Raw genomic sequence first — 72,089 nt, forward strand, 5'->3', positions numbered from 1 at the left:
GGGTTCGTTTTGACTATAGATTTTTTGGATAATTTTCATGTAAGATTTTTTCGTTTTGTAGGTTCTATGTTGCAGAAATACTTCTTGCTATGGAATACCTTCATATGCTCGGGATTATATATCGTGACCTAAAGCCCGAAAACGTTCTTGTGAGGGAGGATGGTCACATAATGCTCTCTGACTTTGACCTTTCTCTTCGTTGTTCCGTTAGTCCAACGCTCGTTAAATCAGCATCGTTAGACAGTGAACCTCTTCGAAAGAATTCAGCATATTGCGTTCAGCCCGCGTGCATCGAGCCAACATCTTGCATCCAACCGTCATGCGTGGTCCCCACATCCTGTTTCTCGCCCCGACTCTTTATGAGTAAATCCAAAAGAGAGTCAAAGTCAAAGTCAAAGCCTAAACCGGAGATCAGACACCAAGTCACACCGTTACCAGAGCTCATGGCTGAACCAACCGGGGCCCGTTCGATGTCCTTTGTCGGGACCCACGAGTATTTAGCTCCCGAAATCATTAAAAACGAAGGGCATGGTAGTGCGGTTGATTGGTGGACACTTGGGATATTTTTGTACGAGTTATTGTTTGGGAAAACACCTTTTAAAGGGTCTGGGAACCGGGCCACGTTGATGAATGTGGTGGGCCAGCCTTTGCGGTTTCCGGATACACCGGTGGTTAGCTTTTCGGCTCGTGATTTGATCAGAGGTTTGCTTGTGAAAGAGCCACAACACAGATTGGCATACAAAAGGGGTGCAACTGAGATCAAACAACATCCTTTTTTTGAAGGTGTTAATTGGGCTTTGATCCGGTGCGCAAGCCCACCTGAGGTCCCGAGGCCCGTTGAGATTGAGCGGATTCCGGTACCAGCGATGAACCCTGGCGAGAAAAAAACTCCGGATATTGCGGTTGCACCTGAGAAGAAGGGTGGGGATAATTATCTTGAATTTGATTTCTTTTAATGTTATTTTTTTTTCTCCTTTAAAATTCTTAACTTCATTTCTGTATTTTCACTGTTGATGAAAGCCCGGCAAGGGGTCGGTTATTGTTATCGTATAGTTTTTGTTTGATGCTTATTTGCAAGCTCTGTTGTATTGAAAAGAATATGTTTTGTGCCTACAATCCTACATTGTATCGTATGTAATATGATATGTTACGATATAGTATCCGAACAAACTTGTTCGGATCCTGTATCATAACAGAATTCGTCTCTAGGTTTACAGGATTCACGCTTTGCTTATTGAGTGTCAACATACTGAAGTTAAGTTTACTTTATGTGTTGCAAACTTGCACTCTTTAAAGATGTGTTTGTGCTCGAATGCTCATAATACTAGTATTTGTTTAGTGAAAAAACTGCATGAACAAATTTTTTTAAATGCAGATAACCTGTACACACCTGTAATATTATCATGTAAAACATAAACAATAATGAAGTTAAATCTCAGTTTTGTTAGTTTGTAAAGAAAATTGCATTTATTTTTGTTAATAAAGTCTTGAACCATGAGTTAGATTTAACTAGTTGTGGAGCCCTCGCTTCGCGTCGGGGGCTCCGTTTTGAATGCGAGTTAAAAAAAAGTCTTGATCTATTTTGTAAAAAAAAATTGTTTTCGACATCTAACATTGAAGGGTTGTTCCTTTTGTGAAAGTTGCTTCTTTTAGCGTTCGGGTTTTATTAAAAAAAAAAAAAAGCTAGTAAAGTGGGGGTTCGATTTGTATTTTAATAAAAATTAGGGGGTTAAGTTTGTAAAATGTGAAAAAATATACGTATAAAGTGGGAGTTTGATTTGTATTTTAGTAAAAGTTAAGGGGTTAAGTTTGTGAAAATTGAATATTAGTAAAAAAAAAAAAGTTAGTAAAGTGGGGGTTCGATTTGTATTTTAATAAAAGTTGGGGGTTAAGTTTTGTATTATAATAAGAGTGTAAAGTGGGGGTCGATTTGTATTTTAGTAGAAGTTGGGGGTTAAGCTTGCGAAAAGTGAGGAAAAAAATTGTACTATTCATTTCACTTTGCCAGATATAGGTATTAATAATAATAATAATAATAATAATAATAATAATAATAATAATAATAATAATAATAATATTGAGATTGGGGTTGTTTGTAGAATTTGAGGTGTAGATTGGAAATGATGTGTAGCATTTGGGCTAAATTTATGCACTTGATTTTTATGAAAAGGTGCATCAATTATTGTCTTTGTTTATCCAACTTGTTGGCCTTGAGATCTAACCACCAACTATTTTAATCATTACCATATTTTTCTTCTTTTGTTAACTAACTTATTTTATGTGTTAAATAAAAAAGAATAAAATTTGAAGTCTGTGTTTTGATTTGAGAGATATTTCAGACAAGGGCGGTGGGATTTTGTTAAAGATATCCCTAAAGTCTGTCTTTAGAATTCATTAAGTTATTGGAAATGACACTTATTAGTCATTTCTATAAAGTCGGTTATTAATATGTAACATTTTAAATCGTGCTAACCACAACCCATTTGCAAAATCTTTTTCATACTAATACATTATATGATAAGGAGTATATAATTGTTTTTATTATATAATTTGTTTTAGTGTACATTTGAAATGATAGATTGAATTTATCATAAATCTTCAATATATTCACATGCACTGTATGGTTAGGATTTGTTTTATGAGGATGCTCTAATGCTTAAATGTTTTCTTATACTTAGATTATTATTAGATACACATACTAATTATGAAGAGACTTACTGTTCACGAAATTTACATCATAATATCACACCTTTTTCCCCTTTCGTTCAATCAAATTCTCTCTTTTTCCGCTGAATCCAAATCAACTACAAGAAGTTCACCACCGATTACCCTCCCAAGCCTAAATTGATTCAAGCGACGTTGCTCCAGCGATACTCAGTCGTCGTCGCTGTTGCCTCTAGCTCCTACCGTACATCCCATGTACACAGTTGCTGCTATGTCATCGGAGTGTGTAACTAGCGGTGGAGCAATTACTCTTCCTACAAAATATAATCTGTACGTGTCACCTAGTTTTGGAATCTTCTGCTAAGAGCAAGTGTTGCTGTTATTAATTAGGGTTTTAATGGTTATTTGTTGATTGTGGAATTAAGTGTTAGGTTTTGGTTAATTTGATGTTGGTTATGTTAGAAACAATTGATTATGTGAAGGATGTGATTGGAAAATGTGGAAAGAAAGCGGCTAATGTGACTATTAAGGAGCAGAAATGTGCTGGTGAAAATTGGCAACATTATGAGAATATTAAGTTTGTTTATCGTATTTTTTTTGGTATAGTTTGATTGCTTATGTATGTACTTGCTCACTATATAGTTGGAACTACATAATAACATACGTTAAGGATTAGTTTACAGAAAATGTGAAATGAGTTATGATTAAGGTTTGGATTTGCTCAATAGGATAAAAAGGTAGCATATGTGCTTATAAATTATGTATGGTTTTAGATGATAAGTATCTGCTATACCTGGCACCTCTTTGATCATGATTTCACGTCTTCAACTTCTTTTTAAGCGTTCTTTTAGTTTTTACTTACCATTGTTTATTAGGAGCAATGGTAGGTGTGCGATTTCTATTGTAGGGACCTTCTTTCAACATACAGAATTTGTAATTTTACAAAATTGAGCTTCTGTGTGTGAGTTTTAAGAATTAAGAATGAAGGCGTAAAAGAAACTTGAATTTGATGCACCGTATGTTTATTTTTTGAAAATTTTATTTTACTTAGTCGCTATACAATAAGGTACACAACTGCGATGAGGATGCTGAAAGTAACTCCAAGGGTTCATGTTCATGTGAAAATTCAGATCATGGATCAAGTAGTAGTTATCTCCATCGTATCAGTGCTACCACTAAAGAATTGCTTCATATTTTCCTTAACTTAATTAATAAGCCTCGAAGGAGAACCTCTTTCCAGCCTTAGTCAAATAGCCACCGAAGGGAAGAGGGCGCTCACAATCGGATGCTAGTCTCTAAGTCCCTGCTTTGTCTGTTCCTTACCTTAGGTCATTTTGGTTTCACCTAACTTGGCTATCTGAAGCTGAGGGAATCCAGATGGGATGCTTTGGTGATATTGCCAAGCAGAAGTGTAAGGTGTAAGTGGATAATAGAAGAGATGAAGTTCGTCCCTTAGCCTGGTCTTTGCTAATAAGATGGAAAAGAAAGGGCTTTTTCATCGGGGTGTGAAGGTTAGTGAGAGCGGAGATGATGATCACAACAAAGTTGTATTTTTGCACTTATGAAAATCAACCTTGAAAAGTTGTTTATAGATTGTTATCAACTTATTAATGTATTTCCATAGGGATTTGTAAATGCAAGGCTCTTTTTAATTCGATAATGAAGGTAGTAACAACAATCGAAAAAGCACAACTCGACCATGTATAGTACGTTTAAAATTTTTATGGGAATCGTTATCTTATGTTTAGATCTATATTTTTATTTGAATGTAGGCGAAGAATGGATCATCATTTGAAGACATCGAATTAGTAGCCGAACAACAGTAAGAAACTTAAGATTTCCTTGCTTTTACAATTTGTCATTAACGTTTTTGAATCTTTGTTTATGATTAGGGATGAAATTTTGTGGCTTGAGGCTATTAAACTTTATTGAACCCCCCTTTATCAATGTTTTAGTACCTGATCTGTATTAATTGATTTATTTGTTTGAATGTATGATGTATCAACTAGGTAATCAGTTTCATGACAGGATTACCGTTCATACGGTTGCTGGAGCTAATATGACCACATTCACTATAGTCAGTGTTAAGCACGTTTTGCTCGGTGGGGGTTGCATTTGTACAACGGAATGTGATGGAAACGAAAGGAATGCACTTCAGTTATATAAAATAATAATGGAGGGCTTTTTAGTAACAATGCATATCATAAGCTCTACTTTTTTAAGAGCTTATTTATTAAGCTACTTCTAAGGAGTTTCTTTTTTAAGCTCTACAATTTAATAAGTTCTATTTTTTTTTAGTTACCAAACAAAGCTTAAAAGTCATAAGTTCCTTAAAATCACAAGCTCTACTTTTTTAAACTCTCATAAGCTCTTTTTTTTATGTTATCCAAACATACCCAAAAAAATTTGTCAACAACATTGAATTATTAATTTTGAAGGGTTTGAAACAAGTGTCTTTGGATTTTATTTATGTTTTGTGAAGTATTAAAGGAGAATACGTTACACATCCACATTAATAACAACAAATGTTACATTTCATAAATCCCCTACCAGTATGATCTATTACGTTAGTTAACAGATAAATTTACAAAATCTTATAACATAACTTTAATTTGTTGTCGTATCACTTTTGTCTACTTTGAATCATAAAATGGAGCCCTCATTAGCAATAGGTGTTTTTACAGGAGTCTTTGGTCAAGTAGGGTTGTGTTTCTGGTGTCATCGTATTCGCAATTGCTTAAGGCGACTTATTGATTGTTTACGACAGCCGCATCATCCATCTCAACGACCTTTTTCGATTACAAATGTTTTGAATGACATTAGAGAACGATCCCATCACTCTTGATCGATTTCACGATCATCGTTTCAAGTTCTTGACATTTGAAAACTCAATAATTGACGAGTTGATTGGTACTCATTTTATGCCTAGCATATACCATGTATTAATAAATATAAAAAGTGGTCTTATTATAATGAAAAAAAATAAAGTGACGTATGTATTGGTGAAAGGTGATGACTTGATGAAACTATTGCAAAATAGTTTTTTTTTTTTTTTTTTTTTAGAGTAGTTTCTTTTGATATTGGATTATATTAGATTAGATTATATTTGTCATGTGTTATTAGTCCAACTCAAATGGACAACTTTCACATGTATTTTGTGAATTATTATTTCTCGTGAATAAAATACATAAACATTATGTATTTATTTCGAACGGCTGAAATTTATTAAAAAGTAAAAAGCTATGAAAAAAAAGTTACAAGGAATACAAGAACTACAAAATTTTACATTACAAGGAAAGTAAAGGAGATTACAACCAAAGATTCCAGTTAGAGTTTTTCTTATGATATCTAGCGAAAATGGAATTAAAACTTGAGACCACAATGTTATCGATCAATATTATAAGTATCACTAAATTTAAAGACACAATATAAGAATACTTTTTAATTAAAACAAATTTAACGTTTATCATAATTAGATCATTCTCATTAATGACATAACTTTATTTTATAACTGATTGTCATCTCAGCGTTATGTTAACATTTTCTTCTATCACTAAACAATAACTAATAAATACTATCTATGACACTACGGCTCTATTTTTGAGTTAACAGCAAACGCCGATTTATTGGCGTCTTGACTGCCGTTTAGAATCTAAATTGAATTTCATATAGGATGTAAAACTCATGAAAATTTGATTCTATCATTTTCATGGTGTCTCAATTTTATTTTAAATTTTATTTTACTATTTTTTTAAAAGAATTTCTTACTTATTGGCTGGAGGTCCACTCGGAAGCAATCTCTTTATCCGTCGAATAGAGAGGGGGATGACTTTCTTTACTTTTGAGAGTGTTGCACTATGGGTGAAAAAATGAATTGTTTTTATTCTCGAATAGGAGAAGGATTGTCTACATATCACCTCCCTCATACACCACTATGTGGTATTGAGTTTTGTTGTTGTTGTTGTATGACACTCTTCTTCAACCACTAAATTAATTTATTTAATCATAGTATATGTATTGAAGCATAATATAAAACAAAGTTAAATAAAGTGAAGGACATGGTTCTTTATTCGATCTCCTTTTCAAAGACATTTTGAATGGTTGTAATAACCCGATTTTTTCCGTTAACTTTTCGTTGAGAACTTAACAACCGTTGCTTAAAACTTACAATTTTGTATGTATTTTTTTTAAATATACTATTATTAATATTGGTTATATTTTATTTTTTTAAAACACCACGGTTAGTGAAAACGAGAAAAATATATTTTAAGACAACAAAACGTATGATTATTAATTTTAATAGTTATTATGTTATATAATAATTGAGTTTTGAAAATCAACTGTATTAATTACGATATTCTTAAACTAAACGCGAGAAAATTAGTTTAAACATTCATGTTTTCAGTATCTAATTTAAAAATATAATAAATAAGTATTTTATGAAACACATCAACTAAGTATAACGTCAAGATTCTAAAAGGTTTTGAACAATATATAAATGTATTTTTTTAAATACAAAATAAATCAATTAAGTAAATCATATTAAAGTAAAATACATTGGGTTTTAGATAACGGATAAGAATTTAATAGAACCCGTGACCATACAGTTAAAAATTGTGACATCTATAATTATAATTGCAAATAGATATAATACCCGTGTTTATCAAATTATTACACCCGTGATATCTTATAACTACCCGTGACTACTACAGTTTAAACCGTGACTTCCCTTTTCTACTTATATTTCTGATCTAGATTCATTTCACCAAACAAACACACATACGTATCTATCTTATTCTCTTATCAAGAACACCCATTACTATTCATCATCATCATCAATCTTTCATCCTCAAGAACACCTTCAATAATCACTTGATCATAAAATCGTTTACATATTCGGACTCCTCTCGAAGAGCTCTACACAAATATACCAATAATTTCTTGATTAGGATAAGTTTCAAAAACTCTAATTTTTGGGTTTTCATGTTTTTGTTACATTTTAGGGTAGATATAGTGTCTAGTGCTCAAGTCCTTGTATGTATGCATGACAGTATTCGTTAATTTGATCGTTTGATGACTTTTTGATGAATCACGAATTTGTTTTGTGTGAGGTCAGAAACTTAAACTTGTTGAATGTATAATATTATGAGATAATCAAAATCCTCTTGAAAAACTAATAAGTTTGGGCTTTGGAATTTCGAATTTTCGTTACCGTATGCTCATGTTATGCTTAATTGAAGTTTTAACTCGTTTTTATGAATGATCACGTTTTTGAATAATATGCTACTGATATGAACATGATATTTTCAGTTTATGAAATAATTATAAATGAAATTCTTGTAAAAAATTAATAAGTTTGCTCTTTTGAATCGCATATTTTCGCTATGTATAACTCAAGTTATGATCAATTGAATTATCGTTGTGTTTTATGCATTAATCTGAAAACTGGTATCGATTGGTGATGAATTGGTTTATGTATGTTACATGGTTAAAAAGACAAGTGAAAAACACTCAAGATAGACTCGGATATCATGTTAATTGGATTTTTAAAACTCCCGTTATGCTTAATTGATTATTAGACCCGACTTTTGTTGATCAACGTTTTAAACAGATGAAAAACGCCATTTAAATTGATTTCTGGATTATGAGCTGAGGATTTTTGAAAATTATATGATTAGTACTTCACTTTTCATGTAGAGTATGCATGCTAATTGTTCCTAGATGTTCGGTTATATGCGTTCGAATATGACCTCCTGAAACGAATTGAATCTGTCCAAAAAAATTTGCAGCGAATGACATAACTTGATTTGTAGATGGACTTAGGACTTGTGCTTCTGGTATGTGGTTATTTACATGTTTTTGCACATATTTCATTTGTATGTTAGCTTCTGAAACCGTTGTTTGCTATGCGTTATATGTGTTACAAAACAACATGTCTAAATTCTATCCAAATCAGGAAGTCCGTAGTATTTTATAAAACTGTACGAATTGGCTATATGAATTGCTTAGATTTATTTACCAGTGATTATTTGAGATGTTTGTGGCCATCTCCAATTGGCCGTTCGTCGTTTTCATTTTTCTAGAATAAATGGCAGAATTTACAAAACTGGAGCGCGCTGAAAATTTTCTGAAAAACTGTCGGGCGCATTTGAGACTGCTGCGATTTTTCTATTATGACTTAAAGTCTGATCTCTGGATATGTTTTAGGACTTTGAGTTACGGAGATTTTGGCGTGTATTTTAAGTCAAACGGACCTGTACTTATTTTTATAAAAATTCTGGAAATTGACTACATTATTTAAGCTAAATATTATGTGCAATTGACTTTGTTTGACCAAATAGGTTTAATGGGTCAAAATGGGTAACGATCAGTGTAGAAAATTCCCAAACGTCGATCTAAGTAAGTTTAAAGGTTGTGGTGTTTAAAAAAATAAGTTGTGGCATGTTTTGGTCAAAATGGGTGTTTATGATCCATTTGGGTCATACGAGCCTACTTTGACCCATATGCGAAATTTTGAGAACCAAAGGTATGTAACACATCCCGTATATTGATTTAAGTATGTTTGCAAGTTTTGGTAATTTAAAAATGAGTTTGGGTCAAATTTGGTTTAAAGAAAGTTTTATGACTCATTCGGATCAAACGTGCATAAATTGACCCATATGCATAATTTTGAAAAACGAAAATTACCAACACATCTAAAATGTCATTTTTGAGCTGTGATAAAAATTTGGTTAAGTCAGGTCAGCCGGATTCAAAATTGGATCGTCAACCGAAAATTTTAGTATTTTAACAAAATTGTCAAAATGACTCTCGGACCTACTTTGAGGACTCGCAAGTTGAAATCAGTTAAGTTTAGATAAAAACTATTATTTGGTATTGAAAGTATTTGCGACAAACTTTAAAACGATATATTATTTGTATAATTTTGTTGAGTCTAAACAGGTATAAAACAAGCGAGAAAATGGGCAATCGTTGCTGATTTTGAACACTTAACAAAATTTTTATCAGCATTTTATGTTTCGGGAGACTGTTTTCGCGAGGTCATAACTTTAAAACCGTAACTCCGTTTTTGTCAAATAAACTGTCTATAGAAAGGTGGGATGACATAATTTCCAATGGTCACGACCTAAGGTATTATATCAAATTTGGTAGGACCCGGAATCAGCTGCAAAATACTAAAAAATACATATATGTAAATAATATAAATTTTTCTAAGTAAAAATGAATAACTTAAGTTTGACCTATGTTTGACTACTTGACCAACTTGTGTAATTTTATGCGGTTGTTGACTTGTGTTAACCATGTTGACTGTGTTTGACTTGCGTTTGACTTACATTTGGCTTACTTTGACTTGCGTTGACTTTTGTTGACTTTTGCTAAATTTATGAGTCGGACTTGAGCAATAGGACTATACGAACCCTATGACCTGACCTAGCTTGTTAGACATTTATTAACCAATATATATTCTTTAGGATGAGGTCTACGGTTACTTGCATTCCGAGTATTGGTTACATCTACGTGAATTGTTTATTGGGCTACAAAGGTGAGTTTCATTTGCTCCCTTTTTAATTGCTTTTGCAATATATATTTTTGGGCTGAGAATACATGCGCTGTTTTATAAATGTTTTACGAAATAGGCACAAGTACTGAAACTAATTCTATGTGGGTTTAAACCAGAAATATACCCTTAGCTTGGTAACATTAAACTACTTGTCTATGTACGGTAGGCGCGAATCCTAAAGATAGATCTATTGGGTCTGACAAACCCAATCCTGACTATGGGATGCTTTAGTACTTCGAGGTTATTTTAAACACACCTGATCTGGTGTACTTCAGAGGGTAAAATATGAATGTTAAGGCTTGTTACCGGGTGCCTACAACTTATAGAATACTTTTATGCACTTGCGAGTGTACATATATTTATAAACGGAAATCTTGTGGTCTATTGAAACTATTGATAACTATTGTTATGATAAACCTATGAACTCACCAACCTTTTGGTTGACACTTTTAGCATGTTTATTCTCAGGTTTTTCAAAAGTGCTTCCGCTGTCTGCTTGCTATTTGCTCAAGGTGCTGCATGGAGTGTTTTATGCCATATTTTCAAAAAGACATTGCATTCAAATATTATTGTTATAATCTGTTATTAAATAAATTGATGATTTAGTCATTTTGTATAAGTTGTCATATATATATGGGATATGTCTATATTTTGGTAAACTTTCTATGTATAGAAAGTATGTTTAAAAAAAAAAAAAATGAATGCAATGTTTTATCAAAACGTATCATATAGAGGTCGAAACCTCGCTGTGGGACCGTAGATAATGTACCGCGTCAATAGCGATTTTGGCGGGTCGTTAGAGATGGTATCAGAGCGTTGGTTCTAGGGAATTAGGTGCATTAATGTGTCTGACCTGGACCGTTAGGATACATTAGTGATCTAGTCTAGAACCGTGTCGTTACACTTATATGTGATTATGTGCATATTCTGATATTAATATAATATTATTATTACTATCGGTGAGAAAGTATTTCTCCCTTTGATTACAAGCCTTCTCATGCTCAAACGAGTTCATTTTCAACACCCCGGTCATTGAAAAACCAGGAAGCGTCATTCAGGACTTTCGAAATTTTCGACATTCCTACATGAGTTATTACTTATATATTTTTATAGATATCATATGTGTTATATTATGTGCTTATATGCTTCGATTCAGAAACTCCTGACATCTCGAATTGTAAATCGGAATAAGTTTTATCCGACTCACGAAGATTCTCAATAGTTTCAAAGACATTCTTATGTCATTACCCTTTCAATATTATTAAATTAATTAAATATTATATTCTCGTACTATTTTTAGTGCACCCCTTTTTGAAATCATTTTGATTTATAAATTTTGGAAAACGACACTTGTTTTATATCCATAAATATTTTCGAGTAATGTTGGAATGGAAGCATGAGTTAGTGTAATATAATGACGCTTGATCAACGTGGTTATATTACGGTAAGTCATGTGGAAGTTTTAATGAAACGTGATGGAGGTAATGCTTGATCAACTTTACTTTCACCACGTACCATGTTACATAAATCCTTTATTTTTTTTGCTGACATCTGAATATACTGAGACTCTATATGTGACATCATTCGAGTCACCCGTAATTTCCTTCTCATCTCTGTCATATCACACTTGCACTCCGAGCAGTTTATTCAAAGGTATTCGTATCAAAAGACTATGATCTCGTTTTACCTACAAGATGCTCGATCTTTCTACGTCAAGACGAACATTTCTATCCTCACTTGTTTCTTAAACGCCGTTTAATCACACCAACTAAAATTTCGGGACGAAATTTTCTTTAAGGGGTAGGTAATGTAATAACCCGACTTTTTCCGTTAACTTTTCGTTGAGAACTTAACAACCGTTGCTTAAAACTTATAATTTTGTATGTATTTTTTTAAATATACTATTATTAATATTGGTTATATTTTATTTTTTTAAAACACCACGGTTAGTGAAAACGAGAAAAATATATTTTAAGACAACAAAACGTATGATTATTAATTTTAATAGTTATTATGTTATATAATAATTGAGTTTTGAAAATCAACTGTATTAATTAGGATATTCTTAAACTAAACGCGAGAAAATTAGTTTAAACATTCATGTTTTCAGTATCTAATTTAAAAATATAATAAATAAGTATTTTATGAAACACATCAACTAAGTATAACGTCAAGATTCTAAAAGGTTTTGAACAATATATAAATGTATTTTTTTAAATACAAAATAAATCAATTAAGTAAATCATATTAAAGTAAAATACATTGGGTTTTAGATAACAGATAAGAATTTAATAGAACCCGTGACCATACAGTTAAAAATTGTGACATCTATAATTATAATTGCAAATAGATATAATACCCGTGTTTATCAAATTATTACACCCGTGATATCTTATAACTACCCGTGACTACTACAGTTTAAACCGTGACTTCCCTTTTCTACTTATATTTCTGATCTAGATTCATTTCACCAAACAAACACACACACGTATCTATCTTATTCTCTTATCAAGAACACCCATTACTATTCATCATCATCATCATCAATCTTTCATCCTCAAGAACACCTTCAATAATCACTTGATCATAAAATCGTTTACATATTCGGACTCCTCTCGAAGAGCTCTACACAAATATACCAATAATTTCTTGATTAGGGTAAGTTTCAAAAACTCTAATTTTTGGATTTTCATGTTTTTGTTACATTTTAGGGTAGATATAGTGTCTAGTGCTCAAGTCCTTGTATGTATGCATGACAGTATTCGTTAATTTGATCGTTTGATGACTTTTTGATGAATCACGAATTTGTTTTGTGTGAGGTCAGAAACTTAAACTTGTTGAATGTATAATATTATGAGATAATCAAAATCCTCTTGAAAAACTAATAAGTTTGGGCTTTGGAATTTCGAATTTTTGTTACCGTATGCTCATGTTATGCTTAATTGAAGTTTTAACTCGTTTTTATGAATGATCACGTTTTTGAATAATATGCTGTAACATCCTGCCTTTTTCCATTTACTTTTCCGTTATACTAATATAAAGTCCGTTATATGTTTATAACATCTCCCGTTGATACGCGTTTTAAATTATCTCGTTTAGGTAATTCACGCACCCGAACGAAAGTTGAGGGACTAAACTTGACAAGGGATCAAACCTTTTACTAGGTCAAAGGGTCAAACCCCTTTCACCCATTCATTATCATCTCCATCTCTCTCTCTTTCTCTCTAGCAAGAACACACACACCATTACCAAATTCATTCAATCATCATCTAAATCCGATCTAGGAGGCTTACAACAAAATAAATTACATATTCGTAATCCTCTCTTCATCCTCTTCATTTTGGTACCAACTTCATCTCGTTTGGGTAACATTTCTAAAACTCTAGATTTCTCTAAATTCGTGTTTTTGACTTGAAATGGTGTTAGTTAGTGTCTATGGCTCATTGTGATGTCGTGCGTGTAATTTATATGCTCGATCTCGTTGTTTTAGTGTAACTAGCATGAACTTGAATTTTGGTGTGTTGTTCTTGAATTTTGGATGATCATATGTTGTTAGATGTTAAAAGTTCATGTTCTAATTGTGTTCCTAGTATCACTAGCTTCAATTTGATGTGTAGGTTGCCTTAGAAAACTTCATGAACTTGATTATTGATTTTGGTGAATTTGGGTTAGGGTTTGATGAACTTGAAATGGACTTTTGATGCATTGAATGCCATGGATTATTATTGGTAAGTGTTTAATTGGATTGTATGCTTGATTACCTTCGAAACGGCATATCATTCATGTAAATTGGTTGCCCGAATCATTGAATTGCATTTATGAACTTGTATGCGGTTAATGTTAAGCATTAGATGCGGTTTTGGTTGTTGTAATAGGTAGATTGATTGATGAAATGTGTTTAGTTGTTTTCCTCGTCAAATTACCTTCCCAACGGTATAAGATACTTGTCTTGATTGTTTGCGGATCATAAATGGTGATTGTTTGAAGTTAGGTTCGTGCATAAAACTTAAAAACTGCCAGAATTCTCTGCACAGGTAATGGCGCGACGCGCCATATACCCGCGCGGCGCGCCAAAGTGGTCTGTCCAACTTTGTCAATTTTCGAATAATGTTTGCTATGCTACGCACCTCCGATTCACATGTAACTTGTTCTAACATGCTCATACATGATTAAAAACCTCAGAAAAATAGTTCGGGACCCGACCCGAACGTGTTGACTTTTTCGTTGACTTTGACCGACCAAAGTTTGACTTTTTGTCAAACTTAACCAAATGATTATGCAACCTTCCTAACTTGTTTATATACTTGTATCTTGCATGAAACTTGACAATTTGATTTCACATGCTACATAATCGAGCCGTAACGAGCCATAGGACTAATTGAACATCTTTGACCTATCGTGTTTACCGTTATTGATACAACCTATTGTTTAGGTCAAGACTAGCATTGTTCTTTGCACACGTTTACTTGTTGAAGTACTTTACTACTCGTGCACTCAAGGTGAGATCATAGTCCCACTTTTACTCTTTTTGAACTTACATTTGGGATGAGAAAACATAAACATTTCTTTTACTAAGTGAACACAAGTACAGGAAAACAAACATTCTACATACGAGTTTAGAACAAAATCCTCAATTCGATTATCATTAGTTACACTTGCCGGGTGTAAGCGAGAACTTATGTGGTATGGATCCATATGGGTTTGACAAACCCTCATTCAAACGGTTCGCTACCGTTTACGAATGAAATATATTTTCGAGAAACAGTGTATGTTCTAGCACTAAGTGATGGGGTTCAATGGAAGGAATGTTAAGCATTGATAATTGGGTGCTCGTGAAACAAACTTTTGGAATGTACTACTATTATTTCATTGATGCAAATCTTGTGGTTCACTTGTACTTACTTACTTAAACCTATGATTTCACCAACGTTTTCGTTGACAGATTTCTATGTTTTTCTTAGGTCCTTGAACGATACATGATACATGCTTCCGCTCATTATTTTGATACTTGCATTGGATGTCGAGTATATATATGCATACATGGAGCGTCTTTTGGCTACTTTTAAATTGTGTCGCATAAGTTTCATTTGTACTTAAAACTTTGTATCGTAACTTGTGGTGGAACTATTCTTGTAAACTTTGAACAATTTTTACATTTGAAATGAATGCGACATATCTTTTGGTCAAACGTTGTTTTAAAGACTTATGACCACGTAACGGGACCTAAGTAGACGGCGCCGTCAATGACGATTTTTTCGGGTCGCTACAGATGGTATCAGAGCATTGGTTGTAGGGATTTAGAGTTCATTGGTGTCAACCTCGAGTCATAGGGTACATTGGTGAGTCTAGACTACAACCGGCATATAGACTTGAAGTAGAAATTACTTGACTACTTGTGCATTTATACTCGAACGCTTCTACTCATATCTACTCTTAGTTCATCTTAATCTCACGTTGTTTAAATTGATTGACACGCCACCTTGACTTTATAGAATAATGTCGAATGCACATATGAATCAGGGTAATATAATTGCCGGGATTATATTACGGTGACTCATATGAACGTTCCGACATTATGACATAAAGAATTTAAGGCGAGTCGAGGAAAAACTTCTATTTATCTTTATTCTATATCACGGTTAGTATTATTGAGAATACTAATCAATGATATTCTTGTGTCTTGAAGGAACAATGGCTCCTCGTCGGGTACGCCGCAATGAAACTCCCGAACAAGCTCTTGAACGGATGATAGCCACCGCCGTAGATGCGGCCATGGCCGGTCACTCATCGAACAACAATAATAATAACAACCACAGCAACAACAACAACAACAATGGAGCCGGAAACTCAAACGAGGGATGCTCCTATAAAGCTTTCATGGGGTGCAAACCTCACACTTTTGATGGAACCGGGGGACTAGTCGTGCTCACCCGATGGTTTGAGCAAACGGAAGCCGTCTTTAGCATAAGCGGTTGTCGGGACCAAGACAAGGTCAAATACTCCACTCACACCTTCGCCGGTGTCGCTCTTACATGGTGGAATACTTATGTACAATCGGTGGGTACCGATGAAGCTCACGCCCTCTCTTGGGCCGACTTGAGGGAAAAGATGATTGTCGAATATTTCCCTCGTGAAGAAACCCGAAGGCTCGAACAAGAGCTAAGAACTTTAAAGGCGATCGAAAATGATCTCAAGGCTTACAATCAACGATTTTCCGAACTAGCCTTGATGTGCCCAAATCTTGTGAACCCCGAAGCTTTAAGGGTTGAACTTTACATGGATGGTCTTCCAAAGAGTATCAAACACGGAGTAATGTCATCCAAACCCACTAATCATCAAGAAGCTTTGAACATGGCCCGCAAATTGATAGAAACGGTTGACGAAATCGTAGTTCCGGCACTTAAGGCCGAGGATAAATCGGGCGGCAACAAAAGAAAGTGGGAACCCTCCCAATCAAACAACAACAACTTTGCTAAGAAGCCTTACACCTCCGACGGCAAGAAGGGTTATGCCGGGAACCTACCTCTTTGCAACAAATGCAACAAACATCACTTTGGCGAATGTAGTAAGTTAATTTGCCACCGGTGCCAAGGAGTTGGTCATAAGGCCAACGATTGTAAAAGTGCCACTCCCGTCGCTCGAAAGTGGCCCAATGCACCAAAGACGGGCACTTGTTACGAATGTGGCCAAACGGGTCATTATAGAAATGCATGCCCAAAGAAGAAAGATAACCCCAATACGCGCGGCCGAGCTTTCAACATCAACACCGAGGAAGCCCGGGATGACACTGAACTAGTCACGGGTACATTTCTTCTCAACAATTCTTATGTCTCTTGCTTATTCGATTCGGGTGCCGATAAATGCTTTGTATCCAAGACTTTGACTCATTCTTTTAGCACTCCACCTCTTCCATTAGATACCACTTATACCATTGAAGTGGCTAACGGGAAACTATTAAGTGCCGACACATATTACCGGGGGTGTACGATAAACATTTTGGGTAAAGAATTTGAAATTGACTTGATACCCATGGAACTAGGAAGCTTTGATGTAATAATCGGTATGAATTGGTTAGTCAAAACGAAATCTCACATCCTTTGTGATCTTAACGCAATCCGAATTCCTATCGAAAATGGTGAACCTTTGATTGTTTATGGCGATAAGAGTTGCACCAGACTCAACCTCGTTTCGTGCCTTAAAGTTAGAAAACTACTCCGTAAGGGTTGTTTTGCGATCCTTGCCCACGTTAAGAAAGTCGAGTCCGATGATAAGCATATCGATGATGTGCCAATTGTTAGTGACTTTTCCGATGTATTTCCCGACGAATTGCCGGGTCTTCCACCTCATCGACCGGTAGAATTCCAAATCGATCTTATTCCGGGAGCCGCACCTGTAGCACGTGCACCATATAGACTCGCTCCATCCGAAATGCAAGAATTGCAAAGTCAAATCCAAGAACTACTTGATCGTGGTTTTATCCAACCTAGCCATTCACCTTGGGGCGCTCCGATTTTGTTTGTTAAAAAGAAAGACGGATCCCTACGAATGTGCATTGACTATCGTGAACTAAACAAATTGACGGTTAAGAACCGATATCCTCTTCCTCGCATCGATGACCTCTTTGATCAACTACAAGGGTCTTGTGTAAATTCGAAAATCGATCTCCGCTCGGGTTATCATCAATTGAGGGTTAAGGGGGAAGATGTCTCCAAAACCGCTTTCCGAACTCGTTATGGTAGTTATGAATTCCTTGTCATGCCATTTGGTCTCACTAACGCACCGGCGGTGTTCATGGATCTTATGAACCGCGTGTGCAAACCGTATCTCGATAAATTCGTTATTGTGTTCATCGATGACATATTGATCTATTCTAAAAATGAAGAAGAGCACGAACAACATCTCTGACTTGTGCTTGAACTCTTGAGACAAGAACGACTTTATGCCAAATTCTCCAAGTGTGAATTTTGGTTAAAGGAAGTTCAATTTCTTGGTCATGTTGTAAGTAATCAAGGTATTAAAGTCGATCCCACGAAAATCGAAGCCATTAGTAAATGGGAGACTCCTACTACTCCTACTCACATTCGTCAATTCTTGGGTCTCGCCGGGTACTATCGTAGATTCATCGAAAATTTCTCTTTGGTTGCACGTCCTCTAACCGCATTGACTCACAAGGGAAAGAAATTCATTTGGGCGACCGAACATGAATCCGCATTCCAAATCTTGAAAACGAAGCTAACCACCGCTCCTATCTTGTCACTTCCCGAAGGCAATGATGACTTTGTTGTATATTGTGATGCCTCGAAACATGGTTTTGGGTGTGTATTGATGCAACGAACGAAAGTCATTGCTTATGCTTCTCGACAACTCAAAATTCATGAACGAAACTATACGACACATGATCTCGAACTCGGAGCCGTTGTCTTTGCACTTAAAATGTGGAGACACTATCTTTATGGAACCAAGAGGACTATCTTCACCGATCACAAAAGCCTTCAACATATCTTCGATCAAAAGCAACTAAACATGAGACAACGACGGTGGATTGAAACTTTGAACGATTACAATTGCGAGCTTCGTTACCATCCCGGGAAGGCAAACGTAGTAGCCGATGCCTTAAGTCGAAAAGAAAGAGCGGTGCCTCTTCGTGTCCGAGCTTTAAACATCACCATTCACACTAACCTTAATAGCCAAATTCGGGTAGCCCAAGATGAGGCTCTTAAGGATGAAAACCTTTCACACGAGCTCTTGAACATTCTCGTCTCTCGATTCGAAATTAGGGAGACCGGACTCCGATATTACGCCGGAAGGATTTGGGTGCCTAGTTATGGGGACCTACGAAGCCTTATTTTAGATGAAGCCCATAAGTCACGATACTCGATTCACCCCGGTGCCAATAAGATGTACCACGACCTTAAATAACTATATTGGTGGCCGAACATCAAAAGGGACGTAGCTACTTATGTTTCCAAGTGTTTGACATGTTCCAAAGTCAAAGCCGAACACCAAAGACCGTCCGGACTACTTCAACAACCCGAGATCCCGCAATGGAAGTGGGAAAGGATAACGATGGATTTTATCACCAAGCTACCAAAAACGACGGGCGGTTATGATACCATTTGGGTTATTGTTGACCGTCTCACCAAATCCGCACACTTCCTTGCCATGAAAGAAACGGACAAAATGGAGAAACTTGCACAACTTTACATTAAGGAGATCGTAGCCCGACACGGTGTACCTTTATCGATTATCTCCGACCGAGATGGCCGTTTCGTTTCTAGATTTTGGCGTACTTTGCAAGAAGCATTGGGAACGCGTTTAGACATAAGCACCGCATATCATCCTCAAACCGATGGACAAAGCGAACGTACAATTCAAACCTTAGAGGACATGTTACGAGCTTGCGTGGTTGATTTCGGAAAAGCTTGGGACAAGCACTTACCTCTCGCCGAGTTCTCTTACAACAATAGTTATCACGCGAGTATTAAAGTCGCACCTTTTGAAGCGCTATATGGCCGAAAATGTCGTTCACCTCTTTGTTGAGCCGAAGTAGGCGACGTACAAATCACCGGACCCGAACTCATTCACGAAACCACCGAGAAAATCGTTCAAATCCGAGATAGGCTTAAGACGGCCCGAAGTCGTCAAAAGAGCTATACCGACAAACGACGCAACGATCTTGAATTTCAAGTCGGTGACCGAGTAATGTTAAAAGTCGCGCCTTGGAAAGGTGTAATCCGTTTTGGGAAACGCGGGAAGCTGAATCCAAGGTATATTGGTCCTTTCGAAATCTTGGAGCGTATTGGAACCGTTGCGTATCGTTAAGATCTTCCTCCTCAATTGAACTCCGTTCATCCTACCTTCCATGTATCTAACTTGAAAAAGTGTCTTGCCGAACCCGATATCGTCATCCCTCTCGAGGAACTTACTATTGATGACAAACTTCATTTTGTGGAGGAACCGGTTGAAATTGTGGACACCTCCGTCAAGACATTGAAACAAAGCCGAATCCCGATTGTTAAAGTCCGTTGGAACGCCAAAAGGGGACCCGAGTTTACTTGGGAAAGGCAAGATCAAATGCAAAGGAAGTATCCTCATCTATTCGTGAATTCGGAAACACAAGATCTCGAGGAAGAAACAACGACTACTACGCCTACTTAAATTTCGGGACGAAATTTCTTTTAAGGAGTAGGTAATGTAACATCCTGCCTTTTTCCATTTACTTTACCGTTATACTAATATAAAGTCCGTTATATGTTTATAACATCTCCCGTTGATACGCGTTTTAAATTATCTCGTTTAGGTAATTCACGCACCCGAACGAAAGTTGAGGGACTAAACTTGACAAGGGATCAAACCCTTGACTAGGTTAAAGGGTCAAACCCCTTTCACCCATTCATTATCATCTCCATCTCTCTCTCTTTCTCTCTAGAAAGAACACACACACCATTACCAAATTCATTCAATCATCATCTAAATCCGATCTAGGAGGCTTACAACAAAATAAATTACATATTCGTAATCCTCTCTTCATCCTCTTCATTTTGGTACCAACTTCATCTCGTTTGGGTAACATTTCTAAAACTCTAGATTTCTCTAAATTCGTGTTTTTGACTTGAAATGGTGTTAGTTAGTGTCTATGGCTCATTGTGATGTCGTGCGTGTAATTTATATGCTCGATCTCGTTGTTTTAGTGTAACTAGCATGAACTTGAATTTTGGTGTGTTGTTCTTGAATTTTGGATGATCATATGTTGTTAGATGTTAAAAGTTCATGTTCTAATTGTGTTCCTAGTATCACTAGCTTCAATTTGATGTGTAGGTTGCCTTAGAAAACTTCATGAACTTGATTATTGATTTTGGTGAATTTGGGTTAGGGTTTGATGAACTTGAAATGGACTTTTGATGCATTGAATGCCATGGATTATTATTGGTAAGTGTTTAATTGGATTGTATACTTGATTACCTTCGAAACGGCATATCATTCATGTAAATTGGTTGCCCGAATCATTGAATTGCATTTATGAACTTGTATGCGGTTAATGTTAAGCATTAGATGCGGTTTTGGTTGTTGTAATAGGTAGATTGATTGATGAAATGTGTTTAGTTGTTTTCCTCGTCAAATTACCTTCCCAACGGTATAAGATACTTGTCTTGATTGTTTGCGGATCATAAATGGTGATTGTTTGAAGTTAGGTTCGTGCATAAAACTTAAAAACTGCCAGAATTCTCTGCACAGGTAATGGCGCGGCGCGCCATATACCCGCGCGGCGCGCCAAAGTGGTCTGTCCAACTTTGTCAATTTTCGAATAATGTTTGCTATGCTACGCACCTCCGATTCACATGTAACTTGTTCTAACATGCTCATACATGATTAAAAACCTCAGAAAAATAGTTCGGGACCCGACCCGAACGTGTTGACTTTTTCGTTGACTTTGACCGACCAAAGTTTGACTTTTTGTCAAACTTAACCAAATGATTATGCAACCTTCCTAACTTGTTTATATACTTGTATCTTGCATGAAACTTGACAATTTGATTTCACATGCTACATAATCGAGTCGTAACGAGCCATAGGACTAATTGAACATCTTTGACCTATCGTGTTTACCGTTATTGATACAACCTATTGTTTAGGTCAAGACTAGCATTGTTCTTTGCACACGTTTACTTGTTGAAGTACTTTACTACTCGTGCACTCAAGGTGAGATCATAGTCCCACTTTTATTCTTTTTGAACTTACATTTGGGATGAGAAAACATAAACATTTCTTTTACTAAGTGAACACAAGTACAGGAAAACAAACATTCTACATACGAGTTTAGAACAAAATCCTCAATTCGATTATCATTAGTTACACTTGCCGGGTGTAAGCGAGAACTTATGTTGTATGGATCCATATGGGTTTGACAAACCCTCATTCAAACGGTTCGCTACCGTTTACGAATGAAATATATTTTCGAGAAACAGTGTATGTTCTAGCACTAAGTGATGGGGTTCAATGGAAGGAATGTTAAGCATTGATAATTGGGTGCTCGTGAAACAAACTTTTGGAATGTACTACTATTATTTCATTGATGCAAATCTTGTGGTTCACTTGTACTTACTTACTTAAACCTATGATTTCACCAACGTTTTCGTTGACAGATTTCTATGTTTTTCTCAGGTCCTTGAACGATACATGATACATGCTTCCGCTCATTATTTTGATACTTGCATTGGATGTCGAGTATATATATGCATACATGGAGCGTCTTTTGGCTACTTTTAAATTGTGTCGCATAAGTTTCATTTGTACTTAAAACTTTGTATCGTAACTTGTGGTGGAACTATTCTTGTAAACTTTGAACAATCTTTACATTTGAAATGAATGCGACATATCTTTTAGTCAAACGTTGTTTTAAAGACTTATGACCACGTAACGGGACCTAAGTAGAAGGCGCCGTCAATGACGATTTTGTCGGGTCGCTACATATGCTACTGATATGAACATGATATTTTCAGTTTATGAAATAATTATAAATGCAATCCTTGTAAAAAATTAATAAGTTTGCTCTTTTGAATCGCATATTTTCGCTATGTATAACTCAAGTTATGATCAATTGAATTATCGTTGTGTTTTATGCATTAATCTGAAAACTGGTATTGATTGGTGATGAATTGGTTTATGTATGTTACATGGTTGAAAAGACAAGTGAAAAACACTCAAGATAGACTCGGATATCATGTTAATTGGATTTTTAAAACTCCCGTTATGCTTAATTGATTATTAGAACCGACTTTTGTTGATCAACGTTTTAAACAGATGAAAAACGCCATTTAAATTGATTTCTGGATTATGAGCTAAGGATTTTTGAAAATTATATGATTAGTACTTCACTTTTCATGTAGAGTATGCATGCTAATTGTTCCTAGATGTTCGGTTATATGCGTTCGAATATGACCTCCTGAAACGAATTGAATCTGTCCAAAAAAATTTGCAGCGAATGACATAACTTGATTTGTAGATGGACTTAGGACTTGTGCTTCTGGTATGTGGTTATTTACATGTTTTTGCACATATGTCATTTGTATGTTAGCTTTTGAAACGTTGTTTGCTATGCGTTATATGTGTTACAAAACAACATGTCTAAATTCTATCCAAATCAGGAAGTCCGTAGTATTTTATAAAACTGTACGAATTGGCTATATGAATTGCTTAGATTTATTTACCAGTGATTATTTGAGATGTTTGTGGCCATCTCCAATTGGCCGTTCGTCGTTTTCATTTTTCTAGAATAAATGGCAGAATTTACAAAACTGGAGCGCGCTGAAAATTTTCTGAAAAACTGTCGGGCGCATTTGAGACTGCTGCGATTTTTCTATTATGACTTAAAGTCTGATCTCTGGATATGTTTTAGGACTTTTAGTTACGGAGATTTTGGCGTGTATTTTAAGTCAAACGGACCTGTACTTATTTTTATAAAAATTCTGGAAGTTGACTACATTATTTAAGCTAAATATTATGTGCAATTGACTTTGTTTGACCAAATGGGTTTAATGGGTCAAAATGGGTAACGATCAGTGTAGAAAATTCCCAAACGTCGATTTAAGTAAGTTTAAAAGTTGTGGTGTTTAAAAAATAAGTTGTGGCATGTTTTGGTCAAAATGGGTGTTTATGATCCATTTGGGTCATACGAGCCTACTTTGACCCATATGCGAAATTTTGAGAACCAAAGGTATGTAACACATCCCGTATATTGATTTAAGTATGTTTGCAAGTTTTGGTGCTTTAAAAATGAGTTTGGGTCAAATTTGGTTTAAAGAAAGTTTTATGACTCATTCGGATCAAACGTGCATAAATTGACCCATATGCATAATTTTGGAAAACGAAAATCACCAACACATCTAAAATGTCATTTTTGAGCTGTGATAAAAATTTGGTTAAGTCAGGTCAGCCGGATTCAAAATTGGATCGTCAACCGAAAATTTTAGTATTTTAACAAAATTGTCAAAATGACTCTCGGACCTACTTTGAGGACTTGCAAGTTGAAATCAGTTAAGTTTAGATAAAAACTATTATTTGGTATTGAAAGTATTTGCGACAAACTTTAAAACGATATATTATTTGTATAATTTTGTTGAGTCTAAATAGGTATAAAACAAGCGAGAATATGGGCAATCGTTGCTGATTTTGAACACTTAACAAAATTTTTATCAGCATTTTATGTTTCGGGAGACTGTTTTCGCGAGGTCATAACTTTAAAATAGTAACTCCGTTTTTGTCAAATAAACTGTCTATAGAAAGGTGGGATGACATAATTTCCAATGGTCATGACCTAAGGTATTATATCAAAATTGGTAGGACCCGGAATCAGCTGCAAAATACTAAAAAATACATATATGTAAATAATATAAATTTTTCTAAGTAAAAATGAATAACTTAAGTTTGACCTATGTTTGACTACTTGACCAACTTGTGTAATTTTATGCGGTTGTTGACTTGTGTTAACCATGTTGACTGTGTTTGACTTGCGTTTGACTTACATTTGACTTACTTTGACTTGCGTTGACTTTTGTTGACTTTTGCTAAATTTTGCTAAATTTATGAGTCGGACTTGAACAATAGGACTATACGAACCCTATGACCTGACCTAGCTTGTTAGACATTTATTAACCAATATATATTCTTTAGGATGAGGTCTACGGTTACTTGCATTCCGAGTATTGGTTACATCTACGTGAATTGTTTATTGGGCTACAAAGGTGAGTTTCATTTGCTCCCTTTTTAATTGCTTTTGCAATATATATTTTTGGGCTGAGAATACATGCGCTGTTTTATAAATGTTTTACGAAATAGGCACAAGTACTGAAACTAATTCTATGTGGGTTTAAACCAGAAATATACCCTTAGCTTGGTAACATTAAACTACTTGTCTATGTACGGTAGGCGCGAATCCTAAAGATAGATCTATTGGGTCTGACAAACCCAATCCTGACTATGGGATGCTTTAGTACTTCGAGGTTATTTTAAACACACATGATCTGGTGTACTTCAGAGGGTAAAATATGAATGTTAAGGCTTGTTACCGGGTGCCTACAACTTATAGAATACTTTTATGCACTTGCGAGTGTACATATATTTATAAACGGAAATCTTGTGGTCTATTGAAACTATTGATAACTATTGTTATGATAAACCTATGAACTCACCAACCTTTTGGTTGACACTTTTAGCATGTTTATTCTCAGGTTTTTCAAAAGTGCTTCCGCTGTCTGCTTGCTATTTGCTCAAGGTGCTGCATGGAGTGTTTTATGCCATATTTTCAAAAAGACATTGCATTCAAATATTATTGTTATAATCTGTTATTAAATAAATTGATGATTTAGTCATTTTGTATAAGTTGTCATATATATTTGGGATATGTCTATATTTTGGTAAACTTTCTATGTATAGAAAGTATGTTTTAAAAAAAAAAAATGAATGCAATGTTTTATCAAAACGTATCATATAGAGGTCGAAACCTCGCTGTGGGACCGTAGATAACGTACCGCGTCAATAGCGATTTTGGCGGGTCGTTAGAATGGTGAATTTTGAATAACTAACTAACGGCTAGACAATAGTGTTATTGATGACACAAATGAATAACGGGTGAGATTGGTCTTTGTCCGTGATTCATACTTTAAAGTGTTGTATACTATAATGCTTATCACCAGTATAATACTTTAAAACACATTTGATGATTCAGGACTTAAAAATATGACATATGATAGATACAACAACAACAAAACCTAATACCACATAAGTGGTGTATGGGGGAGGTGTGATGTAGACAATCCTTCCCCTATCCGAGAATAAAGACAAGTCATTTCTCCACCCAGAGTCAAACACTCTCAAAAGTAGAGGAAGTCATCTCTCTCTCTATTCGACGGATAAAGAGATTGCTTCCGAGAGGACCTACGGCCTTTAAGTAGGAAAAAGTTTTTAAAAGACTAAAAAAATATAAAATAAAAATAATTAGACGCCATGAAAATGGTAGAATCAAATTTCCACGGGTTTTAAATCTTGACTGGAATTTACTTTAGGCTCTAAGAGTCAGTCAAGTCGCCAATAAATTGATGATTGTTGTCGACTCAATAGAGTCGTACACATGTTTTTCCTTTAATTTGGTTTTCAACTTACTATGAATATCTATATTGTACGGAGTATTATCTATAAGATCTAATTCAATCAACATACATGCACGTAAAAAATCTATGAAACAAGTTCCTTATCAAAGGTCCACCAGATTTAAACTCGTGGCCACCATTGGTTGGCCTAATTAAAGCATTTTGAGGATATACTTTAATATTTTGTGGATAATAATTCTTGAAATATATAAAAGTGAGGGGGAAAAAATAAGAAATTAAGACCTTTTAATAGATATGAACATAAGAAAATTAAAGATGGCTGTTAGTTATATATTCAATATTCAATAATAATAAAATAATGAAATTAGTTCGTATCTATTGACTCGACTGAGGAAAAATTCCTTAAGGATTCATTTCCATGAAAATTTTACTCTATAGTTACTAAGTTTTTTATAGAAGAATATTAAGTCCACAAAAAAAATATACATTAAAATGATATATGACTCTATACATGGATCAATCATTTTATTTGCATCTTCTTTTTGTAAAGATCTCTCTTTATTTTGTTAGTCCACATCGTTGTGAATATTTCTAGTAAAAATATGGACTTGTTTGACCTTTTTTAATTGTGTTATTTTGTATTTTTTGAAAAATAATTTTGGTATAAAAATGAATGAAAATGAATTTGAATACGAATACATAAGAAACTATCAGTTTGAAATTCAGGCCCAATTCAATTTGAAATTCATATGTATTTTAAACGGGCCAATAGTACGAGTCACCCACCCCCATTGGAAGAGTCCAAAAATTCGGGTTAGCAAGTCACCCGTAGCACCCCCACTTGTTTTTATTGCGACAAAATATCAAGAGTGGTCCCTTTAATTTTACCAGAAATAACTGGTGGTCCCTAACCTTTTTTCATCAAGAATAGTCCCTGTGATTTGTACTTGAATCTCTAACGGTCCCCGTAGTTTGCATTTTAAATCACCCATGGTCCTTGTGATTTGCATTTTTTCGTTCAAATTGGTCCCTGAGATATGCACCATAGAGACGATTGGGGATTCACAATGCAATTTTGGAGGCTATATTAGACAACAAATAAGTAACAAATAAGTTCAGGGACTAAAAGTGATTTCTGATATACTACAGGGACCATTTTTGATATTTTGTCTTTTATTACCCAAGTCAAACTTTGAAACCTCACCGCTCTTTGCTAGTTTTCTTCTTTTTTTCTCAAACGGCAGCAAAATTTTATATAATTATATAAGTAGAGAAAAGATATGCCGACATGGAGCAAACCAAAAAATGGAAGACAAAAATGGTCCATTATTTGAGACACAAAGAGGAAACGGAACAAAAATTCACAGGGTATTTGCAACAACAGTGTTGGTAAGTATATTGTTAGTATGGGTTTATAGAGCAACTCAATTATTATTATTGCCACCTTTGGCGACGGTTTACGGCAGTCAGCGATGGAGCGTTGGGATGTTTGTGGCGGAGATATGTTTGGGTGTTTATTGGATATTGACTCAATCAGTCCGGTGGAATCCAACTTACCGGCGTACCTTCAAACAAAGGCTTTCACAAAGGTACAAACTTTCATAATTGTTTACACATGTTAAAAAGTGCCTTATAACACAACTTAAGAACAACTAACATTAAAAAAAACACAACTTAGTACCAACAGTTAACAAAGCTTAATATTTCGTAAATAAATTTACTAGTAAAACGACTTCGCTAGGAACACCTAACACGACCGTGAAAAAAAAAAAAAAAAAAAACAAAAAAAAAAAAAGGAGCTGCCATATACGGTAAAAATACAAATTATGTAATAGCACTATTTATAGCTCCACTCCGATGAATAAATATTACTACGATTTACGAGTACTCCGTATATTTTTGATTGTATACATTTAATGTCTTTTTGTTGGCTTTGTTATAGAAGTAGATTAGACAATAAGTGGCAGGATTGGTATATGCATGCCCTTGTGATTTTTCTTCCAACTCTTTGCTAATATATATATGGTTATTCTTTTTATAAAATTCGCTGATAAAAAAGGTAGAAGATAAATTAAGATATAATCTCCGGTAATTCGGTAAACAGTGTCAAAATACTCAAAATGACACCGACCATGTTTACTCCGTAATAAACAACAACAACAACTAGGGATGACAATGGATCGGATATGGATCGGGTGTGGCCGTATCCATATTCATATCCATTTAGTTTCTGTTCATCCATATCCATATGCATATCCATTTAATTTTTTTCATCCATCCATATCCATTTCCAATGGATTAAGCGGGTTAATGGATATCCAATGGATATTTAAAAAAGTGTTATAAAATTTCCGAATATGTTATATAAATAAAAATGTAATATAACAAACATATATAACGTGTAATCTTTGTCGAGGATGCAACACAGTTCGTGAAATATACTATTTAACATAAAATATGACAAACTAAACGTGTAATTTGTATATTTACTAGTATTTGCTAAGATATGGGTGTTTTATTGTAATATATAGGTGATGGTAAATGCATACATAGTTTATTCATTATATGGTTCGAAGCAAAATGTATGGGTACGGTAAATGCATATGTAATTGGAAATGTGTTTGCATATATCTATATTTATGTATTTATATATGTATTTCGGGTGGTAATGGATATATCCGTGAATGATATTTTTCATCCATATCCATATTCATATCCATTTAGTTTCATCCATATCCGTATCCATATCCATTTAGATTATCCATATCCATCACGAACCGGGTGGATCGGATGGATATTCATTAAATCGGGTGACCATTGCCATCCCTAACAACAAACAATAGAAGCAATCAAATTTATACAGTAAAAATTAGCAGTAGTATTGACTTCGGAGATAAGCAAGCCTGAATAGTACGGAGTCTATAATATAATGTTATCCACAAGATGGATATATATCCTATCTATATCTTTGATATCTATTAAATTATAAAAAATTACTCAAATGATCAATTTTGAGAAAAACGAGTATTCCATATGACGGCCGAGTGTGATTGTTTGAGGAAAAAGACAACATTAGTTAAATGAAAAATAACGACTAGACATAAGCTAATAAAGTTGGATCCCTCCCGCTCACCGACAAGTAGTCGATGACGGAGGATAACAAATTTGAAGTGGAAACGGTAGGTCAGATGGTTTTGATAACCTAATCTTTCATTGATCGGTATTTATAGGATACATAAACCCTAACACTAATGAAACTCTAGCGGACCCAACTCACAATGCAATCGGACTGACCCAATACTAATACTCTAACAAAAGAAAAAAAACTATGAAAAAGAGAAGATAACTTTTTTTTTTTTATATATATTTTGAAAATACAAACATAATCCAATTGTTGGCTCTATTTTTGAGTCAACACCAAGTGTCGATTTATTGACGTGGCCGTTTAGAGACTAAATTGAATTTCAGACATGTTTTACCCATGAAAATTTGATTATAACCTTTTCACTCAATTTTATTTTAATTTTATTCTACTTTAAAAAAAACAAATTTTTACTTTTTGGTCGAATGTTCACTCGGAAGCAATCTCTCTATCCGTCGAATAGAGAGAGGGATAACTTTATCTACTTTTGAGAGTGTTTTCACTTTGGGAGGAGAAATGACTTTTCTTTATTCTCGGATAGGGGAAAGATTGTCTACATCTCACCTCCCACATACATCAATCGTTGTTGTTGTTGTAAACATAATCTAATTAAAAGGAAAAATAAAAAGGTTTTAAAGGAAAATAAAGAAACGAAATTTAGATAAAAAAGAACAAATGAATATAACTCAAAAAGTTGAATCGAGGTTTATGAGAATCTCATGAAGGGCATATACCACTAAACCATTTTAACATATCTTTTTTATTCTCATAATCTAAAATTTAACCTTAAACTAAGCGATTTTAATAAAAGAATTAGATAAACTATGAACAAACAGTACTTTTCAAATTAGTATATGAAATGTCCCGTTCTTATTGATTAAAAACGTTCCATATTAATTGATTTCGTTGCGAGGTTTTGACCTCTATATGAGACGTTTTTCAAAGACTGCATTCATTTTTAAAACAAACCATAACCTTTATTTCATAAATAAAGGTTTAAAAAGCTTTACGTAGATTATCAAATAATGATAATCTAAAATATCCTGTTTACACACTACCATTACATAATGGTTTACAATACAAATATGTTACATCGAAATCAGTTTCTTGAATGCAGTTTTTACACAATTTCATACAAACATGGACTCCAAATCTTGTCCTTATTTTAGTATGCAACAGCGGAAGCTCTTAATATTCACCTGAGAATAAACATGCTTTAAACGTCAACAAAAATGTTGGTGAGTTATAGGTTTAACCTATATATATCAAATCGTAACAATAGACCACAAGATTTCATATTTCAATACACATCCCATACATAGAGATAAAAATCATTCATATGGTGAACACCTGGTAACCGACATTAACAAGATGCATGTATAAGAATATCCCCATCATTCCGGGACACCCTTCGGATATGATATAAATTTCGAAGTACTAAAGCATCCGGTACTTTGGATGGGGTTTGTTAGGCCCAATAGATCTATCTTTAGGATTCGCGTCAATTAGGGTGTCTGTTCCCTAATTCTTAGATTACCAGACTTAATAAAAAGGGGCATATTCGATTTCGATAATTCAACCATAGAATGAAGTTTCACGTACTTGTGTCTATTTTGTAAATCATTTATAAAATCTGCATGTATTCTCATCCCAAAAATATTAGATTTTAAAAGTGGGACTATAACTCACTTTCACAGATTTTTACTTCGTCGGAAAGTAAGACTTGGCCACTGGTTGATTCACGAACCTATAACAATATATACATATATATCAAAGTATGTTCAAAATATATTTACAACACTTTTAATATATTTTGATGTTTTAAGTTTATTAAGTCAGCTGTCCTCGTTAGTAACCTACAACTAGTTGTCCACAGTTAGATGTACAGAAATAAATCGATAAATATTATCTTGAATCAATCCACGACCCAGTGTATACGTATCTCAGTATTGATCACAACTCAAACTATATATATTTTGGAATCAACCTCAACCTTGTATAGCTAACTCCAACATTCACATATAGAGTGTCTATGGTTGTTCCGAAATATATATAGATGTGTCGACATGATAGGTCGAAACATTGTATACGTGTCTATGGTATCTCAAGATTACATAATATACAATACAAGTTGATTAAGTTATGGTTGGAATAGATTTGTTACCAATTTTCACGTAGCTAAAATGAGAAAAATTATCCAATCTTGTTTTACCCATAACTTCTTCATTTTAAATCCGTTTTAAGTGAATCAAATTGCTATGGTTTCATATTGAACTCTATTTTATGAATATAAACAGAAAAAGTATAGGTTTATAGTCGGAAAAATAAGTTACAAGTCGTTTTTGTAAAGGTAGTCATTTCAGTCGAAAGAACGACGTCTAGATGACCAATTTAGAAAACATACTTCCACTTTGAGTTTAACCATAATTTTTGGATATAGTTTCATGTTCATAATAAAAATCATTTTCTCAGAATAACAACTTTTAAATCAAAGTTTATCATAGTTTTTAATTAACTAACCCAAAACAGCCCGCGGTGTTACTACGACGGCGTAAATCCGGTTTTACGGTGTTTTTCGTGTTTCCAGGTTTTAAATCATTAAGTTAGCATATCATATAGATATAGAACATGTGTTTAGTTGATTTTAAAAGTCAAGTTAGAAGGATTAACTTTTGTTTGCGAACAAGTTTAGAATTAACTAAACTATGTTCTAGTGATTACGAGTTTAAACCTTCGAATAAGATAGTTTTATATATATGAATCGAATGATGTTATGAACATCATTACTACCTCAAGTTTAGTAGGTAAACCTACTGGAAGTGACAAGAAATGATCTAGCTTCAAAGGATCTTGGATGGCTTGAAAGTTCTTGAAGTAGGATCATGACACAAAAACAAGTTCAAGTAAGATTTTTACTCGAATTAAGATAGTTTATAGTTATAGAAATTGAATCAAAGTTTGAATATGAATATTACCTTGAATAAGAAAGATAACCTACTGTATATAACAAAGGTTTCTTGATCTTAGATGATTACTTGGAATGGATTAGAAAGCTTGGAAGTAAATTAGTAAACTTGAAGGGATTTTTGAAGTGTTCTTGAAGTGTTCTTCCTATGATGATTATAGCTTGATTCTTGAAGTGATTTTTGATGAAGATGATGATTAACTAATGGAAAAATACGTTCATAATAGTGTGTGTGTGTTGAGAGAGAATTAGAAAGAGAATTGGAAGTGAAATGGAGTGAATGATGAGTGGTAATTGGTGAGTGGTGAGTGGGGTTAAAAGGAGTTCTAGTTAGTTGACTAGCTCAAGGTAGAAGTTAAAATTGATTAGTCATACATGACATAATCAAGAGTGGAATCCCATGCTAGTTCCTATTGGTATATACCCATAGTAAGTACGTTTTGAAGCTGTGTATAATACGGGTAAGAATACGACTTGAATTCTTGATGAAAGAAAAGAATGGGAAAGTAACTGTAACCATTTTCGTTAAGTATGAGTGTTTTGATATATGTCTTGAAGTCTTCCAAAAGTATTTTAATACATCTAAATACACTACATGTATATACATTTTAACTGAGTCGTTAAGTCATCGTTAGTCGTTACATGTAAGTGTTGTTTTGAAACCTTTAAGTTAACGATCTCAATTAATGTTGTTAACCCATTGTTTATTATATCTAATGAGATGTTAAATTATTATATTATTATGATATTATGATATATTAATATATCTTAATATGATATATATACATTTAAATGTTGTTACAACGATAATCGTTACATATATGTCTCGTTTCGAAATCCTTAAGTTAGTAGTCTTGTTTATATGTATATAACTCATTGTTAATATACTTATGGAGATACTTACTTATCATAATCTCATGTTAACCATATGTATATCCATATATATATATATCGTCATGTCGTTTTTACAAGTTTTAACGTTCGTGAATCGCCGGTCAACTTGAGTGGTCAATTGTCTATATGAAACATATTTCAATTAATCAAGTCTTAACAAGTTTGATTGCTTAACATGTTGGAAACATTTAATCATGTAAATATAAATCTCAATTAATATATATAAACATGGAAAAGTTCGGGTCACTACAGTACCTACCCGTTAAATAAATTTCGTCCCGAAATTTTAAGTTGTTGAAGGTGTTGACGAATCTTCTGGAAATAGATGCGGGTATTTCTTCTTCATCTGATCTTCACGCTCCCAGGTGAACTCGGGTCCTCTACGAGCATTCCATCGAACCTTAACAATTGGTATCTTGTTTTTCTTAAGTCTTTTAACCTCACGATCCATTATTTCGACGGGTTCTTCGATGAATTGAAGTTTTTCGTTGATTTGGATTTCATCTAACGGAATAGTGAGATCTTCTTTAGCAAAACATTTCTTCAAATTCGAGACGTGGAAAGTGTTATGTACAGCCGCGAGTTGTTGAGGTAACTCAAGTCGGTAAGCTACTGGTCCGACACGATCAATAATCTTGAATGGTCCAATATACCTTGGATTTAATTTCCCTCGTTTACCAAATCGAACAACGCCTTTCCAAGGTGCAACTTTAAGCATGACCATCTCTCCAATTTTAAATTCTATATCTTTTCTTTTAATGTCAGCGTAGCTCTTTTGTCGACTTTGGGCGGTTTTCAACCGTTGTTGAATTTGGATGATCTTCTCGGTAGTTTCTTGTATAATCTCCGGACCCGTAATCTGTCTATCCCCCACTTCACTCCAACAAATCGGAGACCTGTACTTTCTACCATAAAGTGCTTCAAACGGCGCCATATCAATGCTTGAATGGTAGCTGTTGTTGTAGGAAAATTCTGCTAACGGTAGATGTCGATCCCAACTGTTTCCGAAATCAATAACACAAGCTCGTAGCATGTCTTCAAGCGTTTGTATCGTCCTTTCGCTCTGCCCATCAGTTTGTGGATGATAGGCAGTACTCATGTCTAGACGAGTTCCTAATGCTTGCTGTAATGTCTGCCAGAATCTTGAAATAAATCTGTCATCCCTATCAGAGATAATAGAGATTGGTATTCCATGTCTGGAGATGACTTCCTTCAAATACAGTCGTGCTAACTTCTCCATCTTGTCATCTTCTCTTATTGGCAGGAAGTGTGCTGACTTGGTGAGACGATCAACTATTACCCAAATAGTATCATAACCACTTGCAGTCCTTGGCAATTTAGTAATGAAATCCATGGTAATGTTTTCCCATTTCCATTCCGGGATTTCAGGTTGTTGTAGTAGACCTGATGGTTTCTGATGTTCAGCTTTGACCTTAGAACACGTCAAACATTCTCCTACATATTTAGCAATATCGGCTTTCATACCTGACCACCAAAAATGTTTCTTAAGATCCTTGTACATCTTCCCCGTTCCAGGATGTATTGAGTATCTGGTTTTATGAGCTTCTCTAAGTACCATTTCTCTCATATCTCCAAATTTTGGTACCCAAATTCTTTCAGCCCTATACCGGGTTCCGTCTTCCCGAATATTAAGATGCTTCTCCGATCCTTTGGGTATTTCATCCTTTAAATTTCTCTCTTTTAAAACTCCTTGTTGCGCCTCCTTTATTTGAGTAGTAAGGTTAGTGTGAATCATTATATTCATAGATTTTACTCGAATGGGTTCTCTGTCCTTTCTGCTCGAGGCGTCGGCTACCACATTTGCCTTCCCCGGGTGGTAACGAATCTCAAAGTCGTAATCATTCAACAATTCAATCCACCTACGCTGCCTCATATTCAGTTGTTTCTGATTAAATATGTGTTGAAGACTTTTGTGGTCGGTATATATAATACTTTAGACCCCATATAAGTAGTGCCTCCAAGTCTTTAATGCAAAAACAACCGCGCCTAATTCCAAATCATGCGTCGTATAATTTTGTTCGTGAATCTTCAATTGTCTAGACGCATAAGCAATCACCTTCGTTCGTTGCATTAATACACAACCGAGACCTTGCTTTTATGCGTCACAATAAATCACAAAATCATCATTCCCTTCAGGCAATGACAATATAGGTGCCGTAGTTAGCTTTTTCTTCAATAACTGAAACGCTTTCTCTTGTTCATCATTCCATTCAAATTTCTTCCCTTTATGCGTTAATGCAGTCAAGGGTTTTGCTATTCTGGAAAAGTCTTGGATGAACCTTCTGTAGTAACCAGCTAGTCCTAAAAACTGGCGTATGTGTTTCGGAGTTTTCGGGGTTTCCCACTTTTCAACAGTTTCTATCTTTGCCGGATCCACCTTAATACCTTCTTTGTTCACTATGTGACCGAGGAATTGAACTTCTTCCAACCAAAATGCACACTTTGAAAACTTAGCGTACAATTCTTCCTTCCTCAATACTTCTAACACCTTTCTCAAATGTTCACCGTGTTCTTGGTCATTCTTTGAGTAAATAAGTATGTCATCAATGAAAACAATGACAAACTTGTCAAGGTATGGTCCACACACTCGGTTCATAAGGTCCATGAACACAGCTGGTGCATTAGTTAAACCAAACGGCATGACCATAAACTCGTAATGACCATAACGTGTTCTGAAAGCAGTCTTTGAAATATCATCTTCTTTCACCCGCATTTGATGATACCCGGAACGTAAGTCAATCTTTGAATAAACAGACGAGCCTTGTAGTTGATCAAATAAGTCGTCGATTCTCGGTAGTTGGTAGCGGTTCTTGATGGTAAGTTTGTTCAACTCTCGGTAGTCGATACACAACCTGAATGTACCATCTTTCTTCTTGACAAACAAAACAGGAGCTCCCCACGGTGATGTGCTTGGTCGAATGAAACTATGCTCTAAAAGTTCTTGTAATTGGCTTTGCAGTTCTTTCATCTCGCTGGGTGCGAGTCTGTAAGGAGCACGAGCTATTGGTGCAGCTCCTGGTACAAGATCTATTTGAAATTCAACGGATCGATGTGGGGGTAATCCCGGTAATTCTTTCGGAAATACATCGGGAAATTCTTTTGCAATGGGAACATCATTGATGCTCTTTTCTTCAGTTTGTACTTTCTCGACGTGTGCTAGAACAGCATAGCAACCTTTTCTTATTAGTTTTTGTGCCTTCAAATTACTAATAAGATGTAGCTTCGTGTTGCCCTTTTCTCCGTACACCATTAAGGGTTTTCCTTTTTCTCGTATAATGCGAATTGCATTTTTGTAACAAACGATCTCTGCTTTCACTTCTTTCAACCAGTCCATACCGATTATCACATCAAAACTCCCTAACTCTACTGGTATCAAATCAATCTTAAATATTTCGCTAACCAGTTTAATTTCTCGATTCAGACATATATTATCTGCTGAAATTAATTTACCATTTGCTAATTCGAGTAAAAATTTACTATCCAAAGGCGTCAATGGACAGCTTAATTTAGCACAAAAATCTCTACTCATATAGCTTCTATCCGCACCCGAATCAAATAAAACGTAAGCAGATTTATTGTCAATAAGAAACGTACCCGTAACAAGCTCCGGGTCTTTCTGTGCCTCTGCCGCATTAATATTGAAAACTCTTTCACGGCCTTGTCCATTCGTGTTCTCCTGGTTCGGGCAATTTCTAATAATGTGGCCCGATTTTCCACATTTATAACAAACTACATTGGCATAACTTGCTCCGACACTACTTGCTCCGCCATTACTCGTTCCGACACCATTTGTTCCTTTCGTTCTATTAACCCCTGGTCCGTAGACCTCACACTTCGCCGCGCTATGACCATTTCTTTTACACTTGTTACAAAATTTGGTGCAGAACCCCGAGTGATACTTTTCACACCTTTGGCATAGTTGCTTCTGATTGTTGTTGTTGTTGCGGTTATTATTGTTGTTGGGATGATTGTTGTAGTTGCTGTTGTTGTTGTTATTGTTGTTGTTGTTGTTGTTGTTGGGCCGTTTGTTGTAGTTGCGATTGATGTTGCGATTGTTGGGATAATTGTTGCGATTATTGTTGTAATTGCTGTTGTTGTTGTATTGGTGATTCTTATCACCGTTTTCCTCCCACTTTCTTTTGACTTGCTTCACATTGGCCTCTTCAGCAGTCTGTTCTTTAATTCTTTCTTCAATCTGGTTCACTAGTTTGTGAGCCATTCTACATGCCTATTGTATGGAGGCGGGCTCGTGTGAACTTATATCTTCTTGGATTCTTTCCGGTAATCCTTTCACAAACGCGTCGATCTTCTCTTCCTCATCTTCGAATGCTCCCGGACACAATAGGCACAATTCTGTGAATCGTCTTTCGTACGTGGTAATATCAAATCCTTGGGTTCGTAACCCTCTAAGTTCTGTCTTGAGCTTATTGACCTCGGTTCTGGGACGGTACTTCTCGTTCATCAAGTGCTTGAATGCTGACCACGGTAGTGCGTACGCATCGTCTTGTCCCACTTGCTCTAGATAGGTATTCCACCATGTTAACGCAGAACCTGTGAAGGTATGCGTAGCGTACTTTACTTTGTCCTCTTCAGTACACTTACTTATGGCAAACACCGATTCGACCTTCTCGGTCCACCGTTTCAATCCGATCGGTCCTTCGGTTCCATCAAATTCCAAAGGTTTGCAGGCAGTGAATTCTTTGTAGGTGCATCCTACACGATTTCCTGTACTGCTAGATCCAAGGTTATTGTTGGTATGTAGCGCAGCCTGTACTGCGGCTATGTTTGAAGCTAGAAAAGTACGGAATTCCTCTTCATTCATATTCACGGTGTGTCGAGTAGTCGGTGCCATTTCCTTCAAAATAGTCAAATGGAACAAGTTAATCATACAGAATATTAAGAGTAGTTAATAGTATTTCGTAGCATAATATGAACTCATTTATAAAAGCTTTTTCTTCATATTAGCGTTTTATAAGTTTAAATTCGGGTAGTACCTACCCGTTAAATTCATACTTAGTAGCTAATATACAATTCAACTACTATCATTCTATATGAAAAACTGATTATAATAATATTTCGCGTTCAAACTTTTATACAATATTTTACAAACTTACAATACCGCTTATTTTACATAAAGCATGAAATATAGCACACAATAACTTTGATACAAGATAGTTGTGAAGATAATTCTAGCTAGTACACAAGTCGTTCAGCAAAGGCAATAAAGACACGTAATTCATACGTCCAGAAACAAGTCATGCATTCTGGTTTTACTAGGACTACTTCCCATCCTTGGTCTTGTGGAACATAACCGTTATGGCCGTTGATAAGACAGCGTGTTGTAGCGTCGTCAAAGGGACGAGGGTTACGTAATGTCCAACAGTCCCGTAACAATCTAAAAACCTCATTTCTTACCCCAATTACCGACTCCGTCACTTGTGGGAACGTTTTGTTTAATAGTTGTAGCCCGATGTTCTTGTTCTCACTTTGGTGAGAAGCGAACATTACTAATCCATAAGCATAACATGCTTCTTTATGTTGCATGTTATCCGCTTTTTCTAAATCACGAAGTCCAATATTCGGATATATTGAGTCAAAATAATTTCTTAACCCATTGCGTAAAATAGCATTTGGGTTCCCCGCAATATATGCGTCAAAGTAAACACATCGTAACTTATGAATTTCCCAATGTGATATCCCCCATCTTTCAAACGAAAGCCTTTTATAAATCAAGGCATTCTTGGAACGTTCTTCGAATGTCTTACAAACTGATCTCGCCTTAAATAGTTGTGCCGAAGAATTCTGACCGACTCTAGACAAGATTTCATCAATCATGTCTCCGGGTAGGTCTCTTAAAATATTGGGTTGTCTATCCATTTTGTGTTTTTATACTGTAAAATAGAACAAGAGTTAGATTCATAAAAAAAATACTTATTAATACAAGCAATTTTTACATATATCATAAATCATAAGCACACTATATTACATATATTACACCACACGAATACAACTATCTTATTCCGACTCGCTTGTTTCTTCTTCTTCGGTTTTGGTTCGTTTTGCCAAGTTTCTAGGGATATATGATGTTTCCCTAATACGAGCCGTCGTTTTCCACATTGGTTTAGAAAAACCTGGTGGTTTAGAGGTTCTCGGGTCATTGTTACAACTTAAGGACTTCGGGGGTTGACGATACATATAAAGTTCATCGGGGTTGGAATTAGATTTCTCTATTTTTATGCCCTTTCCCTTATTATTTTCTTTTGCCTTTTTAAATTCAGTTGGGGTAATTTCTATAACATCATCGGAATTCTCGTCGGAATCCGATTCATCGGAGAATTGGTAATCCTCCCAATATTTTGCTTCCTTGGCGGAAACACCATTGACCATAATTAACCTTGGTCGGTTGGTTGAGAATTTTCTTTTACTTAACCGTTTTATTATTTCCCCCACCGGTTCTATTTCTTCATCCGGTTCCGATTCTTCTTCCGGTTTCGATTCTTCTTCCGGTTCCGACTCTTCTTCCAGTTCCTCTTCGGGAACTTGTGAATCAGTCCACGAATCATTCCAATTTATATTTGACTCTTCATTATTATTAGGCGAGTCAATGGAACTTGTTCTAGAGGTAGACATCTATCACATAATATCAAACGCGTTAAGAGATTAATATATCACATAATATTCACATGTTAAAAATATATAGTTTCCAACAAAATTTGTTAAGCAATCATTTTTCAAGTAAACACGGTCGAAGTCCAGACTCACTAATGCATCCTAACAAACTCGATAAGACACACTAATGCAAAATTCTGGTTCTCTAAGACCAACGCTCTGATACCAACTGAAATGTCCCGTTCTTATTGATTAAAAACGTTCCATATTAATTGATTTCGTTGCGAGGTTTTGACCTCTATATGAGACGTTTTTCAAAGACTGCATTCATTTTTAAAACAAACCATCACCTTTATTTCATAAATAAAGGTTTAAAAAGCTTTACGTAGATTATCAAATAATGATAATCTAAAATATCCTGTTTACACACGACCATTACATAATGGTTTACAATACAAATATGTTACATCGAAATCAGTTTCTTGAATGCAGTTTTTACACAATATCATACAAACATGGACTCCAAATCTTGTCCTTATTTTAGTATGCAACAGCGGAAGCTCTTAATATTCACCTGAGAATAAACATGTTTAAACGTCAACAAAAATGTTGGTGAGTTATAGGCTTAACCTATATATATCAAATCATAACAATAGACCACAAGATTTCATATTTCAATACACATCCCATACATAGAGATAAAAATCATTCATATGGTGAACACCTGGTAACCGACATTAACAAGATGCATATATAAGAATATCCCCATCATTCCGGGACACCCTTCGGATATGATATAAATTTCGAAGTACTAAAGCATCCGGTACTTTGGATGGGGTTTGTTAGGCCCAATAGATCTATCTTTAGGATTCGCGTCAATTAGGGTGTCTGTTCCCTAATTCTTAGATTACCAGACTTAATAAAAAGGGGCATATTCGATTTCGATAATTCAACCATAGAATGTAGTTTCACGTACTTGTGTCTATTTTGTAAATCATTTATAAAACCTGCATGTATTCTCATCCCAAAAATATTAGATTTTAAAAGTGGGACTATAACTCACTTTCACAGATTTTTACTTCGTCGGGAAGTAAGACTTGGCCACTGGTTGATTCACGAACCTATAACAATATATACATATATATCAAAGTATGTTCATAATATATATACATAATATATTTACAACACTTTTAATATATTTTGATGTTTTAAGTTTATTAAGTCAGCTGTCCTCGTTAGTAACCTACAACTAGTTGTCCACAATTAGATGTACAGAAATAAATCGATAAATATTATCTTGAATCAATCCACAACCCAGTGTATACGTATCTCAATATTGATCACAACTCAAACTATATATATTTTGGAATCAACCTCAACCCTGTATAGCTAACTCCAACATTCACATATAGAGTGTCTATGGTTGTTCCGAAATATATATAGATGTGTCGACATGATAGGTCGAAACATTGTATACGTGTCTATGGTATCTCAAGATTACATAATATACAATACAAGTTGATTAAGTTATGGTTGGAATAGATTTGTTACCAATTTTCACGTAGCTAAAATGAGAAAAATTATCCAATCTTGTTTTACCCATAACTTCTTCATTTTAAATCCGTTTTTAGTGAATCAAATTGCTATGGTTTCATATTGAACTCTATTTTATGAATATAAACAGAAAAAGTATAGGTTTATAGTCGGAAAAATAAGTTACAAGTCGTTTTTGTAAAGGTAGTCATTTCAGTCGAAAGAACGACGTCTAGATGACCATTTTAGAAAACATACTTCCAATTTGAGTTTAACCATAATTTTTGGATATAGTTTCATGTTCATAATAAAAATCATTTTCTCAGAATAACAACTTTTAAATCAAAGTTTATCATAGTTTTTAATTAACTAACCCAAAACAGCCCGCGGTGTTACTACGACGGCGTAAATCCGGTTTTACGGTGTTTTTCGTGTTTCCAGGTTTTAAATCATTAAGTTAGCATATCATATAGATATAGAATATGTGTTTAGTTGATTTTAAAAGTCAAGTTAGAAGGATTAACTTTTGTTTGCGAACAAGTTTAGAATTAACTAAACTATGTTCTAGTGATTACGAGTTTAAACCTTCGAATAAGATAGTTTTATATATATGAATCGAATGATGTTATGAACATCATTACTACCTCAAGTTTAGTAGGTAAACCTACTGGAAGTGACAAGAAATGATCTAGCTTCAAAGGATCTTGGATGGCTTGAAAGTTCTTGAAGTAGGATCATGACACAAAAACAAGTTCAAGTAAGATTTTTACTCGAATTAAGATAGTTTATAGTTATAGAAATTGAATCAAAGTTTGAATATGAATATTACCTTGAATAAGAAAGATAACCTACTGTATATAACAAAGGTTTCTTGATCTTAGATGATTACTTGGAATGGATTAGAAAGCTTGGAAGTAAATTAGTAAACTTGAAGGGATTTTTGAAGTGTTCTTGAAGTGTTCTTCCTATGATGATTATAGCTTGATTCTTGAAGTGATTTTTGATGAAGATGATGATTAACTACTGGAAAAATACGTTCATAATAGTGTGTGTGTGTGTGTTGAGAGATAATTAGAAAGAGAATTGGAAGTGAAATGGAGTGAATGATGAGTGGTAATTGGTGAGTGGTGAGTGGGGTTAAAAGGAGTTCTAGTTAGTTGACTAGCTCATGGTAGAAGTTAAAATTGATTAGTCATACATGACATAATCAAGAGTGGAATCCCATGCTAGTTCCTATTGGTATATACCCATAGTAAGTACGTTTTGAAGCTGTGTATAATACGGGTAAGAATACGACTAGAATTCTTGATGAAAGAAAAGAATGGGAAAGTAACTGTAACCATTTTCGTTAAGTATGAGTGTTTTGATATATGTCTTGAAGTCTTCCAAAAGTATTTTAATACATCTAAATACACTACATGTATATACATTTTAACTGAGTCGTTAAGTCATCGTTAGTCGTTACATGTAAGTGTTGTTTTGAAACCTTTAAGTTAACGATCTCAATTAATGTTGTTAACCCATTGTTTATTATATCTAATGAGATGTTAAATTATTATATTATCATGATATCATGATATATTAATATATCTTAATATGATATATATACATTTAAATATCGTTATAACGATAATCGTTACATATATGTCTCGTTTCGAAATCCTTAAGTTAGTAGTCTTGTTTATATGTATATAACTCATTGTTAATATACTTATGGAGATACTTACTTATCATAATCTCATGTTAACCATATGTATATCCATATATATATATCGTCATGTCGTTTTTACAAGTTTTAACGTTCGTGAATCGCCGGTCAACTTGGGTGGTCAATTGTCTATATGAAACATATTTCAATTAATCAAGTCTTAACAAGTTTGATTGCTTAACATGTTGGAAACATTTAATCATGTAAATATCAATCTCAATTAATATATATAAACATAGAAAAGTTCGGGTCACTACAGTATATAGGTAATTTCATCTTTTTGCCGGTATGCATCATTTGTTAATTGTTGTGGGATAATGTATATTTATATATAATGGGTATGTTTGGGTGACGAGCTTTTGAGAGCTTATAGAAGTTTGAGCTTATGGTTTTAAAAAGCTACAAGTTATAAGCTTTGTTTGGTTGACATTAAAAGTAGAGTTTATTAATTTCATAAGCTTTTAAAAAATAAGCTACTTATAGTAGCTTATGAAAAAAATAGAGCTTATGAACCGAAAAAAGCTCTGGCTAATTTATCAAACACTTATAAAAAATAATAAGCTTCAGTTATCAGCTTAAAAAATAAGCTGCAGCTTCAGCTCTTTCTCAAAAGCTACAAGCTCCAGCTCCAACTATTTTAATCCAAACACACCCAATATATACAAGTAAGTATTAGTTACTATGTAGAGTAGTTTTAAAGTTAATAGTATATAACTACTATATACTATACATTAATACATTTTAACAAGTGAATTTGAATAGCTGAACAAACTTTTTATGGTCTTTGGAACATTAGTTAGTATTATTATACAAACTTTTTATGGGTCATTTCGCGATTTAGAAACGGTACCGTGTTTAATGAACTTTTTTTTTTTATACCAAAAATAGCCTCTTGATGTTATTAAGTTATTTTCGTATCGTTAGTTAAAATATAGAGGCCATTTAGTTTCAGTTTAGAATTCATGGTTATCTATACTTTTGTAAATGTTTTGTAACTTTTTTCGTGTTTTCCCTTAACGTCTTGCTAGAGAGTGTGTTATATATCATTTTGGCTGTTAAAAAAAAAATACAAACTTTTTTATGATGTTTTAATATTTTAAAACGTATGGTTACTAAAAACGACCCGCACCATAATAAAACGTCTAAATTGAAGAATTATTGTATACAAAACGTCTAAAATTGGAATTCTTCTTTGTATCTAAAGTCAATATTATACACACATGTTTCCATCATATTATATTGTAGATCACTGAAAAGCTAATGAAGTAAATAATTTGAATTACTCGATCGCAACAAGTCAATAATTGAGTTTTAGAGTTAGAGCTTTATCAAAGTCAAATAACTCAAATTAAAAATTTAATAAATCTTTTATTAGAACTTGAGGGTAACCCCATGTACTTTGTGTCATGGGATAAGGAGAGGTAATATGTTTGATCCTTAGGGATGACATGATTTTCTTTAAAACAATTGAAACGTGTGTGAAACGTGCAAATGATGAAGGTCGTTGAAATAAATTCTACTGATGTCAAAAAATCGCCGTAAAAATAAATAAATAAATAAATAAATGTTTTTATTAGTTTGAGTTGGCTAGACTCCAAAATAAAACATAAAGTTTTTAAGCCGTTTATCTTTCATAATAATTAATCAACTTAAACTCTTAAAGTACATATTTATACTTTAAAACAATGTTTTTTTTTTTTTTTTTTTTTTTTCAAAGAACATGAAATTAAATTAAATTAGATTTACATGATTTAATAGCGTTAAAAAATCCTCGATTACTCCGATTAATCTCCTATTATTCATTTTTAAGAGGAATTCGTTCCGATTTTTTAAAATCCGTTTAATTAATCAGTCCACGTCGATTAAAAAGTTAAAATCGAATTTTGTAATCAGAGTCGGTCTAAGTCAAAATTAGTCAACATTTTAACATGAATTTAAACTAAAACTTTAAAGTTTTTGAACAATATGAATAGCTTTAGACAAATATGTTAAATTTAACGTTTATGTTTATGGTTTTTTCCTTCTATATTTACATTTATAATTTTTAAAGTTTAATATTTAAATGTATAAAATACAATCCGATTAATCTCTGAATTGCCGATTGCTTCTACTAAAATCCCGACCGATTTATCCCGAATAGCGAATTTAGCAACCTTGATATTTAGACGGACCTGATTGATAAATGAACATGCAATCATCTAATAAATGCATAACTAACCAGACAACGATTACTAGTACTAAATGATCATGCAAATTAATCTTCTAATTTAATAATATATGCATATATAGTTAACTAGACATAATGGAGGTGTACGTATACGTGCATGACATGCATATATGCATGATGTGTATGAGATGGTGATCATGACCTGCTAGCTTTACACGTCCACTCTCTTTTATTTCGATAACTTACGCTAACTGCTAAGGGCAAAATCGTATCATGTGGTATACCAAAGGAAATCAAGCGTACAACTTAAAAAGTGATTGTTGGGCATAAATTTGCAAGACATCTATTTGTTCACATTCAAGCATTCGTTCCCCATCATTAGCGAAGGTTTTAATTAGAGGTTTTAATGATGACTATGATAATGACTTCTTTTCACAACTTTTTATTTTATGTAATATTTTAAACCTGTATTTTCTTAAAGGAGGTAAAAAGGGCTTAAGGGTCAGCGAGCTGTAGTATTTTTGTGCTCAACATTCATTATTATATTTGTTTTGTTTTAAACTTTGTGTATGCTTTATTTTATATACTCCATATATAAGACTATTTATAGTTTTATACGTATTTTATTTGAATTTTTTCGCCGCCAATGTTAGAGGAACTCGGACATTCTTTAAGCAGAGTTCTATTACCATTAATGGTTGAGCTAGTCGAAGTCGAATCGTTACTTATAATTGTACCTCCGTGCCTCTTAAAGCCACTTAACTCAATTTAAATAAAATGGAGCCAATTAACTAGATGTAGAGTTTCCTTTTATTTGTTACATGTCGTTTTTGATTAATGCCGTAGATCCGTATTCGTATATATAGTTTTATGAGTTACTTTATGTTCTAGAATGCAATGGTTTGGCTACAACAAATTAGACTTTGTATTTTGCCTGCTTAACCAACGTACAACCCTTGTTATGTTTGCTTCTTGTCTATCCCACACCGAATGGGTGAGGGAAACCAACAAAGCATAAGTATAGGTTCTGTATAAAAATAGACGTATCCCACATCGGATGAGTGAGTGAAATCAACAACGCGAAAGTGTCTATAAAAATAGAGGCCCATGGTAGGATTCAAGAAAAGATGAGAAAAGTCTAGTATGATTTCCATCGGGCTTGACTTTTTTTACCTTTATACTCTCTCTGTCCCACTATAAGTGTTTACTTATTTTTTGTACACAGTTTTAGGAAATTTTACTAACTCAATTCTTCACCAATAAGAAATCTTCTCTTTTCAGAATAAATCATTTTGATTGGTTGAAATTCTAAGTGGACACTTGAAATGAGACATCTTAAAATAGAAATGTGGACACATAAGATGGAGACGGAGGGAGTATAATTCTATGGGCCAACTGCTATATGATAAAAATCAGTTTTGGTAATTTGACAGGTTTTTTAAAAACCAGTTCTTGTATATGCTTCTAGTTGGCTCCATGAAAACCATAGGCCCCGAGCAATCGATTAGCTTGCTTTAGCTTTGGGCTGGGCCTCATTTTATAAACGTATCCCGGATGAGGGAAACCAGGGAAACCAACAAGACAGTTGTGTATAAAAATAGAGGCCATGGTAGGAACCAAGAAAAGAAGAGAAAAATCAAGTTTGATTTACCTTGGGCCTGATTTTTTTGTGTGGCCTTTATATGATATTATGGGCCAAGTCCTATGTTAAAAAATCAATTTTGGTTATTTAACCGGTTTTTTAAAAAATCGGTTCTTGTATGTAGAGGCGGAGGGTAGTAGAGATCAAAGAGGGCATTGGCCTTCTCAACTTGTTAGGCTACTAGTGTAATTTTTCTAGTTTTCTATGGACTAATTTTTTTATTTTACCTAAATGGGCCTCCCTAATTTTTTTTTTTACTTAACTGGGTCTTCCTAATCAAAAACATCATGTTCCGCCACTGCTTGTATGCATCTCTAGTTGGCTCCATGAAAACCATTTGGCCATGAGTAATTGATTAGCTTGCTCTAACTTTGGGTCGAGCCTCATTTTACATCTTTAAGACATAAGCTTGAGTTATAACATGAAATACAAGCTTACTAGCTACAACTAAAGGCTAGTTATGTCAAAAACACCCTGACAAACTATTGAAAATGTAAAACAGGTATGGAAACATGTTGCCCGGGGTGGATGTATTCGTTTGTACAGCTGATCCTGTAATTGAGCCACCGATGATGGTGATCAACACTGTTTTATCAGTTTTGGCTTATGATTATCCGTCTGAGAAGCTCGCGGTCTATCTCTCCGATGATGGTGGCTCGGAACTTACGTTTTACGCTCTCACTCAGGCTGCGGTTTTCTCCAAACATTGGCTGCCGTACTGCAGGAAATACAAAATCGAGCCACAGTCCCCAATTGCTTACTTCAAATCAGCATCTCAACCTTCAAATGAGAAACACATTCAAGATTTTATTATAATACAGGTACTTATAATAATCACCATTCTGATTAAGTACTAATATTTTTTAACTACTAATTACGAGTATAAGAGTGTTTTTATTGGATTATTGTAGAAACTGTTTGAAGACTTGAAGAATCAAATTGAACATGTGACGAAGATAGGAAAAGTTCCTGAAGAACTACGCGTAGAACACGAAGGATTTATGGAATGGGATTCGTTTACGTCTCCAAAGGATCACGACGCCATTGTCCAAGTAAAAGCTTTAATTTTTCGACTGATTTGATCTTCGACTAACCATTTAGTTGTCAACGCAGGGGCGGACCATAGAAGGGTCAACCGTGATCGGCTGCCCCAAAGACCCAAATTTTTTCAATGTATTTATGTGTTTCAGCATTTAGTGTATTTATATGTTAAAAATCGACATTTTGTCCCCGCTTAATTGCTTTTATCAAATATCTAACATTTTGCCCCGTCGAAAAATTTTCCTGCGTCCGCCAATGTCCGCCAATGTTGTCAAGGTTTCTTAAATATGATCAAATTTAAATGTGATATAATGAGCAGATTGTATCCAAGTCTTGTTCTCGTGATCATACACCAACAAACTTATAATGAAATAGGTTGAAATTGTAGCCTCATATTAGTCCCATAACGGTTGTCTAAATTTTGCAGATTTTACTTAACGATAATGAAGATATAGAAGGGCATAGGCTTCCGAAATTAGTATATATGGCTAGGGAAAAAAGACCAACCCATTTTCATAACTTCAAAGCCGGAGCCTTGAATGCATTGGTACGTAATATTTACATTCAATTTTGCACATTTTCATTGTGTGCAGGTTTGATGAAAACATGATATGTAATGCAGATACGGGTGTCCTCGATGATAAGCAATGGTGCGATAATTCTGACTGTTGATTGTGATATGTACTCGAATTGTAGAGATACTGTGAGAGACGCCCTTTGCTTCTTCATGGACGAAGAAAAAGGTCATGAGATTGCTTTTGTTCAGTACCCACAATCGTTTGTAAATCTTACCAAAAATGAAGTTTATGGTGGTTCTCTTCGAATTATTCGTGAGGTGAGAAATAAAAATTGCTAATCTACATGCCACAAAATGAATTGCTAATCTACATGTCACAAAATGAGTATTGGGTTGACAAAATTAGTTTTTATTTAACAAATATATAGTGTCAGATATGACTATTAATAAACGGGTAACCATGTTCAGGCTACCCAGGGAAGAAAGAGTATTTTTTACTCACATGTACCCGATTAAATAGTAGAAAGTTTAATGCATTCAAGTATACTTTGGGCTACTTTGAACACATTAAACACATTTGACCCGTTTAATTTTACTTTTATATTACATTCATGTATAACTAGTTTTTGTGGATTTATGAAGGTGGATTTTCATGGTTTTGATGGCATGGGCGGGCCTTTATATGTTGGAACAAACTGTTTTCACCGAAGAGATATTTTAGCAGGGAAAAGCATCAATGATGGAAGTAAATTTGACTGGGAAATGGTGAATCATCACATAGACTCAACGGAAAACGCGATTGACAAAATAAAAAGTCTGGCAACTTGCACCTTCGAAACTAATACCGAATGGGGCAAAGAGGTTCGTCGAGCTTTATTATATCTTTTTTTTTTTTGCATTCCGTTCAATCCGAAAAGCTTATACTAATATAAGTATGAAAGTGATAAAATAGGTGGGTCAGCTGATGGGTTCAGGTTTGGATTAAGAACTACCATTACAGGTTGGGTGGTTGGTCAGTTTAATGCTAAATACAATTTAAGGTTCACTTTTTTTTTTTTTTTTTTTTTTTTTTTTTTTTGCATTGTAGATTGGGTTGAAATACGGGTGTCCGGTTGAGGATGTAATAACAGGGCTATCGATACACTGTCGAGGTTATAAATCAGTGTTTTACAATCCGAAAAGAGATGCATTTTTTGGCGTTGCTGCAACCACACTTGACCAGACCCTCGTGCAACATAAACGGTGGTCTGAAGGGGACCTACTGATATTGATTTCAAAATATAGCCCGGTTTGGTACGGGCTAGGAAAGATTCATCCTGCTCAACTGATGGGCTATTTGATCTACTGTTTATGGTCTCCCTCTTCACTGCCTACTCTGTACTACACCATTATACCTTCCGTTTGTCTCCTCAGCGGCGTTTCACTTTTCCCTTCGGTACGTTAACCGCTGTAAATATTACTTTTGACACAAAAGTTGTTATTTGGATATGTGTTTCTATACAAACAGCCTTCGGGTATGTTTGGAAAACTACCTGGTAGCTGATAGCTCTTAGCTGGTAACTAGTAGTTGATAGCCGATAGTTGTTAGCTGGTAGCTAGTAGTTAATAGTTGTTAGCTTTTTAAATGTATTAGGTATTTGGCAAAGTAGTTGCAGCCTTTAAAAAAATAGTAAACTGACAAAAATTATGAGCTTTTTATTAAACGCTAGTTTTTGTAGCTTTTAGCCTTTTTCCCTCCATCTAAAAGCTCTAAGCTCTTTTAACATGATCGGAGTTTTTTTATTAGATAATAGTTTTTTCATAAAAGTTGGAAGCCAGAAGTTCTAAATTTTTTTTTACCAAACATATCCTAGGTGTAATGGTATGTATGTATATATTGTAATTTAGGTAACAAGTGGATGGTTTCTCCCATTTGCATACATAATGATCTGCATCTCCATTTTCGACTTCCTCGAATTCATTAAATCTGGTGGGACCACAAAAGGGTGGTGGAACGACCGCAGGATCTGGATGTACAAGCGAACAAGCTCATACCTCTTTGCATTTCTCGACACCGTTTTGGGCTCTGATTTATCGTTTGTAATCAGCTCAAAAGTGACTGATAATGACGTTCAACAAAGATACAATAAAGAAATGATGGAATTTGGTGTGTCGTCACCTTTATCGACCACTGTTACTACACTATCGACGATCAACTTGTTCTGTTTTATTGGGTTCGTTATAAAATCAGCTTTAATGGAAAGTAAAACTCGAATAGTGTACTATGAGGAGTTGGCGATTCAGGCTGTACTTTGTGTTGCATTGGTGATGCTTAACTTACCAATATACTCGGCGCTATTTTTTCGTAAAGATAAAGGGAAGATTCCGAGTTCTGTTACGGTTAAATCAGTTTCTGTTGCTTTATTCATTTGTACGGTTTTCTCTTTTCTGTAATGTATCTCGGCGAGATTATAAGCTATGATGTTGTACTAATGTTATATGGTAAATTTTTCATAAGGTTAGTTAGTTGTTCATGATCTTCACAAACATGTATTGAATTTATTTTAATTTGGTTATTACTTATTACACAATCACGTGTGCTTGCAGATATCGTGATATAACTATTTTGAAATTTATGATCTAATGATTAACAGTTAAAAATATCTATAGGTGATTTGTGTACAACAATAGAAGTTATAAGGTTTTCTCTATTCGAGTTAACTAGGAGGACGATAATCCATCCATATTAGACAACTACTTATATTGTGATATAGCATTGTAATCATAGTTTAGGGATTGTTAATGTAAGTATACCTTCTATAAATAGAAGGTCTCATGTACTGGTATAACACACAAATACAAGAACACAGTTCTTTCTTTCTCTTTATCTCTTACCGTTAATATGGTATCAAGAGCTGTAAAGGCCTAAGTCCGGCAACAATTCCGGCAGCAAAGCTATTTTCCGGCAACAATTCCGGCAAAAAAAAATGACCTTAAAAACTCGTAGTATGCTCTGTGGTTGCAGCCTTGCCTGAACCTTCACATCAGAAACGAGGCTTTCAGGTCATAACACCCAAACCCGTCATCACACAAACCCACCGCCATGATCTTAAGTGAAGAAAATGTAACTGAAGATCAACTACCTCAAATCAGCGAAAATTACAAACTACACTAAGTTCGGAATTATAATCCGAATCAAAACCAAAATTTTCAGCCTCAAAGAACACCAAAAGTAGCCGGATATTTTCCGATTTTTTTTTAGATATAGCCCGATCCAGCTTAAATCAGGGAAAACGGCCAAAACAATTAGCTTCGGAATCAAATTCCGACCTAACCCTGAATTTTTCAGATTTTTTCCGGTCACTGTTCATCTCCGGCGTCACTGTTCACCGCCGCCGTCAGACACTGTTCATCGCCGTCGGCCACTGTTCATCGCCGGTTTCTTTCTTTTTGGTTCTGTTTTGGAAAGGAATTTGGAAAGAGTAAAAAAAAACTCCTAGTTAAAACTCTCTCCCCCTCCTTTTATATATAAAAAAAAAAATTAAAAATTTAAAAAAAAAACAAATATTTTTTTTTATCTTTTATCTATTTCTGAAAATGGCAATGCTAGCTACCTTTACTCCAACAGAGAAAGCCGCACACAGCTCTCACAAATTTGGTTTCGCCTTATCTCCCACGAACTATGGTTACTGGAAGACAATGGTTCAACCATTCTTCGTCACCAACAAATTATTTGACTATATTGATGGCACAATCCCTTGTCCACCTAAAAATGTCCCATCAGCGATCCCATCATCAGAAAAAGATGAAGAAACACAGTCTCAAACACCAAACCCCAATTACATTAATTGGGTCTCTAATGATGCTCATATAAGAATGCTCCTCATTTCTACCATATCCGAAGCATCATTCCAACATGTTCAAGGACTAACGTCTCGTGATCTCTGGTTGTCCCTTGAGCGTGCCTACGCTCCTCACACTTCCTCTCGAGAATACACTTTGAAAACCCAGCTCCTCAGACTACAGATGAAGCCAGATGAAACAACCGCAGACTACTTAACTAGGACTCAAGAATACGATGTTGCGCTCGCTAACATAGGCGAAAAGATGAAAGAAACAGATTTGGTGATGCTAGTTATATCAGGACTACGAGAGGAATACAACGGTTTAAAATCGAGCCTTCTGGGCCGCGAAAAGCCTCCTACCTTTGTAGACCTTCATGGTCTGCTATCAGACCACGACTATATGATCAAGAAATCTGTACCCGACATTCCTTCAGCTCAAGCATTCACGACTAGCACACAAAGTCGCAATTCAACAGCTCCTAATAATGTCTTGCCCGCTTCACAAACAGATTAGCTTCAAGCCGTACAATTGCTTTTATCTCAACTTGGACTCCAAGCTCAACTTGCCCATACACCGGCTTCACAAGCCATGTACACTAACCGATCTGGCAATAACCGTGGTCGTGGACGTGATTACAGACGTGGACGAGGCAACTATAACAACAGAAATCAAGCAGGTAATCGAAATTCATTTAACTGGGCTTCTAATCAAAACACAATTTTTGGCACATGCAACAGGTGTGGGATTGGGCACATCCCATCTCAATGCCCTAATCGTAACCCTGCTACTATGAGACGACAGTCACCTTCAGCCAACTTTACAGACTATCGCTCCCAAGCGTCAACCTCTTGGATCCCAGACACAGGCTCTAGTCACCATGTTGCTCCAGACCTATCCAACTTTGACAACTCCGAGGTCTACTACGGTGAGGACAATCTTCATGTTGGCAATGGTAAGGGTTTACCCATTCTACAAGTTGGTTCCTCGCAATTTTCGTCTCCAAACAAAACCTTTTCCCTCAAAGACATACTTTATGTTCCTGAAATAAAACATAAATTACTTTCTGTACAAAATTTTTGTCTTGATAACAATGTGTATTTTGAATTTCACTCAACTTTCTTTGCTGTGAAGGACAAGATTACACACACTACCCTCCTCACGGGTCCAAGTAATGGTGGTCTTTACTCCTTCCATCTTCACCAGTTCACAAAATAGCATTCTCCACTACCCGTGCATCTTCAATTACATGGCATCAAAGACTCGGACATCCACATCCACAACTGTTGAAGTCCATGTTATCTAAATATCATCTACCTTTACAAAATAAGTTTACAACCACCTTTTGTGATTCATGTAATGTTGGAAAATCCTCTAAACTTAATCTATTACTATCTACTTATAAAAGTTCGCACATTCTGGATTTAGTCTTTTGTGATGTATGGGGACCTGCGCCTGTTACCTCCTTTGATGGTCACAAATACTTTTTGTTGTGTGTTGATCACTTTTCACGATTTATGTGGTTTTTTTCATTAAAATTCAATTATGATGTTTACGCCACCTTTAAGCAATTTGTGGCAATGGTTGAACGACAATTTCAGACCAAACTCAAATCTGTCCAAACTGATTGGGGAGGTGAATTTAGAAATCTCTCTCAATTCTTTTCTCCACTAGGCATCAATCATCATCTTTCCTGTCCTCATACAAGTGAACAAAATGGTTTGGTTGAAAGACGACATCGTCATGTTGTTGAAACCGGTCTTACTCTACTCGCTCAATCACATGTACCACAACGTTTTTGGCATTTTGCTTTTGGAACTGCAGTATACCTTATCAATCGAATGCCATCCTGAAAAAACTCAGCAACCTCACCCTTTGAACATGTGTTCAAACATAAACCTGATTTTTCATTTCTTCGAGTTTTTGGGTGCCAATGTTACCCTCATCTTCGTTCATACAACCAACACAAAATGGATTTTCGATCTACACTTTGTGTATTTCTTGGTTACAGTACTGCCCATCATGGCTATCGATGTTTCGACCCAAAGTCGGATCATATTTATATAGCCCGTCATGTTCGATTCAATGAGCAATCTTTTCCTTTTAAACAATCTGATACAACCATTTCTACACATCCAGTCAATCCCTACATCTCTAAATATCCAAATCCTACTTCACAAACTAAAGATTCACCTTCCACCGTTCCTAAAACACATTCTGTCCCACCAGAACCACAAAATACCACCACTACTTGGAAACGGCACGATCAAACCACCAATCATTCACACATATCATCGTCGCTCCAAAATCTCCTCATCACCACCTAAACAAAGTCACAACCAACTACCTCGGACTACTGCTACTACTACCACCACTTCCACAAACACTGAGATACCTCCTCGTTCTCGACCAGCCAATCTTCGCCCCAATCCTAAACAAATTCGCCAACATAAGGCCACCTCCTATCATACAAGAGGTCCCTCGTCCGATACTGAACCAACAAACTTTACCATTGCTAACAAAGATCCTCACTGGCGTAAAGCCATGACTGAAGAGTATTCAGCGTTGGTGCGGAATGGTACTTGGTCACTAGTACCTCGTGTTCCAAATTCTAATGTCGTTGATTGCAAGTGGGTATACAAATTAAAACGGTATCAAACAGGGGCAGTACAACGCTACAAAGCACGTTTAGTTGCTAAAGGGTTTCGACAACAACCAGGCATCGACTATCAGGAAACATTTAGCCCCGTTGTAAAATCAACAACCATTCGTGTGGTTCTCTCCTTGGCTGTGTCTCAAAAATGGTCCCTCAGGCAACTTGATGTACAAAATGCCTTTTTACATGGTGATCTTCACGAAACAGTTTATCTACAACAACCACCGGGATTCGTCAATTCAGCTACACCGAATCATGTGTACCTCCTTCACAAAGCCTTATGTGGATTAAAGCAAGCACCTAGAACATGGTTTTATCGACTCTCTTCGGCACTTCATTCTCTTGGATTTCATGGGTCTAAAACGGATACTTCCTTATTCATCTACTATAGTGGGAAAACTCTTCTATATATGCTTGTGTATGTTGATGACATTATTTTAACAGGGAACGATACAAAAGAAATAGATAGGGTGGTACAAAGTCTAAGCCGCTCATTTGCTGTTAAAGACATGGGTAACTTATCTTATTTTCTAGGGATTGAAGTCACAAGGAATGGTAATGACATGATTCTATCATAACGCAAATACATTCGTGAACTTTTGGAACGCGCCGACTTATCTAATGCTAAACCAGTTTCATCTCCGATGACAACCAACGCCAAACTTGCTCTTGGTGATAGTGCAACATTTGACAACCATGTTCAATACCGTCAAATTGTAGGTGCCCTTCAATACGTTACATTGTCTCGACCGGACATTACTTTCGTAGTCAACAAAGTCTGTCAGTACATGCATTGTCCCACGATAAATCATTGGTCAGCAGTTAAACGAATTCTCTGTTACTTACAAGGCACTGCCAATTATGGTTTACGATTTATGCACGACTCCGGAACAGTGCTTCATGCCTATACTGATTCAGCATACAACTCGCTGACTAGCTTCTCTGACGCTGACTGGGCAGGTTGTCCAGATGACCGTTGATCCACGGGAGGGTATGATATATATATTGGTTCAAACCTAGTATCATGGTCAGCCCGAAAACAAAAGACTGTCTCTCGATCCTCGACAGAATCTGAATACAAGGCATTAGCTGACACGGTTTCAGAACTAACATGGCTTCAAGATCTATTACGTGAACTTCGTGTTCCTGTTAAATCGGTTCCTACCTTATGGTGTGATAACCTTGATGCTACGTATCTCTCAGCTAACCCAGTCTTTCATGCACGTACAAAACATGTAGAAGTTGATTTTCACTTTGTTCGAGAAAGAGTTGCTCAACAAAAACTTTCAGTTCAGTTTATAACTATTGATGATCAGATTGCTGATATCTTCACCAAGCCATTGTCCTCACCAAGATTTCTCCAGTTACGATCCAAGCTACATGTTGTTACCCGACCTTAGCTTGCGGGGGAATATTAGACAACTACTTATATTGTAATATAGCATTGTAATCATAGTTTAGGGATTGTTAATGTAAGTATACCTTCTATAAATAGAAGGTCTCATGTACTGGTATAACACACAAATACAAGAACACAGTTCTTTCATTCTCTCTTTATCTCTTACAGTTAATAATCCACATACCCTACCGTACGCAGTCTAATATGATTACTTCCCAACTATTTTCAAACCTTTCCTGACCATTACAAGATTTGAACCTAAGACTTTTTGTTGTATGTTAGGGCCTCTCGCAAAGTACAATTGTATAGTTAACATACAATCCGTGTACTACAATAATCACTCTTTAATTGTAGTCAATAAATATTAAAATCGTTGGTTTAAAAGAAGGATTTTTCAATCGACCGCTCTTAGAGAGCTGTCGGTAAAGTACATTAATGTATGATACAAAGCAATTATTGTTAACTTGTAATTCGTGATTATTAACATTTACGAGTCTTTTTTGACCTTAATGATAACTTCTAGCAATGTCGTTAGTTAAATTCTTAATGGAATATGATACTACAACTCGTTGCTGTATGTTAAGGCCTCTCGCAAACAGTGGCGATTCTAGGATCGAAATTCAATGGGGTCTCATACAATATGAGTGATAACTTGTAAAAAAAATTTCTAATGAATGACTATTTACTTCCATATAAATCACTAATTTTGAAAATTTTTGGGGTCCTATCTATAAATTTAGTAGTGTCCTATATAATTTTAGTAGTATTTTATACATAAAAATATTTAACTAATGGGGTCCTTTGACCCCACTCCACTCTAAGTGGAGTCGCCACTGCTCGCAAAGTACAATTGTATAGTTAACATACGATCCGTGTACTACAATAATCACTCTTTAATTGTAGTCAATAAATATTAAAATAGTCGGTTTAAAAGAAGGATTTTTCAATCGACCGCTCTTAGAGAGCTGTCGGTAAAGTACATTAATGTATGATACAAAGAAATTATTGTTAACTTGTAATTCGTGATTATTAACATTTACGAGTCTTCTTAAACCTTAATGAAAACTTCTAGCAATGTCGTTAGTTAAATTCTTAATGGAATATGATACTACAACTCGTATACAGTTTAGTGAATTGACTACACAATTATATAATTTTTTACTCTTTAACCTTATATCTATATCTATATCTATATCTATATTGTAACGACCCGTCAAAATTGCTATTGACGCGGCACGTTAATCATTGATTCCACAGTGAGATTTTGACCTCTATATGATACGTTTTGATAAAATATTGCATTCATTAAAATAAGTGACTTTCTAAACATAGAAAGTTGTAAACATGTGGGTGAGTGCTTAGGTATAAGCAAAACCCCAAAATACATAAGTCTTTAATTTACATGTTGACATCACAGTTCAATTATTTATTACACAACGCAGTTTTATTTAGAATGCAATAAACTTTATACAAAGCATGAGAGACTCCATGCAGGCAACAAGCACATCACAGCGGAAGCAGTCTAAGGACCTGAGAATAAAACATGCTAAAAAGGTCAACACGAATGTTGGTGAGTTATAGGTTTAATTGCTCGAGTCATAAATATATATAAAGATAGACCACAAGATTTCATCAAAAGTTTATCAATAGATTCTACGTAACAGAGCACCCTGGTAACTAAACTTAACGCTATAGTGATAATTACCCCATTCGTTTTAATACACGCAAACCAACGTGTCATAAACTCAAATAACATACTTCCATTAAAAGGCTAGCGCTCTAGCTCGGACGGGGATGTCAAGCCCTATGGATCCATATACAATTATTTGCGCCCACCAGTCCATATCCTATGTACTGGCAGCTACTAGTTACCAAAGCTAAGGGATTTTCGGTTTAACTCAGTGTAGAATTTAGTATGTACTTGTGTCTTATTGAGTTTAAAATAAATTGCACGTATTCTCAGCCCAAAAATATTTAAGGTATTTAAAAAGGGAGACTATAAACTCACGGTTCAATATTGAGACTCAATATTGTAGGCAAATTGCGTAGACGTAATGATGGTAGACGACTTTATGGTTGACCTTGGATTCAAGAGCAATACCCCGAACAATACCAAATATTTCCTTAGCTTAAAACGGTTTGAAACCCGAATTAAAAATACCCTCGTATATACCTTATTATTATTAAACTTAAATTTAAAATTATAATTATAATATAAATATAAATATTGAGAGAAATAAGGTGAATTAACTCGTCGAGCAAACTGGTGTATTTATAATACTTTTCCATTTACTGTAGCTGTAACGACCCTGGATTTCCAACGTTTATTTATTAATAATTGTTATTATTAATACTTGTGATTTAACGAATGTATGTTATTACATTTACTTGTTACCATGATTGATCATACTTGACTTTAAATGCCCGAAACGTCTTTGTGACATACGTACATTACACGAATAATATTTTCAGATATTATTTACATTCATGATTAAGTTTTATTAATTATTTTGATTAACTAAGGTTATTAGTTAATTACTTGGGCTTTAATTGGATTAATTTGTTAATTAATAGAACTTGGGCTTTTATTAGTGTTATTGGACTTAAAAGCCCACCCTACATCTTTTATGGACTCTTTAGCCCAACTCACATGTAAGTAGTCCATTTAAAGTCTAACTAGTTAGTTTATTACATAAGAATCTAGTTACTTGTTCTTTCCCATGCAATCACCCCTAATATCCATCTTTTAAGACTTTAACATACAAGAACCTTGTGAATATTTTTCTTCCCTCTCCCCTTACAAAAATCCGTCGGCCTTTATGGCCTTGAAGAGTGTTTTTTTTGTTTCAAATTTTGTTAACATATTCACTTGCATTCTCTCATTCTCACACACACTTCAAACTTGCAACTTACTTTTCTCTCATTTCTCTCTCAAGTTTGTAAGTAGCAAGCTTTATCTTCTCTTCCTTTTCTTCATTAAAACCGAAATACATATACACATAATCATCATCATCACTTGTTCTTTGTTCTTGTTTAATCACATTTTGTTGTTTACTTACTTATTGTTGTTACTTACTAGCTACTAAGAATCAAACTCTTTAGTTTGATTCTTCATATCATCTTGTTCTTACAAGACATACAAGAACATAAACTTTCTAGTTTATGTTCTACACTTAAAGTTTTAAAGAAAGTTCATGAGTTAAAGCATACTTGTGTTCATGAAGTAAACTTAAAGTCTACTTCCTTAAAGATCAAGACTTAGGCTTGAATCTTTAAAAGTATGAAACCCATGAACTTATTACTTGCTTACTTAGTTTATTTCTTTATATTATGCACTTTAATTTCATGTTTGTTGGTTTAAATGGTCAAGTATTACAAGTTAGTCTTGATCTCATACTTTCTTGAAACTTAAAGTTAACTTGAAAGTTCAAGAACATGGAAGTGTAACTCTTTAGTTATAACTTCATACACTTGTGTTAGATTTAACTTAATAACTTTAGATCTAGACTTTTGGGTCTTGGATCTTCAAGATCTAACTAAGAACTATGTTCTACATCTTAAGATCTTGATTAGTTAGTTTACTTTCAAGTTTGTAGTTCAATATTACTTTTATAGTTCATGTATGTGTTAAATCTAAGACTTTGATGTAACTTTGGTTCATCAAACTACATACAACACTTAATTGAGTTGTGCTACATGTCTTAGACTTACACAAGTGTTATGATGGTGAAACCTTGGTTAAGATGATGCTAACACATCAACGAGTTGTACACTTGAAGCTATATGCATCAAGGATGAGAACCGTGACAAGCATCGAACACCAAGACCCACCGGAACCTACTGTTTACTGTTACTGGGTCTGATCAGTACGACCTGGGCTACTGTAAAGATGATTTTCAGATATCTCTATTCGATTAGATAACTTTTCATTTAGGACTCATCTTAATCCGAGTTACGGTTTAGGATTTATGGCCCTCCGATCGTCACTATGTCTTTTAACGTTGTGCTGAAAATTCTGACCTACTCGCACTTAGACCGTCGCCACGGTCAAACGAAGACGAGTTTGCTTCTGGAATTTTTACCACGACTAAAGGACTCATATACGGAGCCATGGCCACTGGTCTCACCTTATTTCAGTAGGTATTGAGGCCGTGGTGACTGACCGAAGTCAGCCTTTGTTTTAAACTCTTTTCATAAACGAAACTTACTTTACACCTTTTGTTTGATGATGAATGATGATGACCCTTAAGACCTAATTTACATACATTTAAACCTTTTGGGATGATTTACTGACTTAGTACTATTTGACTTAGGTTGAGGACTTTCCGGACCTACGTACTTGCTTATTTCCCGACTCGACTTTACCACTACTTTACCACTGTGAGTTATAGCATCCCTTTTTACTTTAACTATTTTGGAAACTGAGAATACATGCACATTTTACGTTTTACATACTAGGCACGAGTACTTAAACTTATATTTGTGTGGGTTATACAATGGCATAAACATTCCCTTTAGCTCGGTAACGTTTAGTCATTGGTTTTTGAACCGGTGAACGCGAATCTTAGATATGGATCCATAGGGTTTGACATCCCCACTCGGGCTAGTAGCGCTAGCATTTAACGAATGTTTAATACTTCGTATACATACGCACTTGCCAAGTGTACTTTCAGGGGGTATAAACGTTAAGTTAGTTACCAAGTGCCCACGGTTAAACATATACTTTATCATACTGTTTTGAAACGCTCTTTGTAGCACTGAAATCTCGTGGCCTACCTTACATACTGTTATACTTAAACTATAGCTCACCAACCTTTGTGTTGACATTTTTAAGTATGTTTTTCTCAGGTGCTTAAGGTTGCTTCCGCTGTGTACTAGTCTTGTTGTAGACACCCGCTGCTCTAGTGTTATCACCGCATGAACTGTTTATCTTGCATTCATAACTTTAATACTTTTAAACTTTGATTTGTAACGACCTAAGGGTCACGTATTATTATCTTTGCTTTCGTTCATAGAAGCATACTTTGGTTGTAAACACTTGACGTTCGTTATGACGTCACCTTTTATCATGAATGCAAACTTGTTTTAAAAACGCATATAGTGTTTGACCTTGTAATGATCCTATTGTTGATGATTCGTACACGATGGTTTTGTACGGGGCATCACATTTGGTATCAGAGCATTGATTATTGGGAATTAGGTTGCATTAGTGAGTCTAAGACCGACCCGATTAGGATTCACTAATAGGACTAATCTACAACTTGCTAGTTTACTTGTTTCCGCTGAACTTTCTGCATGCTGCTGCTTACTTTTACTGCTATATGCCATATGCTATTACATGATTTCACTACTGCATGCTATTATCTGCTTTCGATTGCATGATACTTGTCGTTATTGCCATGCTACCTACTGTTACACATGATTTAGACTGTTAGTGTAACACCCCAGCTTAACATGACCACAATATTGTCCGCTTTGCCCGCAGGCGCACGGCTTTTTCTTGGCGACCACACATGAGAAGCAATTTCCCAGGAGGTCACCCATCCTGGTAGTGCTCTCGCCCAAGTACGCTTAACCACAATGTACTCGCACTTCTACTCAGCCTGTGATCCCAAAACGCGTTGTGTCATTTAAGCGTGAGTATTACCTTATAATCCCATGATCACTCATGTTCGTGGGCGATGTGTGATTTGCCTAGGGTGTTACATTCACCCCCCCCTTAGGGACTCATCGTCCTCGATGAGGTTTGCCTCACCACCCCCAACGGCACATGAGTGGCTCTGATACCATTCTGTAACACCCCAGCTTAACATGACCACAATATTGTCCGCTTTGCCCGCAGGCGCACGGCTTTTTCTTGGCGACCACACATGAGAAGCAATTTCCCAGGAGGTCACCCATCCTGGTAGTGCTCTCGCCCAAGCACGCTTAACCACAACGTACTCGCACTTCTACTCAGCCTGTGATCCCAAAACGCGTTGTGTCATTTAAGCGTGAGTATTACCTTATAATCCCATGATCACTCATGTTCGTGGGCGATGTGTGATTTGCCTAGGGTGTTACAGTTGGCCTAATACGTGCTTACTTTATGACTTACTGACATGGAAAATTCATTTTTCCTTGTTCAGATGTCGGATATTCCACCTGATATCGTTTTGGGTAGTTCAGACTCGTCAGCCACTTCACCTGCCACTGTTGCCGATCCCCCGATCCCGTCAGTGACTCACTCTAGTGACCCAGGCACTTCGACTTCCGGAGCTAGCAGCCATACTCCCACCCCAGTGGCTACTTCTGACGGAGCCCAGGACCTCCCGGAGATTCCAGCTCCATCTGCCCCAGGACCCTCGGGGTCACAGCCTCGCTCCGGTGATGTTGTGATTCCCGCGGAATTTGGGGAGGGTCCGTTCCGTAACCAGTATCGCCATTAGTGCTGACGCGCTCCTGACGGACGTCTCGTACCTATTCCACCCTTCAGATATCGACAGATGATGGCCGCCCGAGGGGAGCCAGTACAGCCACCCGTGCAGCCACCTCCACACGATTCAGATGATCCTTCGTCCGACGACTCATCTACAGACGACTCTAGTGACGATGACTCCGACGAGGAGGACCCCGATGACGCACCTGTTTAGCCACCCTCCACCCCGCCGAAGAAGCGGTACTGTTTCGACGGCACCATTATTCCGGGGATCAACGGAGGTCGATAATTCACTGACGCATTTGGTCGACGTCGTAGGGTTACCGCCTGAAAGCGGCTTGTGCCGTATCCTGCTGATCCGTTCATCCGTAAGCCTTACCGCCTCGCAGCCTCTACTTCTGGAGCCGGACCATCTGCACCACCAGCTCCACCAGCACCATCCGTACCGACTGCACCTCCTGCCCCACCCACTCCCTCTGTCGAGGAACTAATGAGGGAGGTGGAGATCCTCCGTGCTCGGGTAACTGAGCTCGAGGACCAGATGTCCCATGTATTGGACATCCTACACCCACCTTCACCGTAGGACTTTTGTAGTAGATTTCATTATGTAATCTAGTTGTAGTTTTATGTTTCACTTATGTATTGTACGAACTTATACAGATGTATGCAACTTATTATTATTAATGAATAGAACTTTGCGTTATTTAATTCTTGCACGATGTTCTATTTACGTTACTGTATGATGATTCTGTGGTATTTGTACCTGGATTGCATTACTTAACAAACATGTGATGTGTTGATTCCATGTTGGTTACCATATACTGTATTATTACTATTTGGATACTGGATTTTGACTTGAGTCAAAATTTTTGTTTAGAACACCATGGCCAACGGACGATCAACATCAACACCTACCGCAGCCCAAATCGAGGAGATGATCGCCGAAAGGGTAGCCAGCCATTGCGAAAATGCAACCCCAAGCTCCACCGCCACCGCCACCGGTTATTCAGCCCGTTCGTAATGGGTGTACGTACAAAGAGTTCCAAAGCTGCAAACCCCACAACTTCAGTGGAACAGAGGGGACGGTTGGTCTCACTAGATGGTTCGAGAAGTTAGAATATGTGTTTCGAGTTAGTAACTGTTCCGAGGCAAATAAAACCAAGTTTGCTTCATGCACTCTGTCTGACGGCGCACTAACGTGGCAGAACACGTTGGCTCAAGCAAAAGGTATTGATGAGGCATTTGCTACTCCATGGGAGGAATTCAAAGGGGCCCTGATTGAGGAATATTGCCCTAGGACCGAGATCCAGAAGATGGAAATGGAATTTATGCAGTTAAAGGCCGTTGGGAACGACCTTGATAGCTACAACCGGAGATTTTTGGAACTAGCCCTGATGTGTCCTACCATGGTTACACCGGAGTTCAAACGAATGGAAAGGTACTTCTGGGGACTTCCTAAGAGCATTAAGGGAAACGTCACCTCGTCCAAGCCACCAAATGTCCCGGAAGCGATGCGCATGGCGCATACTTTAATGAATCAAATTATCATTGATGAACCGGAGAAGGCTAAGTCCGAGGCGGGTAATAGTGAGAAACGCAAATGGGATAACAACAACAACAACAAGGGAAGGAACTATGATCAAAACCCGGCGAAGCGACATGAGGGTTTCAGAGGAAACAACAACGGTGGAAACCCCAATCCGAACACCAACTCAAACCCGAACTACAAGGGAACCTTACCACAATGCAAGCGGTGCTACAAGAACCACACTGGGTATTGTAACGTTGTTTGTGAAAAGTGCCAATGGACTGGGCATATCGGTAAAGACTGCAAGGTCACCACCCTGAATGTGAAGGCGAACACCAATGGACCTAAAAAGTGCTACGAATGCAGACAAACGGGCCATTTCAGAAATGCGTGTCCAAACAAGCAAAAAGACGGCGGACCACCCCGTGGTAGAGCTTTCAACGTTAATGCAAGGGACGCCCGAGAAAACCTCGACTTGGTGACAGGTATATTCACTATCAACAATCTATTAGCTTCTGTCTTATTTGATACTGGTGCCGATAGAAGTTATGTATGTAGACATTTTTGCGATAAGATTAATTGGTCATTAGTCCCGTTAAAAGAGAGTATGCTTGTCGAGGTTGCCAATGGAAAACTAAAGTTGACCATATTAGTCGAGGAGCTATTATCAACATAGTTGGTGCAGATTTTGAAATTGATTTGATACCCATCAAATTGGGAAGTTTTGACGTGATCGTCAGTATAGATTGGTTGAGCAAGATAAGAGCCGATATTATCTGTGGAGATAAAGCTCTTCGTATACCACTAGGAGATGGTGAACCACTGGTTATTTACGGAGAGAGATGTACCTCGAAGCTGAACCTCATTAGTTGCGTGAAAGCGTAAAAGATTATGAAGAAGGGACGTCTTGCTGTCCTAGCGCATGTGAAAACGGTAGAAACCGAGGTGAAGAGTGTAAACGACGTTCGAATTGTGAACGAATTCTCCGATGTCTTTCCTGAAGAATTGCCTGGATTACCGCCGCCGAGAGCAGTAGAGTTTCAGATCGACTTAGTGCCAGGAGCTGCACCTGTAGCTCGCGCACCTTATAGACTCGCACCTTCCGAGATGCAAGAATTATAGAGTCAACTACAAGAGCTGTTAGATCGAGGGTTTATCCAACCAAGTTTCTCGCCTTGGGGCGCACCTGTTTTATTTGTGAAGAAGAAGGATGGATCCTTCCGTATGTGTATCAACTACCGTGAACTCAACAAATTAACAATCAAGAATCGGTATCCTCTTCCCCGTATAGACGATCTTTTTGATCAACTACAAGGATCGAGCATTTACTCTAAGATCGATTTGAGATCCGATTATCACCAATTGAGGGTGAAGGAAAGTGACATGATGAAAACTGCATTCAGAGCCCGTTATGGTCATTATGAGTTTCTCGTGATGCCATTCGGTTTGACAAATGCACCTGCCATGTTCATGGACCTCATGAATCGTGTCTGCAAGCCGTACTTGGATAAGTTTGTTATCGTCTTCATAGATGATATCCTCATCTACTCTAAGAGCGAAGAAGAGCATGAGCAACACCTCCGACTAGTACTTGAACTCTTAAGACAAGAGCAACTTTACGCTAAATTCTCCAAGTGTGAATTTTGATTGAAGGAAGTCCAATTTCTGGGTCATGTTGTGAGCGACCAGGGTATCAAAGTTGATCCCGCCAAGATTGAAGCTATCAGCAAGTGGGAAACCCCCACTACTCCGATTCACATCCGCCAATTTCTAGGTCTCGCCGGTTACTACCGAAGGTTTATTGAAGGATTCTCTCTAATTGCGCGTCCTTTGACCGCGCTGACTCACAAAGGGAAGAAGTTCATTTGGGAACCCGCACACGAATCAGCATTTCAAACCTTGAAGAAGAAGTTAACCACCGCACCTATCTTATCACTTCCTGAGGGCAGTGACGACTTTGTTGTTTATTGCGATGCTTCGAAAAGTGGTTTTGGTTGTGTACTGATGCAACGATCAAAGGTTATTGCCTATGCTTCTCGTCAACTGAAGATTCACGAACGAAACTACACTACTCACGATCTCGAACTTGGAGCCGTTGTCTTTGCGCTCAAGTTGTGGAGACACTATTTGTATGGAACTAAGAGCACTATCTTCACCGATCACAAAAGACTCCAACACATCTTTGATCAGAAGCAACTGAATATGAGATAGCGTAGATGGATCGAGATGCTCAACGACTACGATTGTGAACTTCGTTATCATCCTGGCAAGGCCAATGTTGTAGCTGACGCTTTAAGCCGAAAGGAGAGGACGACACCTCTTCATGTTAGGGCTCTGAACATCACCATTCATTCGAATCTCAACAGTCAGATCCGAGTAGCCCAAGATGAGGCTCTCAAGGAGGAGAATATATCTCACGAACATTTGAACATACTTGTCTCTCGATTCGAGGTTAGGGAGTCTGGACTCCGATGTTATGCCGGAAGAATTTGGGTACCACGTTATGGAGATCTACAGAACCTCATACTTGATGAAGCACACAAGTCGAGATATTCGATTCATCCCGGAGCGGGCAAAATGTACCACGACCTTAAAGAACAGTATTGGTGGCCGAATCTTAAGAAAGACGTTGCTACTTATGTTGGTAAGTGTTTGACTTTCTCGAAGGTTAAAGCCGAGCATCAGAGACCTTCTGGGTTACTTCAACAGCCGAAAATCCCGCAATGGAAGTGGGAAAGGATAACGATGGATTTCATCACTAAGCTACCAAAGACGGTGGGCGGATACGATACCATATGGGTTATCGTTGACGGTCTTACCAAATCTGCACACTTCCTAGCGATGAAGGAGACGGATACGATGGAGATACTTGCTCAATTATACATCAAGGAGGTTGTATCGCGTCATGGTGTACCTTTATCGATCATCTCAGATCGCGATCCCCGTTTTGCTTCCAGATTTTGGCGTTCTTTACAAGAAGCCATGGGAACCCGTCTCGACATGAGTACTGCTTATCATCCACAGACCGACGGGCAAAGTGAACGTACGATTCAGACTTTGGAGGACATGTTGCGTGCATGTGTTATTAATTTCGGAAAGGCCTGGGAAATGCATTTGCCACTCGCCGAAATTTCTTACAACAACAGTTATCATTCGAGCATTAATGCCGCACCTTTTGAAGCATTGTATGTCCGTAAGTGCCGATCTCCTATTTGCTGGGCCGAGGTAGGCGAAAAGCAAATCACCGGACCCGAGGTAGTACACGAAACAACGGAGAAGATTGCTCAGATTCAAGCTAGACTTAAGACTGCCCGCGATCGTCAAAAGAGTTATGCCGATCTTAAACGTAAATACTTTGAATTCAACATTGGTGACCGCGTAATGTTGAAGGTTGCACCTTGGAAAGGTGTGATCCGTTTTGGAAAACGTATAAAGTTAAACCCACGATACATTGGTCCTTTTGAAATCTTGGAACGTGTTGGACCCGTTGCTTACCGTTTGGATCTTCCAGCTCAATTGAGCTCAGTTCATCCTACCTTCCACGTGTCAAACTTGAAGAAGTGCCTTGCTGCACCCGAACTTATCATACCACTTGAAGAACTTACTATTGATGACAAACTCCACTTTGTGGAAGAACCTGTTGAAATTATGGACCGTGAGGTCAAAACTTTGAAACGCAACAAGATTCCGATCGTCTGAGTACGATGGAATGCCAAACGAGGACCTGAGTTTACCTGAGAGCGAGAGGATCAAATGATGCAGAAGTATCCTCACCTTTTCCCGACTCCTCCATCTACCTCAGCTTAAATTTCGGGACGAAATTTTCTTTAACAGGTGGGTAATGTAACGACCCTGGATTTCCAATGTTTATTTATTAATAATTGTTATTATTAATACTTGTAATTTAACGAATGTATGTTATTACATTTACTTGTTACCATGATTGATCATACTTGACTTTAAATTCCCGAAACGTCTTTGTGACATACGTACATTACACGAATAATATTTTCAGATATTATTTACATTCATGATTAAGTTTTATTAATCATTTTGATTAACTAAGGTTATTAGTTAATTACTTGGGCTTTAATTGGATTAATTTGTTAATTAATGGAACTTGGGCTTTTATTAGTGTTATTGGACTTAAAAGCCCACCCTACATCTTTTATGGACTCTTTAGCCCAACTCACATGTAAGTAGTCCATTTAAAGTCTAACTAGTTAGTTTATTACATAAGAATCTAGTTACTTGTTCTTTCCCATGCAATCACCCCTAATATCCATCTTTTAAGACTTTAACATACAAGAACCTTGTGAACATTTTTCTTCCCTCTCCCCTTGCAAAAAGCCGTCGGCCTTTATGGCCTTGAAGAGTGTTTTTTTTTGTTTCAAATTTTGTTAACATATTCACTTGCATTCTCTCATTCTCACACACACTTCAAACTTGCAACTTACTTTTCTCTCATTTCTCTCTCAAGTTTGTAAGTAGCAAGCTTTATCTTCTCTTCCTTTTCTTCATTAAAACCGAAATACATATACACATAATCATCATCATCACTTGTTCTTTGTTCTTGTTTAATCACATTTTGTTGTTTACTTACTTATTGTTGTTACTTACTAGCTACTAAGAATCAAACTCTTTAGTTTGATTCTTCATATCATCTTGTTCTTACAAGACATACAAGAACATAAACTTTCTAGTTTATGTTCTACACTTAAAGTTTTAAAGAAAGTTCATGAGTTAAAGCATACTTGTGTTCATGAAGTAAACTTAAAGTCTACTTCCTTAAAGATCAAGACTTAGGCTTGAATCTTTAAAAGTATGAAACCCATGAACTTATTACTTGCTTACTTAGTTTATTTCTTTATATTATGCACTTTAATTTCATGTTTGTTGGTTTAAATGGTCAAGTATTACAAGTTAGTCTTGATCTCATACTTTCTTGAAACTTAAAGTTAACTTGAAAGTTCAAGAACATGGAAGTGTAACTCTTTAGTTATAACTTCATACACTTGTGTTAGATTTAACTTAATAACTTTAGATCTAGACTTTTGGGTCTTGGATCTTCAATATCTAACTAAGAACTATGTTCTACATCTTAAGATCTTGATTAGTTAGTTTACTTTCAAGTTTGTAGTTCAATATTACTTTTATAGTTCATGTATGTGTTAAATCTAAGACTTTGATGTAACTTTGGTTCATCAAACTACATACAACACTTAATTGAGTTGTGCTACATGTCTTAGACTTACACAAGTGTTATGATGGTGAAACCTTGGTTAAGATGATGCAAACACATCAACGAGTTGTACACTTGAAGCTATATGCATCAAGGATGAGAACCGTGACAAGCATCGAACACCAAGACCCACCGGAACCTACTGTTTACTGTTACTGGGTCTGATCAGTATGACCTGGGCTACCGTAAAGATGATTTTCAGATATCTATGTTCGAGTAGATAACTTTTCATTTAGGACTCGTCTTAATCCGAGTTACGGTTTAGGATTTATGGCCCTCCGATCGTCACTATGTCTTTTAACGTTGTGCTGAAAATTCTGACCTACTCGCACTTAGACCGTTGCCACGGTCAAACGAAGACGAGTTTGCTTCTGGAATTTTTACCACAACTAAAGGACTCATATACGGAGCCATGGCCACTGGTCTCACCTTATTTCAGTAGGTATTGAGGCCGTGGTGACTGACCGAATCAGCCTTTGTTTTAAACTCTTTTCATAAACGAAACTTACTTTACACCTTTTGTTTGATGATGAATGATGATGACCCTTAAGACCTAATTTACATACATTTAAACCTTTTGGGACGATTTACTGACTTAGTACTATTTGACTTAGGTTGAGGACTTTACGGACCTACGTACTTGCTTATTTCCCGACTCGACTTTACCACTACTTTACCACTGTGAGTTATAGCATCCCTTTTTACTTTAACTATTTTGGGAACTGAGAATACATGCGCATTTTACGTTTTACATACTAGGCACGAGTACTTAAACTTATATATGTGTGAGTTATACAACGACATAAACATTCCCTTTAACTCGGTAACGTTTAGTCATTGGTTTTTGAACCGGTGAATGCGAATCTTAGATATGGATCCATAGGGTTTGACATCCCCACTCAGGCTAGTAGCGCTAGCATTTAACGAGTGTTTAATACTTCGTATACATACGCACTTGCCAAGTGTACTTTCAGGGGGTATAAACATTAAGTTAGTTATCAAGTGCCCACGGTTAAACATATACTTTATCATACTGTTTTGAAACGCTCTTTGTAGCACTGAAATCTCGTGGCATACCTTACATACTGTTATACTTAAACTATAGTTCACCAATCTTTGTGTTGACTTTTTTAAGCATGTTTTTCTCAGGTGCTTAAGGTTGCTTCCGCTGTGTACTAGTCTTGCTGTAGACACCCGCTGCTCTAGTGTTATCACCGCATGAACTGTTTATCTTGCATTCATAACTTTAATACTTTTGAACTATGATTTGTAACGACCTAAGGGTCACGTACTATTATCTTTGCTTCCGTTCATAGAAGCATACTTTGGTTGTAAACACTTGACGTTCGTTATGACGTCACCTTTTATCATGAATGCAAACTTGTTTTGAAAACGCATATAGTGTTTGACCTTGTAATGATCCTGTTGTTGATGATTCGTACACGATGGTTTTGTACGGGGCATCACATTTGGTATCAGAGCATTGGTTGTAGGGAATTAGGTTGCATTAGTGAGTCTAAGACCGACCCGATTAGGATTCACTAATAGGACTAATCTACAACTTGCTAGTTTACTTTTTTCCGCTGAACTTACTGCATGCTGCTGCTTACTTTTACTGCTATATGCCATATGCTATTACATGATTTCACTACTGCATGCTATTATCTGCTTTCGATTGCATGATACTTGTCGTTATTGCCATGCTACTTACTGTTACACATGATTTAGACTGTTGGCCTAATACGTGCTTGCTTTATGACTTACTGACATGGAAAATTCATTTTTCCTTGTTCAGATGTCGGATATTCCACCTGCTATCGTTTTGGGCAGTTCAGACTCGTCAGCCACTTCACCTGCCACTGTTGCCGATCCCCCGATCCCGTCAGCGACACACTCTAGTGACCCAGGCGCTTCGACTTCCGGAGCTAGCAGCCATACTCCCGCCCCAGTGGCTACTTCTGTAGCAAATAGTGTTTTACTGTAGCAAAGTCATTTTTACTGTAGCAAATAGGGTTTTACTGTAGGAAAGTCGTTTTTACTTGTACATAGATATATATACATACATATAATTATTCATGAATCGTCGAGAGTAGTCAAAGGTAATTGTATATATGAAACAGTTCTAAAATTTTGAGACTCAATCTAACAGACTTTGTTTAACGTGTTAAAATAATAAATCGTATAAAGAATTGGTTTAAATAAGTCAAAAATTTTCGGGTCATCACATATATCTATATCTATATCTATATATTTATATAAAAGAGAGTTTAAAAAACATGACATGTCATTAGGACATTAATTGTAGCTAATTGTGCCAAGTGAAAAATTCACATGTCTCTTCCATAAATATACAAAAAATAAGGCGCTAAATAATATTTATTAATTTAGTATTATTACTTAAATGGAATTAATTAATAAATACTCTATATATAAACTAAAACAGGTTTAAGTTTT

The 72,089-nt window shown here is 35.9% G+C and overlaps 3 protein-coding genes across 9 annotated transcripts in view; all 3 read left to right on the plus strand.

Moving 5' to 3' along the window:
• Positions 1-1,208, plus strand: part of LOC139848403 (serine/threonine-protein kinase D6PKL2-like) — a 3,689-nt gene extending 2,481 nt beyond the window's left edge. For both annotated transcript variants that reach the window (XM_071838137.1, XM_071838138.1), the window contains exon 3: positions 62-1,208. In XM_071838137.1, coding sequence (XP_071694238.1) covers positions 62-956 — 895 coding nt within the window. In that variant the 3' untranslated portion in view covers positions 957-1,208. The remainder of the gene's footprint in view (positions 1-61) is intronic.
• Positions 1,209-2,813: 1,605 nt separating this feature from the next.
• Positions 2,814-5,007, plus strand: LOC139848021 (uncharacterized). 6 transcript variants are annotated; one of them, XR_011759784.1, is made up of 3 exons: positions 2,814-4,329; positions 4,437-4,486; positions 4,674-5,007. XR_011759784.1 is itself a non-coding variant. In XM_071837760.1 (3 exons), the coding sequence occupies exons 1-3, from the start codon at positions 4,140-4,142 to the stop codon at positions 4,910-4,912; spliced, it is 306 nt and encodes a 101-aa protein (XP_071693861.1). In that variant the 5' UTR covers positions 2,814-4,139; the 3' UTR covers positions 4,913-5,007. The 6 variants fall into 6 exon arrangements, 1 of the variants encoding a protein (XP_071693861.1); XR_011759785.1 differs by having other exon boundaries at positions 2,814-4,175; XR_011759787.1 differs by having other exon boundaries at positions 2,814-4,175; positions 4,682-5,007.
• Positions 5,008-27,560: 22,553 nt separating this feature from the next.
• Positions 27,561-51,157, plus strand: LOC139846479 (cellulose synthase-like protein E1). The gene is made up of 8 exons (XM_071835966.1): positions 27,561-27,920; positions 47,515-47,833; positions 47,924-48,064; positions 48,481-48,600; positions 48,676-48,888; positions 49,213-49,431; positions 49,658-50,005; positions 50,458-51,157. The coding sequence occupies exons 1-8, from the start codon at positions 27,637-27,639 to the stop codon at positions 51,001-51,003; spliced, it is 2,190 nt and encodes a 729-aa protein (XP_071692067.1). The 5' UTR covers positions 27,561-27,636; the 3' UTR covers positions 51,004-51,157.
• Positions 51,158-72,089: the final 20,932 nt, after the last annotated feature.

This window comes from Rutidosis leptorrhynchoides, chromosome 5 (assembly GCF_046630445.1).
Source record: "Rutidosis leptorrhynchoides isolate AG116_Rl617_1_P2 chromosome 5, CSIRO_AGI_Rlap_v1, whole genome shotgun sequence".
NCBI lineage: Eukaryota > Viridiplantae > Streptophyta > Magnoliopsida > Asterales > Asteraceae > Rutidosis > Rutidosis leptorrhynchoides.

Bases quoted from the DNA above. Each gene is read 5' to 3' on its own strand.
- LOC139848021 (XM_071837760.1), top strand. From the start codon at position 4,140: ATGGAAAAGAAAGGGCTTTTTCATCGGGGTGTGAAG. The intron at 4,176-4,436 runs GTTAGTGAGAGC...ATTTGAATGTAG, and splicing joins TTTTTCATCGGGGTGTGAAG to GCGAAGAATGGATCATCATT. The intron at 4,487-4,692 runs GTAAGAAACTTA...GTTTCATGACAG, and splicing joins GAATTAGTAGCCGAACAACA to GATTACCGTTCATACGGTTG.
- LOC139846479 (XM_071835966.1), top strand. From the start codon at position 27,637: ATGGAAGACAAAAATGGTCCATTATTTGAGACACAAAGAGGAAACGGA. The intron at 27,921-47,514 runs GTACAAACTTTC...AATGTAAAACAG, and splicing joins AAACAAAGGCTTTCACAAAG to GTATGGAAACATGTTGCCCG. The intron at 49,432-49,657 runs GTTCGTCGAGCT...TTTGCATTGTAG, and splicing joins ATACCGAATGGGGCAAAGAG to ATTGGGTTGAAATACGGGTG.